A 70,939-nucleotide genomic window follows, 5' to 3' on the forward strand; every position below is an offset into this window, starting at 1 on the left:
TCCACCTCTCTGTTGTCTCATCCGTGTCCCTGAGATTATCTAGCCTCCCTCACACAGCTGTTTCCAGGGTCCAGTGAGATGTGTGAATAAAGTGCCAGACACAGTGCCTGGCGGGGACACATCCTACCGATTCTCCTCTTACCCCCAAGGCAGGAAAGACCGGAGACCTGGGCTCTGAAGCCAGCTGGGCCATAGCCTTGCTGTGTGACATCAGACTTGCTACTTGGCTTCTCTGGGCCTCTATGGAAAGGAAGGCTATGCCTGCCTCTCTGTGTAGAGCATGTTTCCCGGTGAGCTGGAGGGCAGGCGGGAAGGAGGGAAGGCAGGAGGGAGGGCAGGCGGGAAGGAGGGCAGGTAGGAGGGAGGGTAAGGGGAGGGTAGGAGGGAGGGCAGGCAAGAGGGAGGGCAGGCGGGAGGGAGGGTAGGAGGGAGGGAGGGCAGGCGGGAGGGAGGGTAGGAGGGAGGGAGGCCGGGGGAGAGGGAGCTTGTGCCCCACCCTCACTTGCTCCACTGCTCGCTTGCTGCATGAGCTCAAGCCAGTGGGCTTTAACTCTGTGCTTCTCTTTCCTTGACTATAAAATGGAGGTGACACCTCGTCTCCTTGAGGGGTCAGAGGACCCAGTATGTCCCAACATTCCCATCAGTGCTGAGTACGCGATCTGCCCTGGGGAGATGTCAGCCACCGGCCTCCTCCTGCCTCCAGATAGGACCGAAGCCAGACAGCAGAGCCTGCTCTTGGAGGATGAGTCTGGAGTTTCCATCAGAAGTGATTCCAGAAAGGAGAGTCCACTATCTTGGACAACCGTTTTCACGTCTAAGATTGTGAAGGCGTAGGTGAGATCTCTGGTGCCTCAGTTTCCCCTTTGATAAAACAGAGCAACTCCGTCAGCAGGGTGAAGCAGGAACGACGTGAGGCTCCTGCTGCGAGGCTCTCCCGGTCATCCACTGCCACCCTGCACTAACTAATGGGCCCCTATGACCCTGATCGTCTCCAGCAAACCAGAAGCACTTGTTGGGCACCTGCTGTATACAGGCATCATGCCAGCCTCTGGGACTGGAGGCAGAAGACAAACCTGAAACGGCCTGCTCTCAGGAGCAGAGGTGCAAACCCGACATGCATTAAACCAAACGGTGGCTTCGGGCCCTGGGACATGATGGATCCTTCCTAGGGAGCAATAAATCCTGAGCAGAGTGGTGAGGTGCAGATATAAGCACCAGAGGAGCTGAGAAACAAGACAGGAGCTTCTGAGAATGGGAGGGCGCAGTTTCGCTCAGGGGCTGGCGCTGGCCCAGCCATTTTGATTGGGAAGTGCACTTTGGGGTCTAACCTGAATCCTTCCTGCTGCAAAAGGGTTCTATTTCCCCCAGTCCCAACATCCCAATAATGGATACTGTGGCCTAGAAGCCAGCTTGACAAATGTAAGTTCGGACTAGCAGATAATGAGATGGATTTCCTCGTGGGACTCGGAAATGACCCAGGATGCAACTGCCAAAGCATCAGCTATGTTCAGAGCCCTGGAATTACCGAGCTTTCCACGATGCCGACTTGGAAGGGGCAATGTCGATGGCAGTAGGTGAGACTGGACCCTCGGCACTGAGATTGATCTCTTTGCTTTACACTTACCCCTTGGAGATGGTAAAAATAATAAAAATAATTTTTAAAATAATTTTTAAGAATTTGGGTTTGGTTAGAGATGGGGTCTGGATGTACCATGAAAGGACAGAACTGTCATTGGTCTTGGATCTTACACGCCTTCCCGAAGTTCTCATTATCACTGAGCTAATGATCAATGAACTTGACTGAGCTGTCCAAAGATGCGATGGTTGGGGTGAGCGGCCCTTAAACCTCGTTCAAAACCCACCTCAGTTTGGGGAGAGGGTCTTTTTGGTCTGAAAAAGGCCGATGAGCAAAATTCCCCTTCTGAACAGGCAGTGACAAAATAGTTTCTTGGCCTGCTCCCCTTGGGGCTAAATGGCCCTCTCTCCCTTCTGTCCCAGCCTGGCCCCAGTGTGTTTGCTTCTGGGTGGTGGGGAGGACTCTCCACTTCACGGTCACCCTGGGCTGCACTGCTCAGAAAGGTCCCCTCTCCCTGGCTCTGCTGGGCGCTGCCCCCTCCTGCCTTCGTTTCTGAGTCTGTCGGCAGGCAGGGCTGTGTGCCAGCTGGGCCCTGGAGCCAGACTTCCAGCTGTGCCCCTTCCTGTCTATGTGACTTCGGGCAAGTGAGTTTGCCTCCCTGGTGACAGGACGGCCTTGCTAATCAACTATCTAACAGAGAACAATAAACTATCAGAAAGAAAAGAAGGAGAAAACTCACAGCACGTAATTGCCCCTTTGAAGGGAAGGATCACAGCACACAGCAGCCCCTTGTAAGATGAAACACCTGTGGCCTAACTTGTTGTTTCTAAGTTTGTTTTAACAGCCCTGAAGGGCCCTGAACAGGCAGCAGGGGTACGAGCTCTTCCCCAGCCCCAGTTCTCACCAGACCACATTCCAAGGACTCTGACAATCCAGCCTCACAGAGAAGCGGGGGGGGGGGGGGGGGGGGGGGAACAGATGCAGCTGTTTCACAGCTGGCGGCGATCACTTTTTCCCCTTTCCCCCCAATAGTACCCCGAACCCCATATCCTCCCTGCCAGCACTTCTTCCTTTCTCTTGTGCCTTGACCTTCCTACCTTTGGGAAGTAAAATAAACTTTCTTTCTTTAAGACTATTCTAATCTTTGTGTTGAGAATTCTTGCTCAGCTCGTGTTATGAGCTCCCACCCTAACACCTGGGCCTCGATTTCCCCCCTGTCAAATGGGGATAGTGAAGGTGGGGCACTCAGTGGGAGATGCAGAGGAACAACATCCAGGCACACAGCAGGTGCTTACTAGATGAGAGCTGTTATTTCTGTGCCCTGTCTCAGGGACTAGCTGAGAGTCCTCATCCCAGCCCAGGACTCCAGGAAGAGTGGGGTGGGGACGTGGGGGATAATAACTGTAGATTGGCTTCTCTGCGCCATGCACCACTCTGGGCCCTGCAGAGAGAGAAGCCAACAAGGCCTGCATGGGCCTGGCCCTCATGAAGCTCACATACCAGCAGAGAGAGGAAATGGGGCAGGCGCGGTGGCTCACACCTGTAATCCTAGCACTCTGGGAGGCCGAGGTGGGAGGATCAGTTGAGCTCAGGAGTTCGAGACCAGCCTGAGCAAGAGCGAGACCCCGTTTCTACTAAAAATAGAAAAATTAGCTGGGCATGGTGGTGCCTGCCTGTGGTCCCAGCTACTCGAGAGGCTGAGGCAGGAGGATCGCTTGAGCTGAGGAATTAGAGGTTGCAGTGAGCTATGATGACACTACTATACTCCAGCCTGAGCAACAGAGTGAGACTCTATCTCAAAAAAAAAAAAAACAAAAAGAGGAAAGGGACAAAGGGACAGCTAGCACACAGCGCCCAGCCCAGACTCACTGCTTGTTCCACATATCACCATCCACCTTGCGGCAAAGATGATTTCTCTTGAGTGCGGCCTCTCTCCCCACACCAGACTCCAAGCTGTCTGCGGGCAGAGACTCGGCCCTGCTCACTGCCGTACCCAGAGCGCTCAGCATAGCGCCCGGCGCAGAGCAGCGGCTCCAGAAATGCTTGTTGAGTGAGAGGGAGGCTGAACGAAGACGGGTGGCCTTGGCGAGCCTTCTGTGAGGCATGGAGTGGCCACACTCTGTGGCCGTCCATCTCCTGGCCGGGAGACCCCTCCTCCTGCCCTGGCTCCAAGATGCTCTGTCTTCCTGGCTGGGAAGCGGCGAGGCTGACCTGTCCCTGCTGTCCCTTGCTTAACTTTTGACCCCCGCCCCCCGTCTCTCCCCCGAGGTCAGACCGGCTCTCCGCACCAGGAACAGGCAGTTGGTCAAGTCTCCAAACAGCTCTGGGCCCCAGAACCCCCCAGACTCTTCTGAGGATTAAATAAATTGCTTCAGGCAAAGTGCTTGAAACAGCGCCCAGCACAGAGCAGGCTCAGAGCGCCCTCGAGGCGTTTACTGTCACTAGTCACCATATGCACTGAACAGGTAGTAAGGCAGTATCAGCAACATCTGAGTTCAGTAGAGGGACCACACGGAGAACAAAGCCCTTTGGTCTCTGGCTCTCCGTGTCCTGCACCTCGCAGCTCATTGCATTTGAAAAGAAAAGCAACAGCAGCAGCAGCAACGACAAAACAAAGCCAAGCCGGCCCAGAGAGGAGGCCTCGTGTCCCGGCGGGTTCTAATCACACGCCCAGGAGGAAAACAGCCCAGAGGTGAAGCAGCGGTGCCATCGCTCGCTAACCAGCCGTGTCACCGGCTGTGGAATGCCATGGGTCCCTGGGCACCAGGCCCGCAGCCCGTCGCTGGGGCTCGTGATGCTGTGTTTCAACGTCATGGCACGTGACGGGCGTGTGCACGGGGAGCCGAGGGGCTGGTGCACTCAGAAAATGTCATTTCTGAGCCTGCGGTGCTTGATCTGGTCGGGAGAGGCCTGAGCTGAGGCTTTCCTGCTAGTCCCATCCCGGCTCCTTCCCTGGCTCCTTCCCTGGTCCCTCTGCAGGGGTCAAAGCCACCCACTCTCTTTCTTTCTGCTCCTGCCTTTCGTCCGCTCTTGGGTCTCACCCAGAAATGGCCCTGGAGAGAGGAAGCTGTCCCGGGAAGCCGGGGCTGGGTGTCTACCCCAGGCTTTGGTACCACATGGGCCCTTCCCGCACACCTGCACCCCTGCCGGGCTGGGAGAACCTCCTTCTGCATCCAAGCGTTCTCGGCCGGAGGCGTGGCCACAGAGCAGTGAAAACTGTCATTAGAACGACCTTCAGGAAGCGCTCACTATGTGTCAGCCACCAAGCACAGAATCTATTTTGATCCTTGTGGGAGTGTGATGACTCCTCTTCAGCGCTGAGGAAACCGAGGCTCAGAGAGAGAAAACAATTTGTCCCAAATCATAGTTTGAAAGAAGCAGAGTCGGGATTTGACCCCAGCTGGGTGTGATTCCATTCTTAACCACAGCACTGCCACGTGCTTTATAAAATGGGGAATATTAGACAAATTTAGTTTTCTTTTTAAGAGACCCACTCCCCATCTCCTCACTCCCCCCTTTTTAAAGCAGATTCCAAAGTCTCCCCATCTATTAATTTACCTGGTGCTATAGAGGGGCGGGAAACGGCCTTCGTACTTTAGCCACGATGCGGGCGAGGCCCAGAGAGGGGAAGTGGCTGCCGGAGCCCCCGGCCAGGGACCCCACCTCCCGCCCCCTTCCCTAGAGCGCTGGCTTAAAGGCGGCCGTGTCTCCGCGCGAAGCCACCTGGGTGCTCTGCCAACAGAAGGAGTGATTATCATAAACTCATTTCTCGACGTATCATTCCCGTCTTTCAGAGATTGCATTCGGGTCGTTAATAAGGGCAGCATTTCCCAGCCTTCCGTCCCCACCTCCGGTTTGGGAGCGTCCGCCCTCTGCAGCAATTGAACCAAGCTGTTCATTAACCGCTGTGCGCCCAGAAGGTGTTTATATCAACCTGTGCGTTCCGGAAAGTCAGCAGCTTTGAAGTGTGGGTACCAAGCTGATGACCTGCTCGGGACCAGGTAGGATCTGGAAAATCTGCTCTGGGCGCCTCACCTTTCCGTGACCCTGAGCGTGCAGGGCAGCCACCAGCTGCCTTGACCTGGCAGCCCCACAGTGGGCAGGGTGGTGGCAGGAGTGTCGCCATTCCCGGACCTAAAGCCTTTCAGTGGCTGCCCTGTCTCCTAGACAGCAGCCGCCTTTGTCCCTCCCTCCGTCCCTCCCTCCCTCCCTCCTTCCTTCCAGCATCCTTCCACTCATCCATTTATCTTCTTTCCACCCATCCTTCCTTCCATCCGTCCATTCATCCATCCTCATCTGTCTTCACTCACTCATTTCATCAATTTATTTAATGACAGCCGACCTCACACTGTTCTAAGTTACCTGTTTTCCAAAGCACTTAGCACCTCTTAAAGCATCAGGACAGTGACCCACCATCTGTGTACCTGTTGTCATTACTTAGTGTCCTCTCTCCGTCACCACTTCTCCCTGCCCTCCTAGAAGAAAAGAGCCGCGAGGGCAAGAATCTCGGTTTTATTTACCGGTATTCTAAGTGCCATCCAGCAGGTGCTTAGCAAGTATTCATTGAATGAATTAATGAGCATGCATATACTACTAAAGAAAATGTAAATTTATAGGCATGAGGATAAAACTGGAGACTTCAAAGTATATAAAGACATGCCATTCTCTAGGCTTCTACAGGCAACATTTCCTTCTCTCTGCCTTTAGCGCTTTTTATGAGGGAGTGTTTGAGAGCACAGGCCAGTAGGACGAATTCAGACTTTTTAACTGGCATCCTGAGCTCTCCAACATCCAACTCCTGCCAGCCTCTCCTGTCGTCCTCTAACAAGCCCCCTGCCCCAAGCTGTAGTTGCCTGCATGATCCAAACACACTTTCAGGTATCTTTTCATACCCCGGGCCCTTTGCACATGCTCTTTCCCCTTCAAGAATGCCCTTCACCCTCTTGTCCATCTGGAAAACCTTCTGCCCATTATTTGAGATGGGTTTCAGATTGTACCTGCTTTGGGAAGACTTCCTTGTATTTTTTCTCCCAAGTTGGGACAAAATTAGACTAACCCTTCACCTGTTATAGCTCCTTCTACTGAAGAACGTTTCAGATGGTAAATTTGCTTATTTTTATCTGTATCTTCCATGAAATGAGGGCTCCTTAGGGCCAGGAACTAGTGTCCCAGCACCTTGGACAGAGTGGTATTTGTGGAATCATTTTAATAACAATTATTTGTGGAATTATTACAACAATAGTGGCCACCTGCTAAGTAACGGTTACTAGCCTAAGAGCTTGGACATCAATGCTCACAGTAACTCTGTCAGGCAAGACTTATTATTGTCCCAGTTTTATAGATGCGTATTTTCTTTGTGAAAAATCTCTCTTTCTGATGCAGGCTGGGTTTGGGCATTACCTAAGGGAGATTCTGGTCATTTACCCAAGATTATACTGTTAATTAACGGTGGAGCCAGAAATGCAACCTGAGCTTGCTGACTTTAGAGCCTCTCTGGCGTTGGACAAGTCTTTCCATGTCTGGGTCTCAGTTTTCCCATCTGTACAATGGGTTGTGAGAGTGAGGTAATGTTCACGAATTCTTTCAGTGAGGACTGTCTCTGGATCCTCTTCTATCCAGAGACAATGTTTCCATGGTCAGCAGCCTCCTCCCTGCAGAAATGTGGTTGGACCCTACAGGGCTGGGAGCAGGAGGGCACCAGAAAGGTTTTGTTTCTAGGATGGCTTTGGTCTACAAGGATGGGCAGGAAAATGGGTCATAGCTTGAATATATCGGAGACTCCTGGACTCATTTAGATAGTATTATCTGTCCTCAATTCTTCTTTCCTTCTCTCTTTCCATGGCTTCTTGCCCTGGGTCAAATACACTTTCCCGCTGACTTTGGACTTGGCCATGGGACTTGCTTTGGACAATGGAATGTGGTTTGAAGTGATCGTGCGACAGATCCCAGATGAGAACTTTAGAGCCATGGCAAGTTCCCGCCAGCACTGTTGAGCTTCTGTTTCCCACAGGAGAGCCTGAGCCGGGGGTCCTAGAATAAAGTCACACGGAGCAGACCTGGGCCCTACGAAAGCTCCGAGTCCAGCCTGGCCCCGCGTAACCCAGCCACAGTCAGCTGAGCTGGAGCGGACCCTCGGACCCGTGAGTGTGCAATGCATGGTTGGTGCTGTGAGCTACTGAGACCCTGGGAATGCTTGTTACACACGATTAGCGTAGCGGGAAGCCTGACCAACCTGTAGACGAAGCCCCAGACCAGTATGAGTGCAGCATCCTCGTTGAATTCTATTGTTCTTAATCACAATGAGATCTAACACTAAAATCAAATTAGCAGCGACACTTGAACAGACAGACAACATTCACTTTCCTTCCTCCTCCAGTCCTCACAGGCAGCATCCTAGGCAGGAGGGCTTTGATTGGCCAGACCGCGTGGTGGCCCTTTGTTCCTGCTCTCACAGCTACGGAAGCCACATTTCCTCTGATAATCCAACATGCCACCAAACGAAGTGCCTGGGCGCAGCGCTGTAGAAGAAAGGGTTTGAGTGGGCAAGGCCTGTCTGTCCCCACCGTCACGTTGGTGTGTTTAGTCCAGAGCTGGCAGTGCCCTGGTTTGATTCGGGGCATGCAGGAGTCTGGTTTGGGCTATTTGTAATATTAGGCGGGGAACGAAGATGTCTCAGAGGACAGGTTGACGCGTCCTCTCCTCTCTGCGCCCCCAGTCTGTCATATGGGTGTGGGTGGTGTCGGCGGTGTGCTGAGGGGGAGATGGAAGTGGCAGAGAAGGAGCTTGGAAAGTTTCTGTAATTCTGGAGCCTACACAATCTTTGTGAAAATCTCTCTGATTCTGGCTTGGTTTGGGCATCGCCTAACTCCCCTGATACAGCAAATGCCAACAAAATCTTCTGAGAGCCTGGCAGCCTGCTGTCTCAGCCCTAGGGCCTGGCCCTGGGGCCCTGGGGCCCTGGCTGCAGGGACGGGTGGGTCCCCGTGCGCAAGGCTCACGTACACAGTCTCACTGGACCGTGTTAGGTTCCCACGGCTGCTCTAATAAATGTCCGCACACTTAGTGGCTTAAAACCACGCACATGTATTCTCCTACAGTTCTGGGGGTCAGAGGTCTGAGATCAGTTTCAAAGGGCCAAAGTCAAGGTGTCAGCAGAGCTGACTCCTTCGGGAGGCTCTGAGGGAGAATGCATTTCTTTGCCATTTCTGGTTTCTAGAAGCATCTGCAGTCCTTGGCTCGTGACCCCTTCCTCTGATCACTCCAGCCTCTTGCTTTCATCCCATAATCGACGTTGACTTGGACCCTCCTGCCTTTCTGTACCCCTCTGCCTCTAGGGACCCAGAGAATTCAGGACAGTCCCCCATTTCGAGCCCTGCAAAGTCCCTTTTGCCACGTTAGGTAACATGGTTGCAGGTTCCTGGAATCAGGACGTGGACATCTTTGGGCGGCCATTACTCTGCTCACTGAAGACCCCGACACTCCCGCCCTGGTAGAGACACAGGTGTTATTACTCAGTTATTCTAATTTTGCAGTTGAGGAAACTGAGACTAGCAGGTGGTAGATCCACGACTAGTACCCAGACTTCTGACTCCTACTCTTTAAGCTATTATTATTATTAATTTTTTTATTAATAATTTAAATAATAACACTCATTGAAGGTCTGCAGTGTGCCCGGCACTAAGAACCTTCACATCTGTTATGTGCTGTTATTACTCTGATGTCATAGATGAAAAAATTGAGGTTTAGGGAATTCGGGAAACTTGCCAGAGCCGTTAGGTGGTGGAGTTGGGATTCGAACCCAGGTCTGTCAGTGAGTAGGACCATGTGTAGCAGGTGCTCTTGGCACCCCATCCAGACCCTGCATGCCAGGCCAGTGTGCCCACTCGCAGCGGCTGTGAGCGTGGGCTGCTAGCAGCTCCCAGCCGTCCCCCTCTCCTGAGAATTGCCCTTGGCCCCCAGGAGCCATTTCACCAGGACATGCCTGGAAGATTCCACCCTCCCCCAAGGGTAGCCCCAGGAAAGACTGATTGATGGAGGGTGCACACCGCTGACCCCCTTCCCTCAAGGAGGGCCACGTCTTTGGTGTCGTTCACGCCCCTGACCTGCCTGTGGGATCGGGCTGAGGCTAGATGTCAGCTGACCCCGCGTCGCCCCTTCCCCTCCTATTTTGCTCACTCCTAGGTTTCTCCCGAGAGCGCCCCCTCCGTCAGCCGCCTGCGTGGGAATCCCCATCTCAGGCTCTTCCCGTAGGGCAGCGAGACCAGAGGGAATGGTAAAGAGTAAAGCGTTTGTTCCAGGCATTTGACCTTTTGCGAGTGAGGCCTGGTGAAACAGTCTAGGTAGGGTCGCTGCTTCTGCATCCGGGTCTGATCCTGAAGTCGGTCGGCAGGTGGCTGGGAAAGAAGACGAACGTAAGCGGGGAAAACAATGACCCCCGCAGGAACGGACAGAACTCGCGGTGATGAGCTGGAACTTGAGGACGTCTCTCACCATCTCCCAGCGTCCAGCTCTGATGCTCAGGCGACCTGCAGGGGAAGCTGGCATGTCTGCAGGGGAGGCTGGCTTGCTTCCCCGTGGGGCTGCACAGCGCCAGCCCGGGGTCTGGAGACACTCGGGGGAGACATGGCAGGAGCAAGGCTTGCTGCGGGCCCAGCTGCTGCCCCACCCGACAAGGTGAGCCCGGGGATCAGCAGCCCCTGTGCCAGCCCCTGCACCCGTGCCCGACCCTGCCCCGACCTTCCGAATGCAAACATGGCTGCTGCCGTACTTGACTTCTGCCCTCCAAATCCCAAGCCAGTTGCTCTGCTGCCAACCTAACCCAGAAGCAGAAAGGGAAAGGAATCCTGGGAAATGTAGTTCTAGCTCAGTGAAGTTGACCTGTGCAAAACCACCGTAGACCACCCCGTGTCGACTTGGCACACACACACGCTTTTTAAAACCATATTCAACTTCCAAGTTAAAGCACATAGCAAAATCATGCTTACTCCTATCATAATGCAACTATCCCTTGTAAAACCAAAAACACTCCACTAACCTTCATCCTAAATGATGATACAAAGTCCCTTTTTCCACCTTTGGATGAGTCTCATTCCTTTTGTAGCTGAGTCAGACTCCCTCTTAGATATCTTATCATTTAAATACTGAATTATGAGGTCAGCTACTGTTAACAAATCCTGTGTTAGACGATAGGGAAGTGAGAGAGGGGGAAAAGAATTGATTAACATATATGCAAACATTTTCATAACAAAATAAGGAAGAAATACTCATATCTATTACCTTCCTCTTTGCTTCAGCTGGTCATGTGATTGCAGATAGTGTCTATAATGTCCTTCTCCGGCTACCACTTCTTCCGTTTGCCCTCAGCAAGAACCCTGGCCTGTCATGGGTCCTGGGCTGACGGGTGACTCAAACCTTCCTTATTGACGGTCCTGGACTGCTGGCTGTTGTAGCTCTCATGGGTGGTCGTGGTTTCCGCTGACTTTATCACAGGACGTGGGAAGGTTGAAAGGTGCCTCTGGGGATATCTTAAATCTAAGGCACCTTCCTATTATCCCCGCTGTATAGTGACAACCTGTATTTCTCCTTTTTTATTTCTATTTTTTTTTTTTTTTTTTGGAGACAGAGTCTCACTGCGTTGCCTGGGTTAGGGTGCAGTGGCGTCAGCCTAGCTCACAGCAACCTCAAACTCCTGGGCTCAAGTGATCCTCCTGCCTCAGCCTCCCGAGTAGCTGGGACTATAGACGTGCACCACCACATCTGGCTAATTTTTCTATTTTTAGTAGAGACGGGGTCTCGCTCTTGCTCAGGCTGGTCTTGAACTCCTGATCTCAAGTGATCCTCCCGCCTCGGCCTCCCAGAGTGCTAGGATTACAGGCGTGAGCCACCGAGCCCGACCCCTGCTGCCATTTCAACTGTGGTCAGGATTGAGCTTTTACTCTCAGTGAGACGGGGAAGCCTCGCAAGGTGTTGAGCAAAGGAGAGGCAGGGTCCCACCTACCTTGCAAAGGATGCCTCAGGCTGCTGCACGGACAGACCTCAGGGCTGCCAGGGAGGAGGGTGTGGCAGCCGTCAGGCGAGAGGTGATGGGGGCACAGCCCAGGATGCCTGCAGGGGAGCAGGGCAGTAGCTATCGGATTTGTGAATACATTTTGAAGGTGGAGCCAATGGAATTTGCGGATGGGTTAGAGGAGGGGTGAGAGGAAGACAGCGTCAAAGATGATGCCAAGTTTTGCAGCCTGAGCAAGCAGATGAATGGGTATCAGGTGGAACTTCCTGCCTGGCTCTGCCACTAACTGGCTCTGATACCTTGGGCAAGTTAGTTACGTTGCATCTCTGTGGCTCAGTTTCCCCAGCTGTAAATTTGAGAGAGTAGTAGTCCCAACTTCTTGAGGTTATTATGAGGACTGACCTGGCACAGAGTAAGTGCTCAGTAAATATTAGCTGCCAGTATTATTATTGTTGTTGATGTTATTGGCATAGAATCTAGACCAGGAGTCAGCAAACGACAGCTTGTGGGCCTGTTTTTGTAGACAATCATGGGAACAGGGCCATGCCCCTTTGTTTACATGCTGTCTGTGGCTACCGTGGCAGCGTGGAACAGCTGCAAAGCCAAGAGCATTTCCTGCCCGGCTCATTCCCGAAAGTTCCTCCACCCCCGCTCTAGACCAAAGTGGCCCTTTCTCAAAGCATGTTTCAGCAAAGATTTCTCATGCTCTTTGGGAGGTGGGGCTTGGCCCGATCCCGCACCAGGACAAGGGCGGGTGTGCAGTGGATGACCTTTTCGTCCACCAGCCGTCACCTGAAGCTGTGCCACCCAGGCCCAGAGCTCAGTGTGATGCGGGCTCTGGGAGGGGTGCCTGGAGGTGCAAATGCCCCTCCCTCCCGAGCGTGTCGTTTGCGGTGATCACATGCCCATCACAGCGCGGGTGACAGGACACCATGGAATTACACGGCTGAGTGGAGGGACTAATAGCTGATGGAGCGCGTGGCCCCGCGGAGTCGGGTGTGGATCCCCCCGCAGCTCCGGCATGCACCCCTCCTCCGCCTGCCTCCCTGTCATCCTCCCAGGCTCCGCCGGGGCCTCTCTAGGCAAAGCCATCCATCTGTGGCACAGGAAGGAGACAGCCCAGCTTGGGAAGCATCCAGCCAGGGGCTGACGCAGCTGTGCCCCTCTCTGGCTGTGTGACCCAGGCCAAGTCACCTAGCCTCTCTGATGGGAGATGATACCACTTAGATGCTTGGCCTAAGTGGAAAGTCGTTTTTTTCAGGGACCGTGGTGGCCTTGTCTGACCTCCTGACATCAAGGGCCTAACACGGAGCTTGTATTTGTGGCGGAATAAGGAGTGGCATGCACAGCCTGCACGGTGGGGTGCCCGGCCACCCTCACTGTTGATGATAATAATCATTTCGCTCTGAGATGGATTCTTGGGAGCCTTCCTTTTGCCAGCCTGCAGGAGCGGGCACGAGCTTCAGGACGCGGGTGGGGTTGGGCCAGTGTGAGCAGGAGGGAAGGGCTGCCACTCCGGAGGACGCGGCTGCAGAGGCTGCGGGTGCGTCTGGATTCCCGCTGGAAGGCGGGCAAGAGAGCAAAGGCGTGGGCAGCTCTGGCACACAAAGGAGACAGGTGATGGATGAAAAGACCGACAGAGAGATGGATTGGCAGATAAGTAAATAGAAGACGGAAGCAAAGGTAGACAGGCAGGTTGCCAGGCTGGCAGATAAATAGATAAGTGACGGCTGGTGTCCCCTGCATCGGCTGTGCCTCCTCCCTCCCTCCCTCCCTCTGCTGTCGCGCCCTCCTAGCAAGAGGAGCCCCGGTGCTGGCTCAGCGCCTTAGGGAAAATTCTGGGGACATTCTCAGCCACATCGCCTGTGTCTCCCTTTATGGGCAGGAGCTAGAGATGCTGATCAAAGGGTGAGTTTGGACACAAGGAGGCCGAGTGCTGGGGACGTGGGCTGGAGAGAGGCCTGGCTGGAGACAGGAACCTTGGCTTTGAGCCTCAGCCGTCCACTTTCTGATGGTGTGGCCTTGAGCGAGCCTGTGCTTCTCTGGGCCTCAGTTTCACCCCCTGCCCTTCGAGCCGCTGCAGAGGGCAGCTGCCGACGGTACTGGTTACAATGTTACTGGTTATGACGGTATTGGTTACACAGACACCCATCTGAGAGCTGGCTGGGAGAGCTGAGTGACAAAAAGCAAAGCAGCAATGACGCGAGCCCTGTCAACACAGCTCGCCTGTGTGAAGGTCTGTTGGGCTGCTGGGCTCGGAGCTCAGCCGTGAAGCTGGGAGGGGGCAGCGTCACGGTCGTCCACTTGCCAGCCAGACTGTCCGCCTCTCGTGGGTGCGTGAGGGAGCTCGGTTCCCTGCAGCACAGCCATCGCAGGCCTGGCCATGCCCCTGGGGGCGGGGCTCCCTTCACTGCCCCCTAGTCTCACCATCACCCTGCAAGGTCATCTTGACATCTGGAGGCGGGACCCGTGATGCAATTTGCAGAACCCCATGCATAATAAAAATGTGGGGTTTCTTGTTAAAAAGTTAAGAATTTTAGCCAGGCACAGTGGCTCATGCCTATAATCCCAGCACTTCGGGAGGCTAAGGCAGGAGGATCGCTTGAGCCCAGGAGTTCGAGACCAGCCTGGGCAACATAGCAAGACCCTGTCTCTATGGAAGATAGAAAAATTAGCCCGGTGTGGTAGTGTGCACCTGTAGTCTCAGCTATTGGGGAGGCTGAGGCAGGAGGACTGCTTGAGCCCAGGAGTTCGAGGTTGCAGTGAGCTATGATTACACCACTACCCTCATGCCCAGGCAACAGCGAGACCCTGTCTTTAAAAATAAACAAATAAATAAATAAGTAAATTTCAAGATGACAAGAGCAGAGCAGTAAACCAAGCCCCTTGTGCCCAGACAGTTGCACCCTGCAAAGCCCACCCTGTCTCAGGGCACGAAGTCCCCTGACCTGTGTGGTCAGGGTCAGGACAGGGGCTGCAGAGCTGTGCACTCCTCACCTTACACCTCGGCTCTACCACTTACTAGGTCTGTGACTTTGGACAAGTCACTTAATCTCTGTGCCTCAGTTTCCTCATTTGTAAAATGGAGTCACAATAGCACCTCCCTACTCTGCTTTTTGTGTCAATGAAATGAGTGAATACAAATAAAATGCCAAGCGCTGTGCCCACCACAGACACACAATAACCATCAGCTACTGTGGTCACCCTGTTGACCACGGTACAGAGCTTGCAAGGATCTGGAGACGGGACCGGGCTGTCCACATCCAAAGCTCTCCCCCAGGACAGATTCTGAAGTTAGGCTTTCCCAGGCTCTAGAGCCCAGGGACGGGCAGGAGTTTGCTTTTTCCCTGGAGGAGCTCACGGCTGTCTCTTTAAGAGCAAACATGTGGCTGCCCACACTGGCTGTGAGCCCTGTCTGCCTTGAGTTGCATGGGGCCTGCGTCCTTCTCTCCCTCCCCATCAGCGAGCAAGGCTCACATTTACTGATCTCACCTGAGTGTGAAGGCAGGTGTGGGCTGGAGAGGGGAGGCTTAGGGACGGGGAAGGGCTATTGAGGGTGACCTCCGGGGCAGGGGTGAGTGGAGGAGGGACACTGGGAAACAGGGCAGGTCTGTAGCCCTCGGGGGCTTACCTGTACCCAACACTCCACCTTTCCACGCAGGGGACTTGGACCCAGCTTTATAATGAGATTGAGAAACATAAGATGACCACAGGTTTGGATTTAAGAGAAAAGACCAAACTCGGCCAAATATTGCATATTGTGGCGGGTGGACCAGCCGTGGGTAGGAGCTTCGAGAGGAAGCCCTGAGCACTGGGCTGATCGGGGAGGACCTCCTGGAGGAGCTGCTGCGTCCACAGGGAGTGTGGAGCCCGCAGCTGCGTCTCGCTGTGCAGCCTCCCCCATCTCAGGGAGAGCACGTTGCCATGACAGCAGCAGGCCCCGAGCCATGGGACCAGGAGGGTGGAGAGTGCCACTCTTTGTATCTAGGGGCCCATAGGTCTGGGTGGGTCTGACACGGCGGGTGGGGACCGGGCGAGGGAGGGAGAGGCTAGTGGACGGCTCCTCAGGGTCTGGGGGCCAGGCCAGTGTTGGCTTTTACTGTAAGTGATGGAAGGTCTTTGCAGGGTTTGAGGCAGGAAAATGACTTGATTTGGTTTCTGCTTTAAGAAGATCAATCACTCTGGAGATTGGGTAGAGGATGTGGGGTGGAGGCTGACAGACCACTCAGAGGGTTGTCACGATTATCTAGGCAGGAGGTGAGAGCGCCTTGCGCCACGGGGGTGGGAGTTGGAGAGAAATAGACATACTGGGATTTATCTGAGATCGAGACTTCCCAAGACACGCCGCTGTTTGTGGCGGGTGGGGGCTGAAGGGAGGGGAAGAACTGAGACTGGTGGGAGCTGGTGGGGAGAGGGAGGGACGGTGAGGTTCCTGCTGGGGCTTCTGGAATGAGATGCCAGTGAGGTGTCAGGGGGTGGGAGTGCTGATGGGGACAGCCTGGGGCTCAGGGGCCAGGGCAGGTGCCTGACTTGGGCGGGGCAGAGTCCTCAGGTGTTTTCTCTTCCTGCACCAGGACAATGCTCAGAGACTCAGAAGGTGCGATTCAGGTAGAAGACGTGGGGAGAAGTTGGGATGAGTGTGGGTGGGCACTTTCTTGAGGGGCTCTCAGATCCTCAGGGCAAGTGCTCCTCTGTGCTGTCTTGGAGTGTGGCAGATCCCACCTCTGAAATGAAGGACTTTATGCAGACTGGGGAGAGAAAGAGAAGGGAAAAATATGGAACCAAGAAAATGAGGTAGAAACACAAGACAGACACACGGTGGGGCACGGAATTAGAAAGAAGGGGCTGCTATAGAGAGAAGGAGGCAGAAAGATGTGGGGTGCATACGGAGGGGGAGGCAGGCAGAGGTGGGGTTGAGCGGCAGGTGCAGGCGGGGCAGGGGCAGAGGTGGGGCTGGGGAGGGGGAAACAGTGGGCACGGTCAGGGCGGGATTGAAGCCAGAGGTGCAGGCAGGGCCAGCTGAGCCCGGGAGGGAGGGGAACCCCTGGAGAGCGGTGACAGTGACGAGCCATGGCCCCTTCCCCAGCAAGCCCAGAGGGGAGAGGGGACCGGCCAGTACCAGAATGGGCCTCACGGTGGGGAGCGGGTCGGGACAGACCCGGGGATACACCCTGCACCCCCTCTCCTCTGGGCCCTGATCTGCCAGTGCGTCCTGGGTCAACTGAAGCCAGGGTTGGGGGGCCCTGAGATGCGTGTGAGAGCCAGGCCGGGAAGGGCGGGGGACGGGAAGGACAAACGGAGAGTCCCCAGCAGGAGGAGATGAGACGGAAAGAGCAGAGGAACTCTAGCGAGATGGGCTAGGAAAGGAGAGGACGTTGGGAGGCAGAGACAGAAATGAGAAATGCCAGCCCAGGGCGACGGAGCCCGAGGTTTAGGAAAGAAAAGGGCCATTGGCTGGGGACGTCACCTGCGCTGATTGGCCTTGGGTTTCCTTGGAGCCATAGGACTGGGGCCCTGGATAGAACCTTTCTGTCCCTACAGGCAGGGTCTGGTCACCAAGCCAGAGCCGTGGGTTGCTGCAGACTGTGCCCTCCCTTCACAAAGGGGTTTGTGCCCCATCCCCTCAACTGTTGACACATGCCAGAGAGTTGAAATAAAATGGTCCTGCTTTGTGGTTTTAATCTAATTAATAACTGATTGCAGGCATCCCTGCATGGTCTTGCCAGTCCTTCTGGAAGCCAGGGATGCTCTGTGGATGCTAAGGCGCCTGCCCTCTGAGCTTGCCATGCCAGCTGGTGGCCGGACCTCCTGCTGCTCTGCCCGGACTGAATCAAACCTGGGGGCTCAAAGGTGAGCCTTCGGGGTGCTGGGTCCAGAACGAGGCCCGGGTGCCCCTAGCCCAGCTCCTGGCTGGTGATGTGGTTTAGGAGGGTCCAGGTCTAGGAAGACGCACCGCTGGTGATATGGGGTAGTCAGGGTACGGAGCTTCTATATTCTCGTGTGCTTAAAAAACATTTCCTCCAGGCTTGGAGCTTTGAACGCTCATCGAGGACTTTCAGGAAGACAGAGAGGGGCTGACAATCCCTGCAAGTCCATCCGGGGCGGCTTGGGGGGCCTTCAGGTTGCTGCTGGCATTTGTTCAACTCGATTGAGGGCCAGTCTGGGCGGCAGCTGCGCAGAAACACCCCTGCTCCTTCTCTCTCCTGCAGCAGTGCTGGACCACGGCCTCTCTCCCTGCAGAAGTCCAGCCCCAGCGTCAGGGAGGGGAAGAAGGGAAGTGAGCATCGGTCAAGCGACAGAGCCTGTGCAGAAGACCCTCCCCAGTGAGAAGCGGGTAAGAGTGGAGTCTGGAGCCAGGCTGCTTAGGGTTCAACTGGCTCAGCCTCCGACTCGCTGTGCTCCCCTGGGCAAGTCACTTCACCTCTCTGTGTCTACTCCGAAGGGCTGTTATGAGTACATAAAGGCTTTGTATATGTGCACAGCCTGGTGCACTGTGAGTGCTTGATCACTATTAGCTATTCTCGTGTTCCTTCTTTTGGACTTTCCCCAAACCCCATAGGTGGGTCCCACTAGGATCCCCGTTTAACAGATGAAGGACGTGAGGTTCCAGGAGGGGCCTGTCTCGTGCCCAGCCCGTGCCTTTTCTGCTGCCCACACCTGCAGGGAAGGGAGGGATGGAGGGTTGTTCTGAAGGCTGTCGGCCCTCCTTGCTCCCTGAAGTCCCTTTACTGAGGCAATTTGGTGGCACATCCCAAACTCAGGCTGGCAGCCTGCCCCTGGACCTCAGGCTGGGCCAGCCAGGAAGGGGAGCAGCCTCCTCCCGGCCTCCTGGACTGTGGGATGGGCTTCAACTCCGATGACGGGAGCGACTGGCACAGGGCTGCCCAGTCCATGGTTAGGGAGCGTCTGCCCAGCTCCTCTGATGGGCCACCGGCCGCCTCTTGGCATAGGGGTCAGGAACACTGGTGCCCACGACGATGGCAGAGCCTGTGGGGAGGGTGCTGGTCTGCATTCGCCAGCCCGGGGTCCACAGACGGGCTTTCTGCCTTGACAGCTGGGTTGGCTCGTTGGCCCAGCCTGGCTGCCTGGGCTCTGGGATCTGTGAGGAAATCTCTCAGAGTGGGCCAGAAGGGATGGGGACAGACCATAAGGATGGCGTGTACGGACACTGTCGTGTTAGCGTGAGGACGGTAGAGCAGGCCTGCTGAGCTAAATCCCCCTTCCTGGCCCAGGAATTACAACCACCGACTCTCACCACCTTAGAGCTGGGAGCGAGAGGTAGAGATTTCTTGGTACAATGGCTTCATTTTCTAGATGGGGAAACTGAGGCTTGGAGATCAGAGATGGGTTACTACTTACAGCAAACCTTACGTGACTAAACTGGATTTAGAGCCCAAATGTCTAGAGTCACCAGTGTGCCTCCGGAGAGCTTTCCAGTCCTAGCTGAGGTCAGGTCTCTGCCGAGCCAGCCTCCCCTGCCCTGCCCCCACCCCACCACGCTGATAACGGCAGCCAACATTTATTGGGCACTTACTGTGTGCCAGGCACTGCTCCAAATGCTTTAAAAGTATTAACTTGTTCTATCTCACCTTTTAGGAAGTAGTTAATAGCATTATCCTCATTTCAGACATGGGGAAACTGAGTCACAGAGAGCCACTTACCCAAGGTCATCCTACTAGGAAATGGCAGAGTCAGGATTTGAACCCAGACCAGAGGGCTCCAGATCGAAACTATCTTACAGCTTTGAAAAATGCAACTTCAAAGGAGCCAAAGCCCATTGTGTTAGTTACTCCTTTACAGTCTAATTGCTTTTGCGTGCCGCTGAATTCCTTTCCTCAAAACCTTCTTGACTAAGTCTTCACTGGAGGGCCCCAGGGCCAGAAGTAGACAGATTTGAAGTGATTTCATGAAATACGATATAGAAAAAGATGGTAGTCTGTGGGAAAAATCCTACAGCTAAGGGGAGAGACCAGAGCACGGAGGCACGGCAAGGACTTGTCGGGTGGCGGGCCTGGGACAGGAGGTGACACGGCCAGTTTCTGATGCCTGCTCGGTCTCTCCTGGGTGTAACCTTGGCTCTTCCCATCCTGCCCTGGGCCTCGAGACCTCCGCCTGTAAGTGGGGTGTTGATCTAGGGAATTTTCTCTCTGAAGGTCCTTCCAGCGCTGCTGTTCGGGGGTTTGGCGAGCTCCGTCTGACAGGCGGTTTTCGTCTGCATGGCCCCGGCGCGCCCTGCCCTTCTCGCAGGTGTCTGCTCTCAGGGGAGCTGTTCCCCACCTGTCTTGGAGCTGGACAAGTCCCGCTGCAGGGAGGATGTCCCTTAGGTCTAACTTAAGAGTTCCCTCTCCCCTTCTATCCTCCTCCTTCAAGGATCCTGTATGTCTTTGTTTAAATGCCAAACTCAGAACATGATTCCAGGCTCAAATTTGCCATCGTGCGTTGGGGCGCGTCCAGGCCTGTCAGAGATGCCACTGATGGCTTCATTATGCCATCGCCGAGAAACCCGAGCCAGGAAGGGGAGAGAACGCCCTCCTTCCCCCGCCCCAACCTCAGCCTCGTTCCCTCCAGCAAGGCAGAGCCCTTGGGGGGCAACTAACCCCACATGCTACAGTGTGAGCCCCTCAACCAGCTCCCCCCACACCCCTGGTGAGCTTGCCAGCTCCCTGGGGGGGAGCGGGATTGGCATGTCCCGACCTTCCCCCGCGGTTCGGCATTTCAATGCGGCTCCAGGTGCATCTCCTCCAGGTGCGCACACACTCACCTCACTCTCTCCCGGCCTTTTACTCATTCCTCCGGTAACTTGACGGACATTTACTGAGCCCCTGAGATGGCATCTGGCCTTTCTGGAGCTTGTGGGATGGTAGAAAAAGGGCCTGGAGTCAGATTCAGGAGGGTCTGGGTTCAGGTCTTGACTTTTGTACTAACAAACCATAAGCTTTTGGGGAGCTGCTTCCCCCTCTCCATGTGTCCTTAGCTATAAAACAGGCAGAATAATACCGAGCTCCTACAGTGGCTGTGAGGTGCCTGTTACCTACTTTGTGCCTGGCATGCTGTTGAATAATGAATGAAGTTTCCTTTCTCCACCCCCTCCGCTGCTGCCCTTACCCTCCACGCTCTGTATGCCGTGACTTTTGCAGATGTGTTTCCCATTTACTGCATCAGACCAGACTCTTGGTGGGCTCAGCTCTCACACCAGCCCCCCAAATCAGGGTCTGAGTTGCTCTCTCAGACTGGGAGCTCCCGGAGAGAGGGAACTCCTTCCCCACCACCTCCCGGACAGGTCCGGGAGTCCCAAATCCGCTAAGCCCACAGCCAGGGATGGAACGGGAGCTGGCCATGGTGCTGACCCATCTAGACGCTCTCACTTAAGAGGAAGGAAATTTCCCCCCACAAATGTCTGCACACTCCCACGTAGACCCCCTGGCTTCTCCCATCACAAACATTTTTTCCAAGTGTGGAAAGCTCAGGCTCAGCGTGTAGGAACAGGCCTGGTGGTGACCCTCTGGAGCAGCGAATGGGGCAGGCCCAGTCAAACCACAGGGCCAACTCCTCCGCCCCATTTCTCTGATGGTGGAGGAGGGTGTGGGGTGACGGGAGTGGGAAGCTTCAAAATGCACCGAAAGGACAGCATGAGACCATCTTCTCCCTGCCCGCTGCCTGTTACCCTAGCTCTTCCCACCTAGCCTGCGTGTGCAGCCAGACTCGTCTTCTGGAGCTTGTCCTATCATCTGAGAAGGAATTACAGAGCATTAGGGCTAGAAGAAACCTTTGAGATCACAGATCTCATTTTGCAGATGAAGGAATTGAGGCTCAGGGTGGCTAAGACATCCTTCCATGGCCAAAGATCCAGTGAGGGTCAGAGGGGACCGGGACCCCAGACTTTCATTCCTACAGGCATAACAACTTTACAATTGCTTCATGGTGACTTATAACCTCTGTTTCCTTAGTGCCTAGAGCAGAGGATAGCGCAGATGTCTGTGAATAAATGCACGATACCACCAAATTCTCACAGTTTTATTAAACAGGCAGAGGTTACACTGCCAAGAGGCTAAGGGGTGGTGGCGGTGGTTTTTCTGACACTACCCATAGAGTAAGTGACAGGACCAGGCCTTCCGACTTTATATTCAACACTCTTTCCAGAGACCACGTCCTCCTCAATGTTCTGCCTGGCCCCCCACGACTCTGAACAAGAAGGAAACTCCTAGGCTTGGCAGAGTTCAAGGCCTGGGGAATGTGGTCCTCGTGTTTCGTCCCTTCACACCCGATCAGAAGCCTCCGATCCAGCCAGACGTCTTCCCTCACAGCCCACCCCACACCCACGCCTCGCACATCCTCGACTCGTGTCCCTGTGGCTCGCTCACAGCTCCGCACGGCGCTGCTGCGATGCCAGCACACGACGTCCTTTGAGGAGGGAATGCTCGCCCCTCCTCCCCATCTGTGCCGTCTCCTCCTTCCTTCCCTAGACAGACACGGCGGGTCCTTCCAGGCCTCGGTCAACTCTGACCCCTTCCAGCAAGCTCTCCGTGACCAACCTAGTCCCCAGCGGTCGCTCCTTCTAAATTCCTATGTCTTGTCCCTACTCACTTGCCAATTAGTCATGTACTCTGGGGCATTATTTTGCTGTTTCCTCGGTCACCCTAATGTGCCCATAAGCTCCCAGCCAAGAGGACTCCTTGGTGCTGGGACCACAACCACTGCCTTGGAATTGAGCAACGTCCCAGGCTTGATCCGTAACTGCAGAACCAAGACAGTGAGGACCGTGGGGCTCAGAGGAGGGGAGCGGCTTAGGTAATGTCCCGCAGCCGGCTGGTAGCAGTGCTTGACACAAACACCTGCTTTCCGGACTCGCAGTCTGCACCTTCTTCCACCGGACGGAACCGGGCCACACCCCACGCTTGCTCCCTCACTGTTTGCCATTGCTGTGTCCCCCAGCCTCACTCCAGGCTGGGTTTTATCAGCTGGCAGGTGGCCTCTGGGGGGAAATGTGCCTTCACTGGGAGTGAAGAGGTCAGAGCTCTGATCCTGGCCTTGCCACTGGCTCGTGGTAGGACCTACGTGAGCCTTCTCCCCTCTCCCGGCCTCAGCCTCCTCATCTGTAAAGTGGGAATAACTGCTCCCTTCTGTCCCACCTATTCCCTCCCAAGAGAGGAGAATGTGACAAAGAAGCAGCAGACGCCCTGGAAGCCCCACCCCCTGCAACATCCCCAAAACCAGCCTTGCCGCTATGCTGTCGCGCGTTCCCTGCTCAGCAGCCGGAGGGACCTTTCCCAGGTGCCAACGTGTCCCCGTCACCTCCTGGTCTCAACCTCTCCCGTTCTTCCTTGTGCCCCCAGGTTAGAGTCCAGGTTCTTCGCTGTGGCTTGCGCACCCTCCACGGGCCGCCTGCGGGCCTCCCCTTTCTCCCTTCCCTCTCAAGGCTTTTCCTTTAAGCCGCCGAGATACGCGGGTGGGCTGGTTCTGCTACGTGTTAGGCATTAACTGTGCGTCCCCACGGCCGGATTGGAAGCGCCCCGAGGGCAGAGGCAGCCTCTGGCTTGTCTGCCATCATACCTGAGGCGCTAATCCCATGCCTGGCACGTGATGGACGTTCAGCAAACCCCCGCTGGGTGAGCCGGTGCGTGCACGGACCGTTTACTCGCTCTTCTGCGTGGGTTGTCTGCATCACACTCCACCCCCGGGCTACGCTTTCATGGCGTGGCTGTCATGCTCGGCTAGGAGGGGACCCGCAATGCAAACATTCCTTCCCTCCCAGAGCATCCCTGGAGAGGCCGGAGCTGGGGCTCCAGCTTCCAGTTCCTCTCTTTGCTTTGGCCTGATTTTAATGACTGATGTTCTTTAGGTCTTTTTTTTTTTAGGTAGAGGGAGGTTAAGCGGGTGGTAGCTTCATTTCAGTGAGAAGCTAAAAGCCTCGTTGATTTTTCAGTTTTCCTTTGAATGGGCCCCTTCTCCATAGACAGCTCCTCACAGCTGTTAGGGCTTCAGATTCCTCGTGCATTGAGGGGGCAGAGAAAAGATATGAAAGACTTTTCGGCTGATACAAAAGAGAAGAAAAAAGTGGAATAAAAACGACAATGTGGTTAATACATAAAACGATGAAATTCCTGGCGCTAGCTGTATCATTAATCTGTCTAAAGTGGCTTTGATCTCTTCTGCTTTAATTAACTTGTAATTATAACAGGATGATTTTTGCAGCGGGCAGAATCTGGGAGCCGGGCCCTGGAAGTGACTTCAGCCTCTGAGAGGCTTCAGAAAGCAGAGTGTGTGACACCTGCCTTTCAGCGAGAGCGCTCCCCACATCTGTGCTCGTACACGTGCACACGCACACACACTCACCCCAGGCTTCCCCGTCACGTGTTGTCATGCGATATTAACTGTGTGTTCGACCGGCCGCAGGGGACCAGATCCTGTGTCCTGAGCAGCGTCCATCTCAGGGAAAAGTTGGTGGGGAAGTGGGAGATCTCATCTATGACCGTCATTTCATTCTCATGGCAACCCTAGCAGGTGGATATAATTGGTCCCATTTTCTGGATGAGGACAACTGAGGCACAGAGAGTTTAATTCTCTCATCTAAGGCCCCCCAGTTAGAAGGTGGCTGCAGTCTAGTGATGTGTGGGCCTCGACCCTTCACCCCACCCTTGCTGCAGCCTCACTGTGAGTAGAATGCGCTTTTCCACGCTCGACATTAGATTTGGCTGTGAAACTGGTTTCAGGTGTGGTGTGTTGGTGGCAGTGACAGTGGGCGCCAATCCTCGTTTCCATTTGTTCTCTTGCACTGCTGCCCTCGCTGTGAGAACAGGCCCAGTCTCGCCTTCTGGTCCCAGGAGGAGGAGGAGAGGCGGGCGGAGCAGGGTCGCCCTGTGGGGGTCAGCCCAGGTCAGCCCAGTAGGCGTGCGAGTTCATGGGTGACAAGAAGTGACTGGTGGTGGAAGTCCCTGAGTTTGGGTGCAGAGAGAGCTAACCAATGTACCGGTGGGATCGGGGTTCAAACCTAGGTCCATGTGTCTCCGAGACCTGTGCTCTGTCCTCCATCTCAGTGACCTGAGAGCTGAGGGCCCTCTCGGCTGTCAGCCTGGTGTTTTCCAGCCTGGTGAGGGTGGGAGGAGAAGGGCTGAGCTCCAGAGTCCTGCTCCCCTCACCCCTCCAGCAACCAGAGCTGTTCCAATCTTCACAGAGCCTTCTCTGCACCACTTCATGGGAGGGATGTATCTGCTGCTTAAAAATGTTCAGAAACCACAAATCTACTCCAAGGCCCAGGGAGGGGCAGCGACTTGGCCAAGGCCACAGCGGGTTAGAAACAGAGCCGAGATTACAGCCCAGGCTTTCCCAAGCCCCCTAGTCGGAAAATCTCATCACGAGACATGCCGTCAATCTCCACGGCGGAAGCACAGAGACAACAGTGAGGCAGCAGATTGCAAAACTGTTGTTCCGGGAAGTGAAGCCCTGGGTGCGGTGGCCTCTGCCTTCTGAGACACTCCCCGAGCAGAGCTCAGACGTGGGGGAGACAAGGAGACCGTCTCTCTGGGAAGGGAGCCAACATGGGAGAGGTCAGGCTGAAGAGTGAAGATAGAGAAACCCAGCCTTGGAGACACAGTCTGAGCTCCTGGACCAGGCTGTGCCTGAAGTCCACCCTGGCCTGGACTTAGGAGTTGATTGAGCACATGGAGTCCCTCCGGCCCAGGCCGGCTTGGGCTGGGTTTTCCGTCACGAGGCTGCACTGCCTCTTGGCTCCCTGGCAAACAAAGTCATGTCTCTCTAGAATAGGCTAAGGTTGAACAAGTATATCCAAATAGTGATATTTTTTCTAGTAATTTCTTCTTAGGGTCACTTCTGGTCACGTGTTTAAGATATAAGGTAGATTCAGGGCAGAGAGGATCTCCTGTCCGGATTCTCTCACCCCATTCTGGTCGGTGTCTTCGACACCCTCTGCTCTCAGAGCTTTGGGCTGTGAATTAGGAACCAAGGACCAAAGTTCTGCTGTTGAAACACTGTAAGTGAGGAAGTCACTTACCCTTTCTGGAGTTCCTGGTGGCCTCAAAAGAGGTTCCAGTTCCCTCCCGGCTCCCAGCCTTTGTGGGTGGCTCTCTCTCTGCCTGAAATGCCCTTTCTCCCCCGCTAGGTGGATTCATCTTTCCAAATCAGCGCAGCTCACCCCCCCTCCCCCACACCCCGGGCAGCCTTGCCGACCTTGCTCCTGCCCCGTGGTCTGGCCTGGATGTCCCCGCCTGGGCTCCTGCTGGCTGCTGTTGAGCTGGGTGGCGTTTTCCTCCCTGTGATGCTGACTGGGCCAGTTAGAGATGCGACTGGAGACTCTGGCCTCTCCACTGTGTGCCGATCCACCCTGACGCTGGGAAAATGCGCCTCTGCTTAGCGAGTGCCCTCTCAGGGTGGCAGAGTCTGGGGCCGTAGGTGGTGGAGGTGGCCCTGGCAATGTGCACCTGTCACAGGGGCCCGTGCTCCCTGGCACCACCTTCCCTTCACGCCCTGTCTAGTCTCCGGTGTGTCCCACCTTCGCTCCTCTGCTCTCCCTCCCCTGGCTCCAGCGTCACAGCTGGTGGGCTCCAGCTCCCTCTTTAATGGGCCCACGGAAAGTCATCCTTGTTCTCCCAACCCGAGTGTAAACTCCACGGGGCAGGACTGAGCCCCATTTCTGGCTCCCCTGCAGCAGCCTCAGGGCCGGGCACAAACCTGGCTCCAGGCGAAGTGTTGAAGGACACTCATTTGTGTTTCCAGCTGTGCTCAATCAGAGGCTGGGGACACATGAGTCCTGGTGATTACAGGAGGGGGGTGGAGGGACTGAACTCAGGCTGAGCGACTGTTGAGTACCAGACCGCACAAGCGCCTGGTGGGCAGCATCTCGTTCAATCTGCTCAGCAATCCCGTGGGGGCGGGTCATTCATCCGCTCATCCATCCATCCTACATTTCTCCTGAGCACCCTCCCTGAGTCAGACGCCGCACTGGGCACTGGGGTGCAGAGAAACCCAGGCACCCAGCGATGAAGGGACTTGCCCAAGGCCACACACCTGGTCTGGCGTGTCCAGGGTTCAGACCCAGACGTGTCTCTTTCCAAGCACAGAGCTCATGGCCACGTGCAAACCGCCTGTGCAGACCTCGTCTCCCTGGGCTCTGGCTCCCTCCTTTTGCCTCCGTCACTCACCTGCTCACTCGCTCAGCATCTGCCTCACTAAATCCCCCTCCGCTCCGTCACGCATTCACTCATGCACTCATTCAGGCTCTTCCTAAGCTCCTGCCATGTCCAGGCCCTGTGCCGGGCACTGGGCACAGCCGACATCAAGCGTGGAGGCCAAGCTGAGGTTTCCGGGGGCGGGACCCCAGCTGCACTGGGGGGGGAGGAGCGGGAGGGGCCCACTCCCACCAGGCCAGGTCCAGCCAGGTGTTTCCCCAGCTGTGGTCAGCCCAAACAGGAGTGGGCAGAAGGTGAGAGGACAGGAGCCCAGAGAATGATGTCAGCAGCCCTGTGGAGTCAAGTGCTAAATTGTGAGCAAATGTCAGTATTTTTGGACAGGAAATAAGTGCTATGCAAATGAAATGCAAAACTATGCAAATCACGAACATTCAATTTCAGTCTAAAGCTACTTTTGGTAATAAGTCTACAGCAGGGCTAGTACTGGAGGAGGGGGCATGCATGTCCCCCACCTTGGCCTTGCCTTCAAGGGGAGGCAGAGCTGTGCTGGGGTGTTGTACGCCAAGGCAGTCAGCGGTAGCTGCTAAAATGGGGGGTCACCATGGTGCTGGGCAGTGTGGGGTGCAAGGGCAAGGGAGGGCAGTCCCGACTGGGGTGAGGGGAGGTGGTTTGGGGGGAGGGGAGATTTAGAGGAACATACAAGTCCGAAGCAAACACCAAGCCTGAGTGGGGAGGGGGCCCCGCGTGGGCCAAGGGGTGAGGCGGGGATGCGAAGCGAGCGGCCACCTGGGCCTGGGGTTTAGGGTGCACAGGCATAGGCTGGGGGTGTCTGGAAAGGGAGGTAGGACCACAGTCTGCGAGAGTCTGGAAAACCCCGATGCCTCCAGAGGACAGGATTGATGAGCGCAACCAGCTGTTGTTTGCCTTTTAAATACACGGAGATAGTCATCGCTCCCACAAAGGAACACGCTTCCTCTGCTTTCCTGGAATCCCCAGGCCCTCCAGGGCTACCTTTTGTTTGCCAACTTTTGACAGACACCTCCAGAGAGATTTCGCTAACGTAAGAAAGTCAGATTGATGGCGACCGGACCGGACAAGGCGTGCGTTGGTGGCGAGGACGGTGTCAGAGTGCGTGGACTGTGGGACCCAGTCTAGCGGCAGCTGCTTCTCAGGCCCAGGCGGGCGGTGCTGGGCAGCAAGTGCGGGGCAAGGTCTTCTGATTTTTCAAGGGAAGGATTCTATGTGAGAGCTCCCAATGGCTAGATGTTGGCCCAAAATCTTTAAAAAAAATTTTAATACACTGAGTGAGCAAAAAGGAAAAAAAAAAAAAGAAAGAAGAAAGAAAGAAAGAGAAAGAAAAGTAAAAGGAAAGAGGGAAAATCTGGAGCCCCGGAGACACCGGCCGAGGCCTGTGTGATGGGGGATGGACTCGGGGGAGAGGAGGTTGGAGGTGGGAGGGTGCTGTGTCCCTCGGCTGCAGGTCACCGAGGTGGCTTTGCCGATCTCGGCGGGGCTCTCTCGTGTGTTGGGGCTTGACGAGAGCAACCGGGCTGGCGGGCCTCTGCTCATGCCTCCAGCAGCCTAGCCGGGAGCGTCCTCATCAGAGGTAGACAGGCAACAGAGAGACCAAGGCTCTTACGTCTTGAGACACAGGCTCGAAACTAGCATAGAGGCGTTTCCAGCACTGCTGCTGAGACAAGCCTTGCGGCCAAGGCCAGGTGCAGGGAGTGGGGAAGTAGGGGCCTCCTCTTGGTGGGTGGAGCCGCAAAGTCCCATTGCAAAGGGCAATGGGAGGGTGGGTGGAGAGCCAGGGCCATTTTTTGCAATTCATTTACAACAGTGTAGCTCTGGGTAAGTCACTCACTCTGTCTGGACCTGCTTTGTCCTCTGCGAAATGAGGAGGTTCCATGGGATGGTCCTTCCAGCTCAGCTAACCTGTGGACCCACCTCATCCTGGGCACCCAGGGCCATCTGGATTCTAGCTGGTGACAGTGAGGAGAAGGGTCTTGCCCCTGTCCCTCCTCTGCTGGGCCCAGGAAGTGCCTGCCCCAGGACCCCAGGCATCTTTCATCAGGAATCAATAGCTCTTCCTGTTCCGTAATGGGCTCCCTGATGGCCAGCAGCTGTGGCAGAGCCGTGGGGAGAGACGCATTAGCCCCTCGCTCCCCCAAGGGGCCTTCTGCCTTAATGGAGGGAGGGATGTGGCTGATTGGGTCTCTCCATTGTTTGAGATATTAATGAGGCTTTTCTGAATGGTCTCCCCTTGCTGGGGAGAGTGACACAAAGGACAGGACTGTCTTACAGGCTCAGTTTCCATGTGCTGAAGCCTGTGTGAAACTGCTTACAAGAAATTCATTTCATCCATGTATCCATGCATCCAACCATAATCCATCCATCTATCCATCCATCCAAACATTCATCCATCTATCCCTCCATCCATCCATCTAATCTATCCATCCATTCGTCCAAACATCTCATCCAACAGTCTCCTTGAGACCTTGTATGTACCAAGCCAGGCACAGCCAGTGCAGAGATGGATAAAGGGTAGCCCCAGCCCTGCAGGGGGAAGTGTGCACGAGTAATGGGTCAATGCGCCATTCTGGGCATGGGTGCAGCCAAGCGCGGAGAAGTGAACCAGGCAGAGTGAATTCTGCCTCAGGCCCGAGAGGGAACCGCACCCAGGCTGAGCACCCAGGGAGAGGTGAGATTGGCTTTCTGCAAGCCCAAACCACTGCCCTGACGGTGGGTCCCCAACTGCCTTCCAACATTTAAAGGATGAAGGGTCATCCCAGGATGGAGTATGAGGAGGAGCCTCGCCCATCGTGGACCTGGATTTAAGACACTGACTCATGAGCGTCTTCATGGGAGAAGGCCATGGTGATGGGACGCGTGCGCTGCCTCCTGCCCCCGGGATCCTTAGTGCTGAGCTGCAGATACTCCGTCCTGTGGCCTGGGCCCCAGGGAATGGCCATTCATCCTGTCCCTGCTGCACTTGATCAGATATGAATAAGGATCCTGAGTCCTCTTGCTTTGCGGCCATCTGTGGGGAGGGTGGCCGAGTGGCCAGGGGGGTGATTCACCCACACCCACACTCCAGACAGCTTTCCCTGAGAGTAACTCAAAGATGCAGGTGGGAGGCTGTGTAGACGCAGCTAGGGCCCCAGCTCCACCCACCACCCAGCTCTCTCTGCCAGGGTGGGTGGAGGTGGGGGCCGGGAAGAACCAGCCAAGAGGGAGGCCCTCTTCTTCGGTAAGACAGAGCCCACCCCAGACCCCTAGGTAGATGTCTTTACCTTCTTTTGCAGCCACAGAAAAGTGTATAAATCCTAAAAATTATATACATAATTTTAGGAAGACTCCTAAAGTCCACCCTTGAACCTCAGGATAAGAAGCCCGATGTAAGGAGATTAGTTCTACTAATTAGATTTCCAGCTCAGACCAATGAAACTTTCTAGTGTCCTCTGAGAAAGCTGGCACCCAAGATGGGAAGGGAAGGGGTATTCCTGAAAGCGGCAACTGCTGACTCCCTGCCCCTGGGGGATGGAACTGCCCGGGAAGAGGAAGGGAAGCGGCCATTTTTCTCCGTAACCAGAACCGGGAGACGCCGGCACGGAGAAAATTTCACATCCAACGTGGGCCTCTTTGCCACGGAAAACCTCAGCATCGATTCATCACTTTTTACCTCTGTAGTTCCAAAGATGGATTGTGTAGATATGTAAAATAAGTGTAACAAATAAAGGAAATACATTTAAAATGTACAAGAATTGGCCAATTTTGCAATATTTCACCTCAATTTTATATGCTGTCAAATACACTTGAAATACATGTGCGCTAAGCATGACAAATATATAGAAACTAAAGCTCTATTATTTTGCTGTAATGGGCCAGGGGAATAGCTCTGAAATAATATTCTTCTGTCTGCAATAAAAACTTTTCTCTGAAGCTGTCTTAATGCCGTGAACCAAACCTAGAGATCTCTCCAGGGCTTCTCTCCTTGAATTACTGCCGCTCTCTGCGGACTTCCGGCACGATGCGTTTGGCAAGCACCTGGCGGGTGGATGGTACCGGAGCCCATGATGCAGCGGGGTGAGGGGCGCAGGAGCCCCCTGGCTCAGGCTGGTGTGGGTGGCGAGGAGGATGCATGCCCAGCATCACAGCGTCTGGGTGGCAGGAATGCCATGCTCCATGCCTGCCCCCTGCGGTCACCTTGTCTGTTAGTATCTCCACGTGGTCAGCAGTCCCCGGGACATCTCAGGGCGCACTGGGCGTAAGTGACCATGTGGCATGGGCAGCCTGTTTCCCAGCAGTAGTCTGAGGAAGGATCTAAATGTCTCAAAGAATCAGACTGCACAGCCAGGCATGGTCAGAGCTGCACTCTGCCATTCACAGACTGCTGTTGAGCAGTCTTGCTCAGAGCCTCACTTTTCTTGGCTGTAAATAAGATGTAACAATTCCAACCTTATAGGATTGTTGTAACCCCCCTGCACATTCCCAGGGGGTGTTATTTATATTGTACTCTAAGTAGATGATGCTTCCTGAAGTTGTGCAGTGTGCTACCTGTGCAGCTGTACGTGGCAGCTGTGTATGATGTAAAGACTCTGGCACTTAGTAGGCATGCGATAGATAATAGCTATTATTATCACTTGATTCTTATTCCTAAGCACAGCTATTTCTAGAATGTGGAGTCTGAAAGGGGCCCAGAGGAGCCTGTTTGGCATAGTGATTAAAAGAGAGGACATTGGAACCAAACAAGTCTAGATTCAAACACCTGCTCTGCTCTTTCTTAACTCAGGTATCTTGGGAAAGTTGCTTAACCTTTCTTGCCTCAGTTTTCTCCTCTATCAAATGGGGATAACAATAGAGCCTATTGCAGGGGTCGCTGGGAGGATTAAGTCTGGTAATTCAAGTGTGAGCCTTCTTGGGCAGAGTCACGCACCTGCCAGACGGGAGGAGGTGGAGAAAGATGGCAGCGTGGACGGCATGGCCTATGGTGCCAACGTCCATGGAGAAGTCTCAGTACAATGACGCTGGAAGTTCACGTTAGGCTCGCCTTGTGGTGCAGTAACCTTCTCTCCGACACGCCACACGTGGTGTCATGCCTACTGCATGCAACGCCCCGGGTAGTGGTTTTGGAGGAAGTCAGGAAAATGGGCAGAGCTCTGCCGTGGACCAGGGCAGCTTCAGGAGATGATGGGGAAGAACTCTGTGCTCGAAGCGACCACGTGCACCTGCTCCCCTAGAAGTGCTCACAAAACTTGGGGAGGGCATCAGGCTTGCCACAGAATGTCCGATGAGAGTCACCTATATTTTTACACTAAAGGCCAGGGGTCCTTGTCTTACACTGGGTCACGAGAGAAAGCTAGAAGCAAAACCAACCAACCTGTCCCTGGGGTCTCCCAGCATCCTGTGGGCACCTCGTCAACACTGCAAAGGAGGCAGGGCTGCAGTGGCCAGACTGGGTGGTGTCAGGCATAGCGACATTAACGTACTCCAGTTGAAAAATAAGCGGATGAGGAGGAGTGGATGGATGTTCTGTGAAGCACCTGTTACCCAGTTTGGTGGAACTTTTCCACTTTTCAGCTAGTCAGTTTGGGGATGTGTCGCTCAGCCACCCCGTATTCAGTTGGCTACCTTCCTCTCTGCCATTTCTTCATCCTCTGCCCCCCTCCTTCCACCCCCACCTGCACTATCTGCTGTCTTCTTCTTCCCCATCTTCTCCTCCTCAGCGTGGAGACGCCACTCTGCGAACCAGCCTGACTCTCGCAGATGCGACACCACACAGAAAAAAATCATATTGTTCAGAGGATCCAACTACCTCAGCTGTTCACCCAGCCTCATGCTTCCTGGGGACACGGGGCCCTCTGAGCCACCAGGGAGACCGGCAAGATTCCTGTACCACAGGAGGGAAGAACTAGGCACCTGGAAGTATGGGCACGCATGCACATCCTTGGATTTCTCTAGAATCAGAGGCGTGAGTGCACACACAGGAGCACACACACACACGGGCACACAGACACACCAAGGCGTGCCTTAGAAGCACCACATGTGTACATAAACACAGACACATAGAGATGCCCCAAAATAGAGGTGCACAGCCAGACATGCATGCACGCAAAGACCCACGTGTACGTATGTGCACATATATGCACATACACCTAAGCATACAAATGGAGAGAACCAGACACTTCCGTGCAGCCAGGCATACGTGCAGGTGAGCCAGGGAATGGAAGGGCGCGCTCCCCTCACCCACTTGCTTCACACGGGTGCACTAAGCAGCTGTGCACACCCAGAAAGCACCACACAGGTGCTCAGCAGGTACACAGCCAGCAGTCCGGTCCCCTCCCCTCCTCCCCTCTTGGCACTGCGGGACATGTCTGCAGTGAGTTGGGGCTACGGGAGGACAAAGCAGAGAGACACATATCCTAGGACCCCCAAAGAAGCCAAGACACGTTTGATCAAGTGAGCTCCACCCCCTGCTGGGATCGGGGCTACAGCGCCTCACGGTGACCACGCCGGGTGTTCCTGCTAATTTCCTGGGCTTACGTGGGTGCAAGAACTCCACGGAGAGGATGCCTCCGGGGGTCTGGGAGGCATCTCTGCTCCATCTCCCCGTACCAGTACACACAGCCCAGGCCCGGTTCCCATGGCAGCAGGTCAGAGGCTGGCAGGCCAAAGCCTCCGGAGCAGCCCTCCCAGAATAATCCAGAAGCACCCCTGCGAGCAGGAGCATCTCGACACCATCCTCTTTTCCACGAGGCTTTGGGTGGGGCATGGTCAGCCCCGGGAGCCGGACCAGCGTGGGGGCCAGTCAGTGCGTCACCCTCTCATTGGCCTTCTCAGCTGGGCTCTCCCTCCCCCGGCTCCCACGACAGCCTTCGTCCCGCTGCCCCGTTCTGCTCCTGTCAGTCCGAGGTCCTGCTCTCGTGCAAGTCCATTCATGTCACTTCTCGGCTCCAAACCTCCCAACGGCTCCCATTTCAGCGCAGTACCCAGTGCCTTTGGCATCTGTCCCCTCACGCCTGCCCTTTCCCCGGCTCTGTCCTCTCCAGCCACGCCTGCCCAGAGTGTGCGGCTCTGCTCTGGGAAGGCTTCTGCTCCAGATTACCTGCACGACTCGCTGCTTGCCACCTCCTCCGGGAAGCCTTTCTGGATGCCTGGTCTAAAATCACATCCTACCAGTTTCTATCTCCTTCCCTGGCTTCGTTTTATCTGTAACCTCACTGCCTAAAATGCTGTACACTTTACTTGTCTTCCTTGTCGACGTCCTGTCTCTCCACTACAACGCAAGCTGCAGGAGAGGCAAGCGTGGACCTGTTCTGCTTATTGCTAATGACAGTGCTTGGCACGTAGCAGGCGCTCCATACGTATTTGCTGGATGAAACGAACAATCCGCGAGGCAGGTGTTTTCAACTCAATTTACTGGTGAGCAAACTGAGGACCCTAAAGGCGAAGTGATTTGTACAAACCCACAGGGCTGGCAGTGCGGAGAGCTTGAGTTTGCACCAGGGTTCATCTGGCTGGGAAGTCCGGTATTGTGTTCACCCAACCTGGTCACCACCTGGCTACTGGTAACCACGTCCCAGATCCCCTGCAAAAACTCCAAACCAGTGGTTGTCAAACTTTGGTGTGCATAAAAATCAACGCAGGTCCCTGGGCTCCCCGCTGCTCTAATTAAGTCACATGGATGCTTTACGGAACACACTTTGGGAAACACAGCTAGATACTCTTTCCCCAGAGACCCAACGCCCCACAGTGTCACTTGCTAAACCCTCCCACCACGTTCCTGAAATCCTTACCTTCAACACCATCTTTTCAAAACTCACCTGCCTCAGTGGAGGTAGTGGTGGCCCATTTTTTCAGGACCTGGCTATCCAGCGGTCAGGGTGAAGGGAAAATAGAATAACATTTGCTGAACGCCTGTTATCTTTGAGCACTGTTTTGGGAGCAGCACTTGTTTTAGGGAAGCAGACGGGTTTGTAGCATGGACTCCGGGCTCAGCCTGCCGGGTCTCAGGTCTGGCTCTATCGCTGTAGTTAACCGTGCAACCTTAGATAACATATTTAACTATTGCCAACTTCCATTCTCCTACCCCTGCGACGCTGACTGCGTTGCGGATGGTGTCTCCAATATTTGCCCCTTTCCTTTCCTTTTAGTAATAGGATTGGCTGCATTTTAGCTGGACACAGGGTCACCCGCTAAAGACTGTGTTTCCCATACTCCTGTGTCACTAGCAATGGCCACGTGATTATGTTTTAACCAATAAGATTTGAGAGGAAGTTCTGGAAGCAACTTCCAGGTCATGCCCTTAAAAGACAAGGAAAATACCCTCCATCCGCCCTGCCTGCCGGGGAGGTGGACGCCACAGGTTGACAACAGCTCAGGGTAAGGTGGGAGGGGCCCTGTCCCTGACACGGGAAGCCACCTTCCCGCCCTGATCAGATCAGTGGTTAGATGAGAGAGAAACTTCGGTCTTGCTTAAAGCACCAGTTTTGGTTTTTGTCACAGCCACTGAGTCCTAACTCAAACGGACTTTGGGACCAGAGCGGGTGTGGCCATAAGAAGACTCCGAGATGAGGGTTTGGATCAGCGGTCGGGAGCAGGCGGTGGAGACGGGGGTATTGCAGGCCAGGGAGTCGGCCCTGGGTGCCATACGGCAAAGCGTCTGCTGTTGCCCGGGCAACCCGGGAAGCAGGTCACGTGCCAATGGTGCCTGTGACTCCCATGGGGCTGCTGGGAATCTCAGAATGTTCCGGGTTTTGGCTTCTTCTTTCCTGTTCAGCGAAGTCCTATGGGAGGGAGGTGTCAGGCTGGGTGTAAAGACGATTTGGGAGCCTTAACGGGCAGGGGACAAGACTGAAGCACAGTCTTCTCTCTGGCACCTCCAGCCAGACCACGGACGACATCGGCCTCCAGCGTCAGATCAGAGAGCTGCCGCCCCACCGCCCCACGCGGCCGGGATGGGCAGGACGGACATGCTAGGAAGTGAAGGGCAAGCGCTTTCAAACATAGAAACTACCTAGGAGAGATCTCGATGGTTGTTACTTGTACGTGGAACTGAGTAGAAGCAAAATGAACGCCTGTACAATTGCCGAGGGAATTATATTGCCAAAGAAACCACACGTTTCTCTGGGACAAGCTGATCGCCCTGGGCAAGAGTCTGCTTCTTTCTGGCGCGGGCCGTGGCCCACGTGTACCCAGGCACCTCCAGCCACTCTTGGAAATGCACATTTCTGGCGTGCTGGAGCTGGGCACGGCGTGCCTGGCTCACCCCTCCTCATTTTGCACGTGGGGAAATGGAGGATCAGAGAGGGACAGTGACCAGCCATAGAACACACAGCTCCACAGCAGGTGAATTAGGGAGCGATGACCCGCATCGCAGGACTCCCCACAGGGTTTCTACTGGTTATCGACTCTTTTTGGCATAACTTCCAGGACCAAGTGTAACAAAAAGAAATGACGCTTGTGAACATAGAGGGTGTAGGAAAGTGAGGGACCGTGACCCGAGCTAGTGGAACCTGTCAGACTTGCTCCCCCCGCCGACCCCCACACACTCTGCCTCCTCCCAGGGCCGTGGAGGCTGTTCTGGCGAGACAAAGGGAAAGGAGGACCCAGGCGCAAGCCCCACATCGCCTGGCGTGAAGCCTGGTCGTGCCACCTGTGCCTGTGTGACCCTGGGGAGGGAACTTCATTCTGTCGGCCCAGGCTCCTCATCTGCCAAAGGCAGTACCTACCTTGTGGGGCTGTTGTAAGATTTAGATGAGGAAATAACATGAAATGCCTAGTACGGTGCCTGGCACGTAGTAAGTGCTCAATAAATGTCAGCTATGGTGTTAGGGTAACCAGTGTGAGCTGTCAGCTCTGACACCTCAGTAGCTTTGTATAACAGTTGTTTATTTCTCACTTGTACCAATCCGATGCCAGCTGAGTGACTCTTCTACACCTTCTAATGACACCTCCCAAGGTCTCCGAGCAGGGGAAGAGAGAGGTGGAGGACGTTTCGCGGGGGTAGGCCTGGCAGTGACGTCACCTCTGCTCATGTCCCGCTTGCCAGAAGTCATCAAAGGCACAAAGTAACTGCAAAGAGGCTGGGAAATGTCATTCACCCCTGCCTGGGGGAGGAAAGGACATCTTGGCCACGCAGGGTCCCATCACAGCCGGGCTGTCCCACTGACTCTGCTCCTGGCATATTGCAGGAAGCTCGAATGGTCAACCTCTCTGAGCCTCAGTTTTCCTGTAAACGGAGCTAGTGACGTGAGTTTTATTATTATGAGATTCACGTGAGGAAAGGTGAGTTCAAGGTGCCTGGCGCATGGAAGACGCTTGGCGAGTGTGCGTTTCCTTCCTTCTTTTCCTCAACAGGCGACCTCTTTCCCTCACCTCCAACTTCCCTCCTTCCCACCCTCTTCTCTCCTTCCTTCCCCTGCAGTGAGCAGGTGACAGCTGGACGGGACCCCGGTCTGTAGTCACCGAACCTGCCCATGTTCAACCAAAGGGACAAAATGTCAAAAAACAAGACAATCCTGAGAGCGAGGGTGGTGGCACTCAGTCGGTGGCTGGAGCCATGTCCCCTGCTCCCTAGTGTAAATCTTTGGGAAAACCATTAGCGGTGGGCCCTGCAGCTCAGAGACAAATTACGGGCAGGGGGATCAATGTTATTTTTTCCACAAGCTAAATTCATAACGGTTTATGGCAAAATCAATGCAAATCTTCATGAATAAAGTGGTGGCAGGTGCACGTTAGACAGTAATAAGGGGGGAGGGGGAGGACAGCCCCCGCCAGCAGCAGGGGAGATGGCCCGGGAGGGGGCTGGGAGCAGGTCCCCGGGAGCCACCTGCACAGCTGCCCAGGGTTTGCTTTTCTCCCCTGTGCAACCAGGCCCTTCCCGGACTGGCCTCAGCCTCCCTCAGGAGGGACGGGGCTCGGGGGTGGGAGCTAACAAGAGACGACGTGTTTCTTAAGCGCTCAGCCCAGGCTTCGTGCTTTACCTTCATGGTCTTATCGGAGCCTCAGAGCGACTCCCGGGGGTAGACGCTATCACGACCTCCATTTCACAGTTCAGGAAACTGAGGCTCAGAGAGGTGAAGCAACTTGCCTGGCATCACACAGTTAATAGCTCAGACTTCCTGGATTGGAACCCAGGTCCTCCCCTTCCAGAGGCCCAGGGTCACTTGTGTAAATAAGTGGTGACTCTCTGTCCCGCTTCCCTGCCTCTGCGCCTCTGCACGTGCCGCGCCATCTGTCCCAAGTGCCCGACTCTTCTCGCCTCCAGGGCAGCCACCTGGAGGGATGAGGGTAGGCGCTGCCACGTGGCGGGGAACAGCTGGGGACTCTGTGGTGTCTCCGGCTGGCGTCGCCATGCCCTGCACCTCTGTGTCCAGCGTGGACTCTGAGACAGTGCCTGGAGCGGGGGGTGGGGGTGGGGTGTTTGGGGCGTTGTTATTTAACGGGCTCAGAGTTTGGGTTTGGCAGGATCAGAAAGTTCTGGAGATGCACGGTGGCGATGGCAGGACAGCAAACAGCGTGAATGCCCTTAATGCCACTGAACTAAAAATGCCTAAAATCGTCAATTTTATGCATGTATATTTCCCCACAATTAAAAATAAATTAATTTTTTTAAAGTGTCAGATTTCACAAGGAGGCTGCAGTATCCCTTGTACAGAACACACCCCTCGCTTTGCACCTGCTCGGGCCCTACCTGAAGTTCCGTGTCCCCATGCAGCACCAGCAGGCTGCTGCAGCCCCTCCAGCCCGCCTGTCCCCAAATACCCCAGGTGCTCATAGTTTTTACGTAATAATTGTAACCATCTTAATAATAGCAGCTAACACAGGAGGGTGCTGTCTCGGAGCCTGTTCTAAGTGCTGTGTGTGCCCATCTGGGGAGCTAGGTACCATCGTTGGTCCCATTCTAAAGATGAGGAAGCTGAGGCCCAGGGCAGGTAAGTCACTCGCCCAGCCTTCCCCAGCTAGTAAGCTGCAGAGGCGGAATTCAGACCCAGGCGCTCCGACGTGACAATGTCTGCATTTAAAGCCACTGTGCGCTGCTTCCTGAGAGCTGGTGCTTGCTGTTTACTCCCCTGGGCATGGAGCCTGTAGAAGTCTTATCTCCCCAAGACCTTGTGAATTCCCTAAAGATGCGGGGTTGACTATTTATACTCATCGTCGCCCACCCCTGAGCCGGAGTGGACACAAAGTAGGGGCTCCGTGGCTCAGGCCGGGGCTAGAGTGAAGGGAGGTCCCTCAGGGACAAATTTTAAGAGGGCTCCCAAAACTCAGTCACGAAGGCAAATTAATATTTTAATGCAATATTTTAAAATATCAATTTGGTGCCAAAAAATCCATGATGAGCAAAATATTAAAATTTTACATAAAGACAAGATCTGATTCTGCATGGCCCCACTTCGTTTGCCTTGTCTTAATCTCAGGCCCATGCAGCTCATTTTTAAGATGGAGCCGTGCTCTAGCATGTCTTTAGGGGATCTCTGACAGCATGTACTTGCGTAAATAGCCATTCCCCTCCATTCTGACCCATTTGGCAGGAACTCCATGCCGTGGGGCAACAGCACCCGGGCCCTGAAGTCAGTCTTATCTTGGAAGACTGTGTCCAGGCCTCCATGGCTGTGTGACCTTCAGCAAATAGCTTAACCTCTCTGTGCCTCCATTTCCTCCCCTGTAAAGGATGCTTCTAATAATACCAACTTAATAGTGCAACCTTGCAGAAGAAATGAGATAAAGCTTTAGAGATAGTAACACAGTGCCTGCCCCTCGGCTAACTAGAAAATGTTAACTCTTATAAAAAATGATTCCATTCGTAGGCTGAGCTGCCAGATTCCTACTTCCACCAAAAGAAAACAAAGTGTACCATGTGAATTTATGTTAGCAGGCATCAAAAAGCCCTGCGCTTTTCTTTTTCCTTTTCTTTTTTCCCCGTGACATTTCTTGAGCACCCTGGGCACGGAGGAGTTGGCAGCGGCAGGGGTGAGGCCGCAGAGAATGGGAGAGGGGCTGGGGAGGGGAGACAGCGAGCGGGTCTCGGCTTATCAGGACGAGGCAGCCGGCAGCTTCCATCTCCCGTATCCGGGCACTGCGCTTTTGTTCATTGACTTCAGTAGAAGAAGTTGCTCTTGGTTCCCCAGATGTGTGCGCAGTATAGATCGTCGCACATCTGGATGAAGAAGTGCGGGGAAAGTGAGCCGTTTTATCCCTCCATGCTGCCGGGAGTGTCAGCGAGCCAGATGTCCGGGGCTGACGGTCATCACATCTGGAAGGCAGGCTGACTCTTTTCAACCAGGTGTGTCAGGTGTGGCAGTGACTTGGGGGTGCTCAAAAGGCCCCTGGTCATGGGGAACAGCAGAGGGATGGCCGGTCAGGCTCTCCAGGGCCTCTCCAAGGAGGTAGCTGTGGTCTCCACCGCTTTCTAGTGTAGACCTTGAGTGAGATGCCCTTTTTCTGCCCCAAGGCCCCTGGAGCAGAGGGCTCTGGCTTGACTGTTCTGTCCGTGAAGCTGCTGGCGGACGTGTCCCCTGAGCAGTCGAAGGGACAGAACCCAGGCCTGCAGTGGCAGAAGGAAGGGAGCAGACCTCCGGGGTTGTGCCCAGGGCTGTCAGGGAGGAGCTGGCCCTTCGGCGTCTCATTCACCCGCCAAACTTTGAAAGAATCTTGGGAGGAAGAGAAATGGCAACAACTTTCCTCAAATACAGCTGGGGAAACTGAGGCTCGGGGAGGTTAGGGGATTGTATCGGGCCACCCAGTAATACCGGACAATGCTAGAATGGACACCATGCTTTGCTGATGGTGGTTTACTTCCCATATGCCAGGCTGGCAACCCCCAAGATGGCACGATCGTGTCTTCCGGAGACCGACCTGTCTCTGGTGGAGGAAACGCCACCACCCAGCCACGCGGGTGGGAGAGAGCTGGGCTGGGCTCAGTTCTTCACAGCAGCCCCAGAACGGCCTCATTCACAATGAATCTTTGCGTCTCTGAGCGTCAGGGCTGGAAGGGACTCTGCTGCTTCTGTCCAGCCACTCTCCACGTTCCAACTGAAGCCACCAAGGCCAGAGACGGGAAGCCGGCTGCTCAAGGAGAGGCAGAGGCTTAGTGGCGGAGCCATGACCACTGCCCAGGCCCTCTGACCCCTGTGATCGATGCCCTCCACTGCACCAGGCACAGCGCCCTGGCGAGGCTGGACCCCCCTAGCTCACTCTGTGACCATGGGCGGGTCCCCTCCTGTGCGCCACACCCCGGTCTCGCTGACTCTGCAGCTCCATTGTCCCCTCTGCCTGCAGCACTCCAGGGACTCCCTCTCCCCTCTGACCTCCTCCAATCCCTTCATCTGGCTGACACCCAGTCGTTACTGGGGTCTCAGCTAGAGTCACCTCCTCCAGGAAGCTCACTGTAATGACCCATGGCAGCCTGTGCGTCCTAGCACAGCGTCGATGGCAGGAGGTAGTCACAGGCTTTTTACGTGCCTGTGCCCCGCACTAGACAGTGAGCTCTCAGAGGCCAGGCAGGGGCTGGGCCTTTCCCGCTCCCTGTGGTATCTCAGTGGTCATCGGGGTGCCTGGTACACAGTCTGCACGTGATGTATACCTGGTGAACTCAACCAGCGAGGAATCTGGGAGGGTAGATTTGGAAAAACTGCAAACTATAAAGTGCTCTTTTTACTTTAAGAGGAGGAGTAGGGGTGTGGGGTGCAATTCCAGAGCCCACCTACAGAAGGCAACGCTGAACCCAAGGCCTGAGTCAGGTGCGTGACATTTGCGGGGAGAGAGGTCTGTGGCCCTCACGCGTCACACCACACGGTGATGACGTTGCGCCTGCGCCACTGACTCCCAAGACACACGCGAAGGAACGGTTCCCTGGGTGTCAGTTCCTGGCCTGGGAGCCCTGCCCAGCTCACGGGCAGGGGCTGACCCATGGCAGCCAGACCCTACTTACTATTTTGACGGCACGTTCTTCCTCTCTCCTTTCCCGTCCCTCAGTCGGATTTAACCAGATATTGATAATAGATGCGGGTGGCGTGAGTCTCTGCGGTCCCGGGCTGGAAGGCAGAGGTGCTCTGTGGCAGAGAAAGGGCACAGCCGGCCCCGGGGACGGGGTTGGTCGTGGAGCCCAGGCCTTGGGGACTGAGTGCCACCTCCAATTCCTTGCTTTTCTGACCTCTGCGCATGAAAAAGAAAATGTTTTCAAGGTCCCTTCCCCCCTTTCTCTTTTCCTTCGGAATCCAGAGCCCGGGCCGCGCTTGGGCTGCCCCCACCTCCCCAGCCTGGTGGTTTTATTTCCCCGAAGCCCCAGGTCCGGCCTGGAGGAAGGCGGGCAGCTGGGATTGCTGGCAGCAGGCAGGCTGTGCCCCCGGCTGCACTGTGGGGGACACCATCCCTGTCCACCGACGTGGAGCTTGGCCGCGTGGCTTCCCGGCCAACAGAGAGTTGGCAGACGCGGCCCGAGTGGAGGCCTTGGGTATGTGAGTGTCAGTGGCTCGATTTCTTGTGCTCCTGTGACCTGATGGGAGAAGAAAATGCCCGGGGTGGCCACTGTCCCATCAGACCAGCTCAGGGATAAACACACGGGGTCAGACCTGCGGCCAGCCCACAGCCTGGAGTGGGGCAGCCCGGCCGGGTCCAGCCACGGTCAGCCAGGCCGCAGCCGCCCTGCACCCACCAGCATGGTCGTGAGCCGCTGAGATTGGTGCTGTGTGTTACTCATCATTATTTATTGCTGTAAAAACCTGGCCAGTACAGGGAGCTGGGTGGGACCCCAGTGAATGATTGAACAGAACGGATTATTCCAGACTATGAGGCAGGAGACCTGGGCCCCGATCCAAAACCTTCTACTGGCTTCCCCTTGCCCCCGAGGAGTGGGGAAGAAGCTGGCATCTGCTGACGGTCTCCTGTGGGCCTGGCACCCGGCTGAGCATGCTCCACGTATCATTTTATTTTATCACCGTCGTTTCTGTCTTATTTTGACCCTGGTTTGTGCCGGGCATTAGGTTAACTGCTTCTGATGCTAATTAGGATTGTGTTAAAAATGATACTAAAGCTTAAATGAACAATAACTTAACAAACAGCCGCTGCCGAGCCAGCCGGGCCTGTATCTGATTTGTCGCTGTTTTGTTTCAGCTCATCCTCGGCACAACCCGCTAGTCGGTAAACGCCACGCGGCAGACACCACATCTGCTTAGTTCATGGCTGTGGCCGCGGGGTCTCGGCCGTCCCTGGCGCAGGGATGCTCAGCGGACTGTGTTGGATGAAAGCCCTGTGAGGTGTGTTACCAACCCCACTCCCCGCCCCTGTCTGTGGCTGATGGACCCGGGACAGATGGGGTGGCCTCAGTGGGGCTTCTAGACGTTTTTGGTTGCCAGGACCTGGGGAGGGGATGCTACTGGCACCCAGCGGGTAGAGGCCGCACGTCCTATAAGACGATCCCTCGGCAAGGAATCGTCCGGCCAGAAAGGAAAATAGTGCCGAGACTGGGGTCCCCGGCCTGGCTGTCGCGGGAGCCTGGCTATTATGGCTTAGCAGGAAATTAAACTCGGATTTGTTTTGTCCCAAAGCACCTGTGTTAGTTTCCTGTGGCTGCCATAACAAATTAGCACAAACTGGGCAGCTAGAACAACAGAAATGTATTCGCCCGCAGTTCTGGAGGCCGGAAGTCCAAAATCAGTGTGTCCGCAAGGCCGTGCTCCCTTTGGAGGCCCCAGGGGACATCCTGTTCCTGCCTGTTCCAGGCTCTGCTGTCCCCTGGTTTAAGGCTGCACCATTGCAATCTCTGCCTCCGTCTTCACGTCACCGTCTCCTCTTGTGTCTGTCTCAAGTCTCCCCATCTTTGTCTTTCTAAAGACCCTTGTCATTGGGGTTAGGGCCCACGCCACTCCAGAATTATCACCTCCTCTCAGGGTCCCTTCACTTAATCTCACCTGCAAGACCCTTTTCCCAAATAAGGCCACATTCACAGGTTTTGGGGATCTGACGTGGATATCTTTTGGGGGGCATTTTCGGCCTACCCCAGCACCTCTTCTTGAGTGCTGACCGATCTGCTCTCCCATGGATATTGCTGACATTTCATCCACGCAATAGCTCCCCCAGGAGAGCATCTTACCCTGCTTCATCCATGAGGCACCGAGGCTCAGAGAGGTGGTGGGATTCTCCTAGGAGAATCAGCGTTGAGCTCAGGATTTGCTCTCTGGCTCTGAGGCTCTTGCTCTCATCCTTCAACTTTCTCCCCAAACCCCGTCTGTCCGTCTGAGCTCAGGGATGCCCACACTCCAAGGGGTGCCTGGAGACGGCCCTGGACCAGCCCTGCGGTTGGTGGTCAGCAGGGCATCCTACTACAGGGGAATGGACACGAGTCATCAGCAGCCTCTTCAGGCAAGTAAGTCTTTCAAGTGACTGGGGGGACATGGGGCAGAGGGAGACCCCGGGTCAGCAGCCTGCCCTGGAGAGGGAGAGTAGGTGGGGTCACCCTGGGGACTTTGCCACGAGAGCTGGGCCAAGGCCAAGCCCGGACTTTGAGCCGCTGCTGCTCTGATGAGCTCCTCTTCTCCCTCCTTTCTCTCCAGACACCGTCTTCTCCCACCATTCTCCTGCTTAATGAACTGTTCGCCAGCGTACTTCGGGGTCTCCCGGATGGGAGGGGCACAGTGGGGGGAATGCCCTTGTCCGTCAGTGTTTGACGGTTTGGGTGGGGCCAATAAAGGCAAAAGCGTGAGATGAGACCCCCGCCCCACCCCACCCTCTGTAGTGAAAGTCCCACCAGACACCACAGAGATGAACGAGTCGGCCACTGTGTGTCACACCCTACAATCGCCTCAGTGAACTTTTGGGGGGTTTTCCTCTTTTTGTAATATTAATAGCTTCACTGAAGCACAGTTTGCACGTGAGAAACTGCACATCTTTAATCACAGATCATAGATCCGCTAAAGCGCTTGTATCTGGAGTAATACAGATCTCTCAAAACTCAAAACCAAGACAACAAGCAACCTGCTTTAAAATGGGTAAAAGACTTGAACAGACATTTCACCAAAGAATACATATGGATGGAAGATAAGCAGATAAAAGGATGCTCAACGGTATTAGGCATTCGGAAAATGCCAATTGAAACCATAAAGAGACACCAACACACTTAGTATGTTGCTAAAAGTAAAAGACAGACCCCGTCGAGCCTCGGTGAAGATGTGGAACAACTGGAAATCTCATCTGCCACCATGCAAATGCGAATGGTACCAACCCCTCACCAGACAGCTTGGCGGCTTCTTAGATTAAACGTGCACCTACCATGTAATCCAGCCATTCCCATGTATCTGTCCAAAAAAAAAGAAAGTATGTGTTCAGACAAAGACTTCTACCTAAATGTTCCTAGTAGCAATAATCAGTAAAAACCGGGAAAGATGCAACGTCTGTGAGCAGACAAATGGGTGAGCAAACCGTAGAACAGCCGCAAGAAGGACCGTTTGCCATCGGTAAAGAGGATGAACTACTGATACACAGTACGGCAGGGCTGAATCTCAAAATAATTATGAGGAGAGAAATAAGCTGTACAACAAACAGTCGATACCGTATAATTCCATTTATATAGAACTCTAGAGAACACAGACTAATCTGTGGGGGCAGAAAGCAGGTCCGTGATGGCCTGGGAACGGGAGGGGAAGGGCAGTGTTACAAGGGGCAGGAGGAAACTCTGGGGGAGCGATGTGTGTATTCACTGCCGATTGTGATGGTTTTGCAGGTGTGTGTGTGCGTGTGTGTGTGTGTGTGTGTGTGTGTAAATCTCCAGTCTTTGTGTTACCTTTTCGTTGTCTTAATGGGACCTTTCCGATAGCAGGAGTTTTTCATTTTGATGCAGTCCAATTTATCAATTTGTTCTTTAATGGATGGTGTTATTGAGCGTTATTGATGACGTAGCTAAGAAATGTTTGCCTCCCCCCAAATCTGGAAATTCTCTCAAGGTCGTGAGCTAGGGGCGTTGAAGCATCTACCTCCTGTATTTTTTGTCTCTAAGGCATCAAGATCCTTCGTTCTCTGATGCCCAGTGTCTTGCAAACTATCGTTTTATATATTTTGTCTGACTTTTGTTGTTCCAGCCGGGAGGGTAAGTGTGATCCCTGTCACTGCATCTTGGCCTGCAGCCCCATGAACGTTGAAGGCAGGCGTTATTTCACTCATGCTGCCCCTGTTTCTCAGCTGGGGAAGCAGAGCTCAGAGGAGTTACATACCTTCCTCGGTGCCACACAGCCCATGAATGGTAGGGTCAGAGCATAAACCCAGGCCTGCCCGACTCCAAAGCCGGGTGCTACAGACCAGGCAGCCTCAGACTTTGGGGAAGGTTTCAAATCCCACTTGGTGCTTGAGGCTTCAGAGTCTGGAATGCACCTAGGATCTGGGATTGGCGAGAGAGTGGACGCTCCTCCAGTCTTGTTGGCTTGGCTCTGGGACCCCAGACAAAGTCAGTCACCTCTCTGAGTTTCGGCTGTCGAATCTGCGTGCCAAAAATGGAAATTCTGACTTGACTTGTTCTGGAAGGGGAGCAACAAAGTGCAACCATGAAACCACAGGCTTTCTAAGACCCTGTAGGATGCAGAGTCCAGCCGTCCACTCAATGCCACTTCTACAGCAGGCTCAAGAAACCTAAGAGTACGTGCCACCACCGTGCCCCTCCTGTGCCCATTGCAGACATCACTAACAGTGGTGGAACTCTTTCTGGCCAACCTAGGCTTGATCTCAAAATCCAGCCTCTCTAATCTAACACTCGGTGTGCCCACCACCAGTGGGTCGGATTGGCACGTGAGATGAAGCCCATCTGTGTTCCTACTCTGGCATTCTGGTCGGATGGCCACCCCGCCTCGCACGCACACCTCGCCTGACCGAGCCTTCAGTACCGCCTAAGGTCATCTGTTTCATTGTCATCCAGCTACGGTGCCTGAAACTTCCCTGCATGTGACAAACAAATCCACCATCCAGCCAGCCTTGTGCATCACATGAAGTTGTGCCCGCTGGGGACTCAGAGAACAGATAACTCCATCTTCAAGAAAGTCCTTCAAATATAATGTGAAGATAAAGGTCTTGTCCTCTGTTCATCAAGGGACATATCTCTGTTCCTGACACGTGACCCTGTGGAGTCCCACTTCCCCTTATTTTTGGACACACTTTGCCTGTCATCATCTTCCATAAAATGTAAACTCTGAATTTTAAAAAATACCCAATGTATTATCTGATTAGAACACAGTAGAGGGAAACTATTATACCTTGGTCTTGACATTTTACTTTCATTATCGTAGCCTAGGATTTTATTGGCTTTTAAAACGATCATCTTATACCTTCTGTTCATGTGGGAAAATGTACGGTAATTTTTAGAACAACTGAGCCAGGCCAGATGCCCCCTTCCCGATGCCTATGTGAGCGAATTTGTGAGCCCAGTGACACGCCTGACACTTTTCCCTGGTTCATCTCACCGGTTTAGCCGATGAGTGTGGGCACAGGAGCTGTCAGCCCAGTGCCAGCTACACGCTGACTGATAATAACAGCAACAATATTAGCTAACACTTCCACAGCACCTGCTGCTCACCCAACACTGCTCTGAGTATATTACCTGTTTTACCTGATTTAATCCTCGCAACCGCCCTTTGAGGCGTGCACCATCTTACACCCATTTTGCAGAGGAGAACATGGAAGCAGAGAGGTCCAGTGAGCCGGTAAGTGGCAGAACAGGGATTTGGAGCCGTCTCTGAGCTCTGTGTTCCTAATCACTACACTACAGTGTTCTGCGGGGCCTGAACGCACGCATGTTACATGAGTATTTATGCCCCGTACGCAGTTCTCTGGGGAGGCTTCCTGGGAGTGGCAGGAGACGGCTGGGGTGTGCAGGAGGCGTTTACTGGGCGAGCCGCTCCCCGCTGGGCCAGGCCTGTCTCTCTGAAGCTCTGCTGAGGCTGCAGTCTGCACGCAGGTGAGGGCACATCAAACCCAAAGGTGACTTTGCACACAGCCTTGTCAGGTCCACCCCCGCCCCCAATGCCTCGAGGGCAGAGCCACGGCCTTTGATTCATAACTCAGAGCTCTACTCCGGAGCATGCCCTGTGGGTTCCCTTTGAGAGGTGATGTCACTAGATTGAGAGCCCAAAAAGGACAGGCCCAGGTCCATGGGACCTGAGAGGAGGACTCAAGTTCCACATCAGAAAAGCTACGTGCCCTCCTCCCCAGGGTCTCCAGGGAGCCCTTTTGGGTCCCTCCCAGGCCCTGTGCTCTGGGTGGGGCTGACCCCGCCCCCGGTGAACATGTGGTCTGGCCTGAACCAATCACTGTGCTTCCCCCGCTCCATGTTGGTTCAGTTTCAGGCACATGACCCAGCCTGGGCCAGTGAGCGGCAGGCCTGGGATTTTAATAGGAACTGTTCCTTCCTATGAACTTGAACCCAGGAGAAGGCAAACCTCAAACCTCCTTGGAAAAGCCTGCCTGCCGGTAGCCTATGCAAAAGGAGGAAGGAGAGCTGTGAGATGTTCGAGCCCCCGAGTCCAGCCGTGCTATAAACTTGGCTTACTCAGTTAACAATTAACTACCATAACATGCAATCAATTTCCATGGTGTGGGACACAGGAGGGAGGTACATGCAAGGTGCCCAGGAGCTCAGGGGAAGGGACAGGCCACCCTTCCTGGAGCGCAGGGAGGGAAAATGAAGCAGATGCCCAGGGACAGTGGCATTTAAGGCAACACATGCAGGATCACAGTGATGCACCACTGCTGGGTTTACAACCTTGTTCAACCTTTTGCCAGCTCTGTAACATTGGGCAAATTATCTATCGTCTTTGGGCCTCCGTTTCTTCATCTGCACAATGGGCATCTACCTCGTGGGTTTGTTGAGAAGGATAAATGTAATGATATAGGTGCGGGGATTAGCACGGTGGCCGGCCTAGAGTAAATGTTAGCCTTTCATTATCATTACTACTATCATTGTCTCACAAGGGCGGGGACTGCAGGTGGAGGAAAGAAAAGATGCAACAATTCCACGTTCATGGGGGCGGGTGTGCAGGATTCCAGTCTGGGGAGGAGGAGGGGGTTCCAGGTCGTGGGCCAGTGTGGGCAGTGGCTCGAGGTGGGGACTGCAGGGGCGGCACTCAGGACGGCCGCCTGCTAGCAGGAGGCCTTCGCGGGAGGGGAGGGCAGGAGGAGGAGAGCGGGCGGCTGGGTCGGCATCGGTCAGATTGTAAAGACTTAGCTTGTTGCTATAAACAAAAATGCCCTGTTCTTTCTTCAGGAGACAAATTTGCAGCCACCTCACCCAAAATAACTTCTCCATTTGCTCAGTTCAGGGAAGCTACCGGTCAATTCAGTAGAGAAAAAACCCAGCGGGGCCGATTGTTCAGCTGACGCAGACGTCATCGGCCACTGGAAGTGCGCGTGAGGATCTGCCGTAGGTGACATCCACTCAGGGCCACCCGAGCGCAGGGCCACCCCAGGAGCCCAGCCTGCAGGACAAAAGAGAAAACAGCATCGAACAATGTCACATTTACTTTCGCTTTTTGTTACGTGGGCAAGAACGATGTTTCCTTCTTTAAGCTCCAGCAACAGTAGGAATAAGGCAGCCCGGGGAGGCCGGCGCCCCTCCCGCGTAAATTATCTGCTAGATTGGCGGTCAAGGCGATGCCTGTTCAAATGCCCCAGCACCCTAACTTCCTGGGTGGCCTGGGGTGACACTGATCAGTCTAGACAAGGCTGCCGGCGAGACTTCAGGGGGAGACCACCTCCCGACCCAGCCCCCACGCCCGCATCCACTCACTCCCTCACCTGCCGGCTGACTCATGAGTCAGCATGTCACTGGCATGTCCTCACTGCGCACTCACCCCTCCCTGGTCACCTAGACGCAGGGCCCGGTGACCAGGGTGCAGGTGGCAGCACAGCTGTGGGGCAAAGTCACTGCGAACTGCTCGGGCTGAGTGCCTGGGCTCTACGACCACGGCAGTGGCTTGAGCCTCCCTGGAGCGGTTCCAGCAGGAAGCTGGGAAAGACACCCAGGACTGGGGGCCGGAGGGCGTGCCGATCACGGCAGGGATAGCAACTGGGTCACAGGTGGGACAACTTTAAGTGACGCTGGAGAAGATTCTGGACTCCCGACCCATAAGCACCTGTGGTCTGGAGTTGTAGCTGCACCAGATCGAATTATATCCCGGTCGTCTGTTTCACGGTGTCTTGACCTTTGCCCTCCCTGGTATTTGGATTCTTCTCTGCCGTCCTGGGGGTTACCCTGGATCTGACGGACGTGGGAAACCAACAGACGGTGCAGGGAGGAGGGTGAAGCCTGGCCACGGAAGATTGGCAAGGATAACCTGGGGAGAAGAGCACCTGAGAACATGTAGACACCTTAATCAAAGACAGAGAAGTTTGGGGAATCTCACTGCCTGTCCCTGTGGTTCACGGGTCTCGGGAGAATACAAGGTCCTCCTACGTTACTGCAAACCAGACATAGCTTTGACTTTTTAGAAGTTACCCCAGGACCCTAAAGGGCCACATCCATGGGAAGGGGATCCTGGCACCCATAAGTTCAGTTCTCGAAAGAAGAACAGTTTCTTAGGCTTCTCCCTCCCAAGCACCCAGTGTGGAGTTTGACCATGACGACATTAATTAGTTCATTCATTCATTCAGTGAAGGAATGCTATGCCTGCTACTTTAGTTTCCTACGGCTGCCGTCACAAAGTGCCACAAACCGGGTGGCTTAAAACAACAGAAACTTATTTTCTCACAGTACCGGAGGCCACACTCCAAGCCAAGTGCCCAGGGCCGTGTCATATCTGAAACTATGGGCAGGATCCTTCCTGCCTCCGCCTGGCTTCTGCTGGTGACTGTCGATCCTTGGGGTTCCCTGGTGGCTCCCAGCGCAGCACTCCAACCCCTGCCTCTGTCACCACACGGTCCCCTCCCTGTGCGTCTCTGTCCAAATTTCCCTCTTCTTGTAAGGACACCAGTCATATTGGATTAGGACCCACCCTAATGACCTTGTATTAAACTTGGTTACATTTGCAAAGACCCCATTTCCAAGTAGGGTCACATTCACAGGTACTGGGGGTTAGGACTTCGACATACCTTTGGGGGGGACACGATTCAGTCTGTAACACCGACTGTGTACCAAGCCAGCTGATAGGCACTGGAGGAAAACACCTGTTAACTAGGCGACTTCACGCTTCCGTCCCTGTACAATCCTTTGAATGCAGCACCTCACTCCTTCACCCCACCTCCCACGATCTGCTCGATCCTGTTGGGAACGTGCTGGGGAGGGGCTGGGCCGAAACCCCCCAGATCCCAGGCTGGCTGGGCACGCCCGCCTCACCTCTGCTGGATGGGCTCCAGCCTCACCTGCCCGGTGCCGCCCCTGGCGGGGCCTCGCAGCTCATCAATAACCAGGAAAGGAGCAGCGGGCAGAATAAATCTTGCTCCGAAATTAATGTAGCTCAGGGAAAAAAGTACATTTACTCATTTCAACTTCTTGTTGCAAGACTCATAAGTGAATAAATCCAAAATAAATGCAACCGGGACAAAGGGAGAAGCCACGATAAATGCAATCCCGTCGCCCTAAATGAAGACAAAGGCTTCAAGACAGTATTAAATTCCATCCCCAAAGGCTCATTTCATTTCAGACTCAGATTTCCACAAAATCGAGTTTTCCAGCCGAGCTGAGCCCCCCTTCTGCTCCTGTCTTCCTCTCCTCCCACGCCCACCCCCAGTAAATAAGTCTTTTTTTCTCCCCCTTCCTGCTAGCCTCCTGGCGGTCTCAGCCGCGCGGGTTTCCTGCTATGTCGGCGCACGTGCCAGCGGGCCACCCAGACTCCAAAGACGTGGCGGCTGCCTCGGCTCCCAGACGGGCAGCTTCAGCCGCGCTCTGGGGACCCACGGCACCTGCCTGGGCTTTGGGGGTTTGCATATTGTGACCTGCCCCCTGGGCAGCCCGGGTGGGCTGGGAGCAGGGATGCCCCCACCTGTGTGTGTCTCCACAAACGCTTTGGACCTGGGAGGCTGGGAGTTTAGTCCTGTGGGTGCTCAAGCCAAAATGGCTAAACCTGGGACGCTGGGGCGGAGTCAGGCCCACGCGCTGCCTGACCTTGTTTCCCCTTAACCTGGCAACTACAGATCTCGGCCTGGCCCTATGATCCACAGACCCAGAGTCTGGGCATCCTTGGGGTAGGGACCCCTGGGGGCAGGGAGTACACAGACAGGGGCAGTCGGAGTCTCTCTTCTCAGGAGGGTCCCCAGCTTGTGTGGGAAGGCCTGTCCCCTCTGCCAGGGAGGTGGACCCAGCCTTCGTCCACAGGGGGTCAGCTCCCCCGGGGCGGGGCTGCATCGCCAGTTCCCAGCGGACCCCGCACGTGCAGGGCATCACAACATCCTTGTTGAATTGATTTCGGTTGCCCTCGCTGGCCACCTCCCCGCCCCCGGTGACGTCGCCAGCCGGGCGATCTTGGGTGGATCATCTGGTCTAACTGACTTTCCAAGCTGGGCTGAGCATTTCGCCGTCTTAATGATTAAACGGAATTGACTGCGTACTGGGTGTGTGGTGAAAGGTTTTCAGGGAATCCAATGAGATCCCTGACGGAGCTGACGGATGTCTGTCACCAGTGCCAACAGTTATGTCTTTGCGTCAGAATTCTGCCAATGTCAAGAACTTTGATAGCTGCACCCACCCCAGCCCTCCCCTTCCGGGGTCTCAGCTGTAGAGATTAATCTTGCTCTTGCTGCTAGGGGCAGGGTTACTTTTAACAACAGTAATAGCTGCTGCACATTCGCACCTGCTCCGTGCCAGCTCCTTCCGTAGGTTTATCAATCCGTTCATTCACTAAATCCTGTTCGAACGCCTCCTGCTCGCTGGGTCCTGAGTCAGTAGTGCTGGGATGGCTCTGGTGTCGTGGAGATTCCATTCTGGAGAGGGGTAGTATGCTCTATTTTATTCTATTATGCTGCAGTGGAGAGAGTTATATTATTTATATTATAACATATAAAATTTAAATTGTATTATATGAAGTTTATTTTGTTTTGTCATGTTATGTCGTATCACATTATATTGTTTCATTCCCATTTAATCTTCGTAGCAGCCCTACTGGGCAGGTAATATTACCTTCATGTTAAAGCTGAGAAGCCAGGCTCAGAGAGACAGGTGACTCGCTAAGTGTCCCGCCCTCCTGCCTGTGAGCGAGGTGTTGAAGGCGTCCTATACGAGCATGGTGGGGATGGGTGGGACAGGAGGTGTTTGAACCTGAGCGTGTGACCTCACCAGCTCCAAACCCCAGTTCTTTCGTCTGTGGTGCGGAGCTGATGGAGTTTCCCTCCTCGGATGGCTGTAAGACTCACGTGGGCCGATGCATGCTCTGCACCTCGCCCAGCCCCTGACGCGTCACTGGTGCCTGGTGAGAGCCGCCCTTTGCTACGGCCATGGACGTGGTCGTTACGAGGCAGACTGCGGAGCTGCTCCGTGGCGGGACCCAGGGCTCAGACGTTACCCCATGCTGCAGAGACTGGGCGAGAATCCAAAAGCCCCAGGGAGGGCAGGGTGGGCGGGGGGAGAGGGAGGGGAGGACCAATCCCGCCATCTCACTGGCCTTCACTTGTTCCCGGGGTGACGGGCCACAGGTGTCAGGGCTGAGAGCTCGGCCCTGGGCCTGGACTGCTGGGTTCCAATCCTGGCTCTGCCACGTCCTCACCTGTGACTGGGGCAAATCGTATCCCTTGTCGTGGCTCACCTGGGAAGTGAGGTGCCACGTCCTGCGGTTATTGGGAGGGTCCTTGCCCAGTCCCCTGCTAAACTCTCTGGGGACAGAGCGTCCAGGAGCCCGCCCTTGGCTCCTCGCTCCCCTCCAGAGGACCCTTCGGGGCTCACCTGGACGGTGTAGGTGGCTGCCCACGGCGCACAGTGTCAGGATCACAGCCCTGACCACCCACTCCCAGTTCCTGAAATCAGACTGACTTTTTCTTTCATTTTTTCATTTTTAGTTTATGTTCACAAGTCAGTGGTTTTTAGTATATCCACAAAATTGTGAAACCATCACTGCAATCAATTTTAGAACACTTCGTCACTCCAGAAAGAAACTGTACCATTTAGCTGTCACCCCCTCCCCAATCCCCCATCCCCCCAGGCCCTGGGAACCATTAATCTACTTTCCGTCTCTGCAGACTTGCCCGTTCTAGGCACTTCATGTAAATGGACTCACGTGCTACGTGGTCTTCTGAGACTGGCTTCTTTGGATTTATCGTCCAGATTCCCACGTGGACAGAGGTAGGAAGGGATCTCCCAGTTCACGGAACCAAAGCCTTCGTATTTCAGAAGTCAAGTGAGGCCCAACGAGGGGCGGTCACTTGACCACCAGCAGGGACTGGATTAGAACTCGTGTCTCCGACGTCCCGTCTGACCTGCCCTCCTTCCCTCCCCCGAGCAGCTGGGTCAGAAGCTGCCTAAAGATACGACCCCGAGAAGAGAGCGAGTTCCCTGGTGGGGCAGCAGCGAAGCGGTGCATTCATTCGCTCATTCACTCCTGGGTCCATCGTCACCGGCAAACGTTTACTGTGGATCAGTAACGCGACAGGCTCTGTTGAAGGCGCTGGAAAGACAGAGAGGAGCAAGGGGGAGAGGCCAGCCCAGGAGGCCTATGGACAATGACCATGGAAACACACACATACAGGGAACCGTCAAGTTACAACCAGTGCGGTGCACAGAGAGAGGGAGGAGAGAGACCGGCTGGGGGACGGGGCGCGGCCACTGCAGCCTGGGGGGTCAGAGAAGGCTCTCGGAGGAGGGGTGTTTGGTGCGTGCGAAGGAGGCGGCGGTGCCCAGGTCTCAGGGAAGAGCGATCTAAGAAGAAGGCACTGAGTTTGGGGCTGAACGTGGCGTGGCTGGGGCAGCGCAGTGTGGGCACAGTGGCGGGAGGGAAGGTTTGCTGTCCCCTGGACTCTCCTGGTCCATTTCTCCATCCTCATGCCATTGTTTGCCTGTGCTGGGGTGTCCTCTGCTGCCCTGGAGGGCAGAGTCCAAGTCACAGGGGCCTCTGAATGCCCGGTGCCCGGCGTGGGGCGTGGTTCCCACCGGGAGTCTGGTCCGTGTTTGAAGTGACAACGTCACGAGGATCCCGGTTGTCGGGCTTCCTGAGAGCGGGTTTGAATCCGTGAGGGTGGGCGAGGGGCAGCCGTGGACCCAGAGGGGTGTCAGGAGAGGGGTCCCGGGGAAATGGTGCAGAACCGGTAGCCCAAGACTCGCTGTACCCAGTGCTCGCCTGCCCCCGAGTCTGGGTTCTCTCCCGTGTCCTTGTCCTTCTGTCACGCCTCCTTGAGAAGCGAGTTGTTTGGAAGGAGAAAAACCAGTTGCATAACTGTGTCCACTGGCAGGCGCGTTCTAATTTTAAAAAATGTGTCACTCTCCAAGCTGCTCGTCCCTTAATCAGGCAATTACTTTATGATGTGGTAGAGTTAAGGGGAAGGGGGAAGAGGAAAAAACCACCAACCCTTGAAATCTCAAACAATTTCTTAGGAGAATTAATTTGGTAAATGTTTGACTTGAGCTCAAGGATGTCATTTGTTTCCATTTCTAAATGACAAAAGGGACACAAAGGAAAGATAATAATTTGGTATTAATCAATCCTCTTCATTAAAATTAACTCCCCAAACCGAGGGTGTCATGGAAACAGTGAATGTCGGGAGAAGGGCTTGGGGGCCTGGACAAGGAGTGGGGACAGGGTCATTGTGTGGGCATGGGCCGGGGACGCAGGACAGGCCAGAGTGGCTGTGGCTGGCCCTGGAAACAGTGACCATCACAGACTGAATGCTTCCAGCCCTCAAGCCCTTGCTCCAAGCCTTTCAAACACCCCATCAACCCTGTGACGTAGCTGTTGCTATGCCCATTTCGCAGGTGAAGACACCGAGTCCCAAGGAGGTTAGAGAATTTGCTCAACACTCAGAGCTCCAAGTGGCAGAACTGAGACTTGAACCCGGCTCTCCTGACTCCAGAGACCCTGCTCCACTGTGGCTCCGTCTTACCATCCCTGAGTGCTCTTTGCCTCTGCCGAGGCCTGGGACAGGGCCAGGGAGAGCCCGCAGCTCAGGTGGGGCTTCCAAGAGGCCCTCACAGGTATCTAAAGAGCTTTATCTTTCCTGCCGAGGTCTCTGCAAGGATGCTCCGGCCGAGGACGCCCTGGGCGGGAGGGCGTGGGGCTCACGGCGGCAGATTGAAGGCCTCTGAGAACCTTATCTCCAGCAGCCGGAGCTGCCAGGGGGCCCCATACTTCACCCCGAACTGCCTGTTCTCCTGCGGGGCCTGCGTTCCAAATCTTCTTTGAGCTTCTCCCTTCATCAAAATGCCCGGGTCTTTCCGTCTTTCCCCTCAGCCTCCCGGGCTGTGATGAATTAACATGGCCTTGTCCTCGGTGACGTGTGTGGTGTTAAACCTGAGAACTCCCAGAAGCCGGCGGTCCCAGCTCCCGCACAGGTTGGAGGGGGAAGAAGCATCCACAGCGGGAAGGGCAGGGGTTGGGGGTGTGGGGGTGGCTGGTTTTCCAGAACCTTTTGCTCTATCCCCTGTCCCTAACTCTCTCTCTCTCCAGCCCAGGTGTTGAGACATTTCCCCTCCCTCTTCCTCCCCCCAGCTCTTTACGGTGGGGAACAGCGTGTACGCCCAGGGCTGGCTACATGGGCGGTGACGGGGATGGGACAGGATCATAGTTGGCCAAGATGACAGTTTCCTCAGGGGAAGCGGAGGGTGGTGGGGAGCCCTCACTTGTGAACATGTCTTATCCCTGTCACAAGATCACATATGCTACAACAAGGACCCTGCCACCTGGAACCTGAACAGCCCTCTTTATCTGCTAAAGCACAGGTGTGTCTTGAGACAGCGTGGAGTCCAGAGGGCTCACAAAAATATTCCCACCAAAGCACGGTCGGCTGCTGGTCCCCTGCTCATGCTCGGGGCCAATGGGGTGCCATGGCCTAGGTGTTCCCCGGAGGACCCCAAGGCCTCTGGCAAATTGAAATGGGAAGCCCTACGCAAGTGATGGCTCCATGTCAGGCTTTAGGCTTTGGGAAGAAAAGCAACCAATTATTAAGCACCTACAGTATACAAAGTACTCAATTCTCTGCAAGATAGATATTATTTTCCCCATTGTGCAGATGAAAAAAACAGTCTCAGAGAGGTTAATTCACTTGCTCAAAGCTGCCCAGCTTGTAAGTGGCAGAACAAGGACTCGAACCTAAGTCCACCTGATGTTACAACCCATTCTTTGACAATTACATCCTGTCACTTCCCAGTGCTTGGGTTTGTGTTTGCATCTGCTGAAAGAGGTACAACCTCACGATGCCTTAATGGCCAAGAGCTTTGGAAGAAAAAGCTCATGGTGTCTTTATTCTGGGAGTTTGGACAAGGGGGACTCTAAGCAGCCTGGGGCTCCCCCTTGGTTACCATTCCGGTATCTGTCTGTCAGTTGGTTGTCACGGTGAGCATCTGCGGGAGGCAGCACACGGACTTGAGCATTCAATCATCCAAAGTGGTGTTTGTCGTGCCCTGACTGTGCCGGGCCCCGTGACAGATGTTGCCGTGGTGAACACAACTCACCTGGTCCCTGCGGGCAGACGTTTACAGTCTTGTTGGGAATATGACATTTGAACAAGCAGTTAAAACAGGGTATCTGTCAGGGTGCAGTGCTGTATTTTCAGGAGGAAGGGATTTAATAAAGGGGATTATGTGTTTATAAAACCACCGGAAGGTCTGAAAAAGCAGGTTCAAGGCTGAGGTTCTGGGAATGGCTCTCAGAGCAGCGCAGGCTGAACCACGAGGGCGCTGGGACCACTGAGGCCACCCTATGCCCCACCACCTGGACGCGCAGCCCCCACCTCTGCTGCCACAGCCCCCACACAGGAGGTGGTGGAGGGAGCCTAGCGCTGTGATCTAGTGATCAGGGAGCAGCTCCAGGGGCTGTCTCCAACCCCACTCTGTCGTGACACCCAGGACGTTGGCAAAGGAACCCAGACATTTGCCACAGGCAAACCCCAGCTATCCTAACCAGCCCAGAGGGCCAGAAGCCCAACTCGTGTTTGCCCCCTAAATGTCATGCAAGCCCACCCTGTGTGGGGGAACTTTATTTTATCCTGAATCCTAGCTGCAGAGAGACCTGGGAGATGGGATTTTGGCCTCCCTTACCATGAGGTACAGGGGGAAACAGAGAAGGGGCCGAGAATAAATGCCTGTGCCCATAGGTGCTATTCAGAGCCACCATAAGGGGGCGTGGGGGACGAAGGCCCACAGATGCCGTGGGAGTATAAAGACAAGGTGAATCCAGACTGCAGGGTCAGAGGCAGCTGCTCTGAGGAAGGTGCTGTCCAAGCTGAGATCTGAATGGTGCAGATGGAATATTCCAGAACAAGTGAACAGCATATGCAAAGGCCCCGAGGCTGGGGGCGGAGAGGAAGCATAGCATGTCTGTGATAGTTTGGACTGTTGTTCAGCCAGTGTTCCAGGTGGGTGGTTTGCACTTCCCTGCCCCACTGATGCCGGGCTTGGCCCCATGACCTGCTTTGGCCGGATCTGCACAGAGGGCTGGTTCAGCTTGGTTTATTGCATTCTGGTGATCTGCCATGAGAAGAACCTCCCTGGACTCCAGGAAAAAACAAAACAAAACAACAAGAATAAAAAAACCAAGTGAAGCAGAAACGAGCCCAGCCTGCAGCCGGGAGCCAAACCCAGACAAACCCTGCCTGAAGCAGAACCAGTCAGCTGAGCCCAGCCGAGATCAACCGAGCCCCGGCCAACCTGCAGACCACGAGCCCGAGGGTGCCTGCTGGCTGTCGTAAGCCACGAGCTTTGAGGGTGCTTGTTATGTAGCACTTGTGTGGCTGTAGCTGACTGATGTAAAATCTGAACTATTGGAAGAAAAAGTCCATCCCGGCCAGACTAAAGAGAACAGCTGGGAGACGGTGCAGGAGGAGGCTGCAGAGCTGGCGGGAGCCAGAGTTTGCAGGGCTTCCCAGACCCTCCTAAAGATACTGGGAATGTTCCCATTTCACACAGGGCCAAGCCGAGGCCAAGAAGGGTAGGGTGCCAGTGGCCCATGGCAGGTGAGGGGCAGAGCTGGGGCTGGGGCCCAGGCCTTTGGGACCCCAGCCACGTGCCTGCCCTCCTTTCCTCGTGTCTTAGTGATGTCATCAGCAGCCACTCACAGCAACACTCAGTGCGAGCCGGTCTATCTGATTATCCAACACGCCCTAATGTAATCTTGGTGAAATCTCCACGTGCAGATAGGGAAACTAGGGTGCAGAGAGTCTCCATGTCCTGCTCGAGGCCACCTGCTAGTTTGTTTGACTCAGTGTCCCTGACCCTCACCAGCTGGCTCCACTGCCCCCCAGCAGCCTGGTCTCCTGGGCCCACCACGCGTGGCCTTCTCGTCCTGCTGTGCTGAGCTGCAGTGCCGGCAGAGGGGGGTGTTGACCATGGGCTCTCTGCGACTCTGCTCCCACCGGGGCAGGGGGGGCTGCATGTCCACCCCGGGCAGGGAGAGGGGCCTGTTTGCTGCAGGCGGGTGAGAGGCTCAGATCCCATTGTGTGTGCCTGGTGATCACGGCCCCCTTTGCTGTCAGGCAATCACTGAGATGCCTGTGGCGAGATGTCCCTCCCAGGAGGGGCTCGTGAGTGGGCTTAGCCCAGGTCTAATGGGAAGTGACAAGGGCAGAGGACGCTGAGGGGAGAAGAGAGGAAGGAGGGACACAGGCAGCTGCTGCTCCTGGGAGGCCGGAGGAAGGAGGGAGGAAGGAAGTCCGCAAGCCCAGGTGAGGTCTGCGGCTGCCTGGCCTGGCTCGGGGGCCTGGGGAGCGGGGAGCCGCCTTCCCAGACTGGGCTCTGCAGGGCCACAGGGCCCCGGGGAGCATCAGCACTTGCTCTGCAGACCAGCGAACCCCCGGATGTGGTGTCCCCCACATTTCCTAGCTCTGTGCTTCCTGGGTGCGTGGTGGCGGCCCACTCCCCAGCCCACTTGTCCCGGGGTGAGGCCGTGTGCCTGACTCCGGCCAGTGAGCTGTGGGGAGACAGCACCATGCATGACTTCCCGAACGGAGTGTCTGGGGGAGACCCTCAGGCATCCTCTTCCCCTGCCGGGAAGCTCCTGCTGAGAAGGGCCGGGGGTGGCTACAGGGAGCAAACCTTCCTGGCAAACTGTAGGGACAGAGAGAGAGTGTGAGTGAGAAACACACCTTCGCTGCGGTGAGCCGGGAACGCGGTGGAGGGTTTTGTTACTGTGGCGTGGCTGGGTCTAGCCTCACAGGCAACAATGACCTGGGGAGACAAGGGAATGCTGCAGTCCCTGCCCATGTCTTAGAGAGTCACAGAGCACACTGCCACCGCGAAGCATCTGAGAAGTCAGAAAGAGGGAGAGAGAGAGAGAGAGAGAGAGAGAAAGAGGGAGGGAGGAAATGGAAGGAGGGAAGGAAGGAAGGGAGGAAGGAGCTTGTTTACTTTGTTTCATTCAAGGCTTCCCGAACTCATAGACCAGCAAGCCGTCCTTCCCTTGCTGTGCAGCCCGTGCACGTCCTGTGGAACACCTCTGGGAAAGGCCAGTCTGCATGCCTGGGACAGCAGGAAGGCAGCAAAAACCTTCCAGCAGCCTCTCCCGGACCCAAGGGGCTCCTCTGGAAGATGTCTCACGGGCAAAGCTGAGAAGGGCCACGTGGGGAAACAATTTGATCCCACCGTTAGGAGCCAGAGGATCTGCTCATAAACCCAGCTCTGCTGGCAGCTTCCCGTCCTCCGTGGAGATTCGTCTCCCCTCTTTAAACCTCATGTCCTTCCTCTGCATCCAGGCTTTTGGGGAGGATGAACTGACTCTGCACCGTGGAGGTGGCAGACTTGGTTGCCGCAGCTGTCCCAGCTGTGTGGCCGCTGTCTCACGGGTGGCCCGCAGCCATGCGGGGAGCAGGGAGCCAGGCTGTGTTGAACCGCCGGAGGGATGGCACGGTTTGGAACGTGTGACCCTGGCGGCCTGTAGGTGGATCAGTAACACAGCAGTCCCACTAATCACCCCTGGGACGCCCCTGTCTCCCCCGTGAGGGTGTCTAGCTCCACGTGAGTTTCCAGACTGAGATTCCCGGACAACCCACTCCCTGCTAGCCCAGGATGGGGGTCCTGCCTCTGGGATGCTCTGGCTGGGACGTGCCACTGGCCAGAACCCGTGGAAATGGGCCCTGCTCTTCCTGCCTCCATTCGGGCCTCCGGGGACCCTCAGGGCTCAGCTTTCCCAGTGTCCCGGCTCTGCCATGTCCCTGCGGGGTCCCTGGGGGTCCCATTTCCTCATTGCCCTGAACTCCAGCTTCTCCCCCCAGGGCCCTTCCCCAGCCTCTGGCCCTGTGAGGTTCCAAGCTGTGGACAAATGCCCCCATGTCCCGCTGGGGTCTGCCAATATACTGGCTCAAAAATGTTTTTGTCTCTGAGACTCAAACATCCACAACATGGGAGCAGGGACCATGTGATTTGTTCTCAAACCATTTTTTAAAAAAGCCATGGACTCTTTCCTTTGATTGAAATCTTGGATGGGGCCCTGACGTATACAGCAGGTGAGAGTGCAGCGCTCTGGGTGGGGGCACAGCAGGAGGCCTGAGGCTCCGCTCCCACCCGCCTCCTCTCTCGCCTCCACCGTCACCTTCGCGGCAGCCCAGTCCCCAGCTTCTCAGCGCGCAGTTTGAAAGTCACTGGGTTAAAGCCACCTGGAGCGCCCCTAGCTCGCAGCAGGCCGCAGCTCAGTGAGAGGGACCCCAACACTGCCTCGCCCCCCCCCTCCCCCCAAGGACGCACGCCCTGCATTCCCGGATGTCTGCCCTGTCCCCTTTCGGGATGGCCCCCACCAACAGGCCTGCTGCGGGTACCTGCTGGAGGTGGGGGCACAGCAGGACGATTCTGGCCCTGCTGGAGCTCCCTGCTTTTTGTCACTCCCTCACCGGGCCAGACAGGGCCTGAGCTGCACCCCATCCCGCAGCGTCCGGGCAGGCCGGGCCCCCTCCGCCCTGGGAACCAGCATCGCAGGCCTCCTCGCCTCCAGAAGCCCCCCTGGCACCAGCCCCGTCCTGACCTGCCAGCTGAAGGGGGCCCCATTAGCTGCAAATTAGCCTTATTATTCAACTCAAGTGCCCTGTCAGGGGCTTGCGCAAGGGAGCCGTCAGGCGCCTGCTCTGTCCTTGCTTGAGATTTTAATAATCTCCGAAGGTGTTTTCTTAATGTAGTAATAATAATGACGGTAATCAGAGGGCGCACAGAGCTCCCTCCCTCGGGGGCTCGGCAACCCGACTCACGGCGCCCAGAGGGGAAGCTGGAGCTGGGGGTGGGGGTGAGCAAAGACCTCCCCCCAGATAGCCGCAAACCAGAGTGAAACAGACATTTTAATCCGCCCCCTCTTCTAGAAGCAGGCCAGCCTGACTGAAGAATCCCCTCCCGGTTTCAAAGGTCTCAAGGGGCCAGGGTGTGTTCGAGCGCTGCACACGAGACCGAGACGCTAGCCGGTGCCCTCTCCTTCCTGTTAGAATGGTTTCCTCCCACCAGATTGCCTGAGACTTGAGATCTGGCAGGAGAGGGAACAATCTTATTTTGCTTGACGCTCTGAGCCCCTCCATCAGAGAGAACTCTTTTGGGAGCAAAGGACAGGAAAAAATTACTTCAAACTGCCCCAAACGACCACCACGCCAGGTGATCTGTCAGACCACAGACCACGCAAGTTTGGGTAGAGCTTCAGGTCTGGTTGGATCCAGGTGGCTGTAAAGATATTGTCAGGCCAATATAAAAACATACATACTTTTATTTATATAAAACATAATCAATTCCCAATATAAAATATTGATCTTTCTCTCTCCATTGCTCGGCTCTGCTTTCCTCCGTGTCAGTTCTGCTCCCAGGCTCTTCCTTCGCAGCGGCAAGATGGCTGCCAGAGCCTCCAGGCCTCCCTCCTGCCCTCCTGGTGGGAAGAGTCTTCCTCTTGTCCAGTATTGACTCCCGTGGGCTCCCATTGGCCCAGCCCGGGTCACATGCCTGTCTCTGAGCCAATCAATGTGGCCAGGAGAAAGCGTTGCTGTGATTGGACAGGCCTGGATCACGTGGGGACCAGGTGACTCCAGCCACCTGGACCGAGAGGGGAGGAGATCGGGGAGCAGCTGCCGGAAGTAAGGGAGGTGTCTTCTGCATGTAGGAATATTTACGTCTATCGGTGCTTTAGATGGCACCGCCTCGCTCCCACCCTCTACCGCCACCAGCTCCCGGCTCCTGAACCCAGAGCGGGCGATGGCTCAGTCAACCCCAGACCCGGAAACGCTTTTATCGGCCAGATGGTCGCCCCTGGGGCCAGGAAATCACAGACCCTGAGTCGCTCCGTCCAGCCCTCACCTGATGCCCCTGCAGCCTCCCAGAGGTCGCCCAGTCGTTACTGCGGGGACTCGCCTCCTCTGGGGCCGCCTGTGTCCGCTGGAAGGTGAGCTCCTTGAGGACAAGGACTTTGTTCACTTTATTCCCAGGGCGAAGGAGGATGCCCAGCACGTATTGTTGCGTAAATAAACACATTTCGCAACTGGTCGGCTCTGACTTTAAAAAACATTATTCTATATATGTATATTTAACCAAAATTAAGCTTCTGGGGGTTTCCACCCCTGGTTAGAACCACTCAGAAAAACTTTACCATTTCCAAGGGACTGCGTGTCAGACATTTTAAGAATACCAACTGTCTCTCACTTCCACCCCATCTAGTCCCTCCTTAGGCTACACAGGACTAGTTTCTTCAACCACCTTCCACATGATATGATTTGGAGTCCTTCTCCCCATTCTGGATGCTCTCTCTAAACCCAGACCCCTTGTTCAATATCTTGCCCCAAATGTGGTGCCACTTCTCCAGGGGTGAGAGTGCTAGTGTATAATACAGCAAAATGATCACCTCCCACATGCTACATATCTTACCTCTGTTAATATGACCAATAGCATCCCATTATTGTTTGGATCACTGTCTCTCACTGGAGACTCATAATATACTTAACTTTTTCCTAAAACCCTTGTATTTTTCACTTATACTGTGGCTTTCCCATTCCTTACTTACATGATTGACTTTTTATAGGGCTTCTCATACTCAAAGAGAAAAGCTTAATGGCATAGACATTGAAGACAGGGGAAATCCGCCTTTTTGGAACACTCCCTATGTGCCAGGCATTTCACATGGACTCAACTACTTACTTCTTACAACCCTATGAAGTAGGTGTAACTGTCCCCAATTTATAGATGTTGAAACTGAGGCTCAGGGAAGTTCTTCATCTGTAAGTGTCACCTGACTAAAAAGGGGCACGCTTAGGATTCAAATCCAGACTGGCCTGGCCCCGAAGCCCACGCTCGTACAGCAACACCATGAGTTCCTCCCCATGACAAGGGTCGGAGCCAGAGAGGATTTCATTATGCACCTAGGTTCTCCCTGCCCCGACCCTGCCCAAGCTCATGCCGTGGCACCTCCCGCAACTGTCCCGGGTACTGCTGCCAGCACACGGCAAGAACTCCTCAAGCCCGAAAGTTCTGTGTCCATCTGCCCGCTTGGCGCGGCTGCATCCGTGGGACCCCACGGACGGCAGATGGGGGGTCAGCGAGTCCGGGCCCGAGGGCCATCTTGGAACAGGCACACAGAAGACAAAAAGGCCAGTGTGGCCGGCCGCGTTCCTGCCCGCACACACCAGCTGTCTGGGGGGCTCGCCAATTAAGTGGCTGCTTGGGGCTTTCAAAACCACTAATCAAACCTGCCAAAATTCTGAAAAAGGGCTTTTTAAAAATTTTCTCTTCATTTATTTTTTTAGGCATGTTAAAAGGTTCATTAAAGATCCGCACAGGATGGAGAAGGCCGTCCTCAGCCTCCCTCCTCCCTCCCTCAGTAATCAAGCACGTGGCCCCCCACGTTAGGCTTCATGCCTCCCCCATGGGCAGCACGCACTGCCGAGGGGGCTCAGAAGCGTCTTGTTAGCGCGTCTGCTGGGCGAGGAATCGCTCGTTAATGGGAGATGCTGGGAGTTGGTAATTTGGGTAAAGACGCCACGTTGCTGTCAGCAGGCAGCTTCTGCAGCCCTCGACGGGCCGGCTTGCTCTCCCTTGTACTTGGAACTCGGCTGGGAAACAATCAAAGGAAAGACGGCCCTCTGGGAGCATATCCCCTCGAGGAACTCTCCGGAATAAGTGGTGTTTGGGACGCCGCAGTGTGGGTCCCCAGAGAGGACAGCTTCCCCACTGTGGTGGGCGCCAGGCCTGCACGGGAAGGGTGCCAGACCCAGGGTGAGAAAACCCAGGCCAGGGACCCCGTTTCGGTCTCTGAGTCCCCTGGGGCAGGTGGCTTTATCTTCTGGCCTCAGAGTTCACATCTGTGAAGTGGAGCTAACGACATCTTTTGCCATGAGGGTTGCGTGGCCACCATAGTAATTAGTATGACAGCTGCCCTGGATGGAGCATTTGCCAAAGCAAGACACTCTGCCAAGGTCCTCAAAACACCCATTTCACAGGCAGAAAAACTGAGGCTCAGAGAGATTGAGAGACCTGACAGTAGTCACACAGCTAGCAAGTGGTTGGGATTTGAGCCCAGCTGTGTCTGTTTCCAAAGCCCTGTACGTGCTGCCCATTCTTATTTAAATCCGATTCCATGTGCGATTGTGACCGTAACCACAGTTTGTGCAGAGAAGTTTCCGCGTCTGCTTGACGTTGCCGTTGTGAGCTGTCAGGCTCCAGCACAGGCAGAAGCAGAAGGGACCAAGGTGAGTTTCCAGGGGTGGAGAAACAGTGCAGGAGGGGAGAGACCAGCTGAGGGCCCCACAGCACGCAGACCAAGGGACCCTCCAGGTACTTGGAGGGCTGAGATCTCACCGGAGCGCCAGCGGAGGGACAGGCCTGGCCCCTAGCAAGCATTGAAACCCACATACTGGTAGACGAGAAAAGCCAACGTGGAGCAGGTGGAAAGGTACAAATAACCAACTAGGCCTTGTCCTCATCCATTCAGCAGGTCATCTCCGAGCGCATATGATGCGCCAGGTGTGAGCACTGGGCGTAAAGTGCTTCAGACTCTGCCTAAGGCACCTCCGAGTCATCAAGTCACCCATTGCAAGATCCTTCCAGAGCACGATCGCACCCGGCCATCCCCACACCCCCGGGGCCCCTCCTCCTCACTCCCCACCGGGGACCTCAGGCCACTGCCCCAAATCATCCCCCACCCCAGGGTTCTCCTGCTGGGCTCCTCTTCACCCTTCAAGTTTCAGATCAAATGTCACTGCCTGCAGGACCTCCCTGGCCTGTCCCTACCAAGGAGGTGCCTTCCCTCTCCTGTAGTCCCTGTCCCCGCGTCCTTTTTGTTTTCTTCATAACCATCAGCATCACTCACAGTTGTTTATTGTTTGTGTATTTCCTCCACCCTTTCACTCCAGTTAGGCAGAAACTCCTTGAGGACAGTGCCCAAGCCTGTCTTGTTTACTGTCATAGCTCTGGGGTCTGACACTTAGTAGTGCTCACTTGATTGAAAGAACCATGAGCAAGACATACGACCTGCCCTTGCAGAGCCTAAGAGTGGTTGTCGGTCGCATTGGCGAGTGGTAGGAAAGAAGAGGTAACCCTGGTGGGCTTCCTGGAGGCAAGATGCCTCTAGGGTAGGGAATGGCCCGGGCACAGCCTCGGCAGGGGGAGTGGGCGGCTGAGAGCAGAGGAGAATGTGGAGTCTGGGAGAATCACCGTGAACAGCAGCTGTGCTCCCTGGGCTCCCAGAGGAGAGCGCCTGGCCCTGCCTTGGTGGCTTTGGGTGACAGGACAGTGGAGGACAGTGGCAAACCCTGATCTCAGTCTCCAGCCTGCTGCCATAGCAGCTGCAACTCTTCCACTAAGCCAGACAGAAAGAGAGGAGGAAAAAATGGAGAAAGGAAAAAAATCCACAGCGATTCCCTAGGAAACATTTGAACACAACGTCTCATTGAACAAGGAGCGCGTGGAAGGCTCCGGCGGGCTGGAGGCGGGCGGGCCGGTGAGTGACCTCGTTTCTGACGCTGTCACCGGCCCACCTGCTGCCAGGCATGGCAGAGCCGGCCGCTGCACAGGCCCCGCCAGGCGGGAGCTTCTGCGGAGCGAGACGTTTCCCCGGCAAGGAAGCTCCGGTGCCTGCCGGACCCGCGGGGATCCGGTGAGATACGTGTTTCCTGTTTCAGCGTCCCAGGTCAACCGGCATCCCTGATGGCTGTGGAGGTCCCGGGCGCGGAGCTCCCAGCCGGGGAGGCAAATGCAAAAGCCACAGACCTGCCCCGGAGAGGCTGGTGGTCTCTGGTGGTCTGGAAGGGGAGAGGAACACAGAAAAGGGACACTGGGACCAGTGCAGGAGTGATGTGGGGACAGGGGAAGGGCTGTCGGAGGCTGGCAGGCCCTGGAGCCGACACCTCCATGCACTGAGAGGTGCCTAAAGGTCAAGGGTCAAGAGTGGCATTCCGGGTGGAGGACTCTCCGCAACTTGGCCGTACTGATGTCTCATGGTCATCCCCACCTTGCCAACGGCCATGGCCAGGTCTGCGTGTCCCAGGTGAGACAGCAGATCAGCACAGACGTCACCCAGGGTTCCCTGGCCCCAGAGGCCGGGCAGACAGTGAAAATGAATAGACCTAGAAGGTTTCCACCAGGTTGGCATACGGTGTTAGATTTGGCTTAAAGAGTGGAGATGGGGTGATGGTTTGTGTCGTGGTGAAGATGTTTTGGTGACGGTGACGATGGGATGAGCTGTCACACTGGCTGTGGTCGTGATACCCAAAGGGGCAATGAAGGTGTTGGCAATGATGGAGAATCCTGGCAGCGGGGGTGATCGTAGCGGCAGAATAAAGGTGGTGACGGTGATGTCGGCGGTGGTGGCTGTAATAGAACAGGTGATGATGACAGGGCAGCGTTTGTAATGACAATGGTGACAGGGGTGATGTCGATGGCGCTGAAGATTGGGACGATGTCCTGATCCCTCTCAAACAGGCCCATCCTCCGGGACTGGAAATGCAGACAGCAGCAGACGTCGCTGGTTCCGTCCCCGGCAGCACTTGCTAAACTCTCTGTGGCGGCTGACAATCGGGCTTCTCCCAGGGAACACGAGCCTTCCAGTCCGCAGTGCAGCCCCCGTGTCCCCACTGCTCTTCAGCCTGTGCCCATCACCCAGGCAGGGGACAATTCCCAACACCCTAAAGACTTCGCCGTGGCCCTCTAGAGATATGGACATGGCCTGGCCACTGGGGAGGGTCCCAAGAAGTGGGCTCTTCCCTGGCAGGATTATTCACAGAGAAAACAATGCCCGTTGGTGGGAAAAGAGGTCATTTTGCGCATTGGGAGAGAGACCAGCTCAGGGGGTAGTGGCTAATATTACTTTAATATTAATATTAAAGGTCAGGACAGGATCTCCAAGTAACACAACCACCAAGTTCCAGCTCCAAAGTCACCTCCTCACAGAAGACCTCCTGGATTGCCCCTGGGCTGATTAGGGCCCTGCTGGCCTCCTCAGCACTCCTCTAGCACCTTCTTTAACTGCAGTACATGATTATGGGCACAAGGTTTTATGATAGCTGACCATGTGTCTGTCTCTTGCATGGACTGTGCCTTCTTTAAAGTCAAGGGCCAGGTCCGCTTGTTGGTGGCACCAGGGTGTGGCACACACCAGGCAGCTGGCACATGATGATGGTCAGTGAGTTGAGGCCAAGGGTCACAGGGTGGGATCGGACTCTGTCCATCTCGGGCTTGATTGTTCCGGTCAGCTCGGGCTGCTAGAACAGAATACCATAGTCTGGGCGGCTTAAACAATAGACATTTATTTCTCCCAGTTCTGGAGGCTGGAAGTCTGAGACCCAGGTGCCAGCTGCTTCGGTTCCTGGTGAGCCCCTTTCTTGGCTGACAAGTGGCTGCCTTCTCGCTGTGTCCTCACACGGCAGAAAGAGAGACGGGAGAGCAAGCTCTCAGTCTCTTCCTACAGGGGTGCTAATCCCGTCATTAGGACCCCACCCCCATGACCTCACCTAACTCTAATTGCCTCCCAAAGGCCCCACCTCCAGAGAGCGTCACACTGGGGGTTAGGGCTTCACCCTGTGCACTGGGAAGGAGCGACACAGACATCCAGTCCATAAAACTGATCATGTCTCTGGGGAGCCACGGACCAGCCCTTCAGAAAGGCAGGAAACAGACAAACCCAGTCCTGGCATCCGGCCGGGGAGCCTGAGACCAAGGCAGGGCACACAGAGGTGGGTGAGGTCGTCCCTGGGACCCTCTGCTGTGTCCTGGGCTGCCTGCCAGCTGAGCTTTCTGGGCCCTTACCAAGTTCCAAATCATCTTAATTAATGACCAGGGACAGTTCAGACCCTGGGGAGGGAGCTTCAGTTTCCAGGCAGGCAGGAAGAGGGAGATCACAGGGACAGTCCTAGCGAGAGCCGTCCTCCCGGGTGCCTTGGAGAAGAATTGGCTCCCTAGAGGAATTTAGGGAAAATAAGACGGGTTATTACCTGCTGCCGCATTGCTGGGCTCGACTCCGGGCTTCTGGAGCGGGGAGCCTTTCTTCCTCCTTCACGTCCCTCCACACACGGTTACCGGGGGCTTCCTACGTGCCAGGCCCCCGGGGCACCACCATTCACTCGCTCACTCGTCCATATTTATTGAGCACTTACTAGACATCAGGAGCTGCTGTCAGCGAGGGAGATGCAGTGGCGAACGCACCCCAGGAGCTCACAGTCTAGTGGCCACGCAGAGAAAATCACACCCCGAATCTTCCCGCACGAGAGGGAGCCAGGACGTGCCCGCAAGTAACTGAAGCACGAGGAAGAGAGAGACCAAGGACACAGGGGACAGAGCACGGGCTCCGGGGCGAGACCAGCGCGGGTCCAAATCAGATGTGTCCCACCGGGAGTCTCAGCTTCCTCACCTGCGAGGTGGAGACAACACCTGCTCACCAGAGGTGTCACACAACACCTGCTCACCAGAGGTGTCACACAACACCTGCTCACCGGAGGCGTCACGAGCATTTTAAAAAGGCAGCTCCAAAGCTGGAGGGGGAGGGGAAGTTCGAGGTGGGCGGTGTGCTTCTGGCTGGGGGACCGCAAGGGGCTGTCCTGAGGAGGTGACTTCCTGGGGAAGCCTTGGCATGGCCAGCAGCGCAACGCGGGCTTAGCAGAGGGGCCGGCACTGAGCACACGACGGAACAGGGCCCGTGAAAACAGGTGGCCTTCAGGGCCCGCGTCTCTACAGGAAATTGTGGCGATTATGTCCCTCTTGTTTGCTGTCTGTCCCCTAACGGGGTCACGAGCCCTAGGAGGTCGGCCTGTGTTTCCTGTGTTGAAAGCGGCCGGGAGGCAGAACGGGCGTTCGACCCAGGTGGTTGGATGAATGAACGGGACTGTAGACGACGCCATTCTGAGGATCCAAGGGCGCCCTTAGCATGGGGTCATCGATCTATTTGCTCATGACCTTCCACAAATTGAGTTGCTGGGTTTTTGGGGACACCGGACCCCGTTGAGACAAACGTATGTCGAGCTGGTGAAGTTCCAAAGAGGTAGCCCCCTAACCCTTCCCTTGCCACACTCAGGGCAGAAATGCTAATGCTATTATTATATCGCCTTGCTATCTCATTCGTCCTGGACGGCAGGCAGGAATAGCGGCCCATCCCCCAGTCCGCACAGCCGAGGAAACGCAGGCTCGGGAAGGTGCGGGACCTCCCAGGTTCACACAGGCGCAGCGTCTGTCCCCAGACTCGGGCCTGTCTCCAATCCCAGGGCTCATTCCAGGAGCCCCGCTCGGCACCCGGGTCCTGGCCGCCGATCAGTTACGCCGCAGGGGAGCCGCGTCGTTTCTCAGCCTTCTCTTCTACCGCGTGTGACCGTGTTGTGCCATGGGACGTCCTGCAAGTCATTCTCCTCCCTGAGCCTCCGTCTGCTCACCTGCGCTGTGTGCGTGGAAGTCTCCACCTGCGTGCTTCACCCGAGGGAGACCACACAGGTGCATAACCCGACACAGGGCCGTGCACACAGCAGGTGCTCACACCTGAGGTGGCATGTCCCCTCTCTTGTCTGGGCTGCTGACACGCGGGTCACCGAGAGGAGTGGCTCCCCGGGGAGCTGCTCCAGGGACAGGGGCTGTGGAGGGCAGGCAGGGAGACCAGGGTGGCAGGAGCCACACAGGTGTGGGGTGGCGGGAAGGAGGCGAGGGCAGGAGGTGAGAATGGAGGAAGGGAGCGTGGCCACCGTGAG

Source organism: Eulemur rufifrons, chromosome 8 (genome assembly GCF_041146395.1).
Source record: "Eulemur rufifrons isolate Redbay chromosome 8, OSU_ERuf_1, whole genome shotgun sequence".
Taxonomy (NCBI): Eukaryota; Metazoa; Chordata; class Mammalia; order Primates; family Lemuridae; genus Eulemur; species Eulemur rufifrons.